This window comes from Salvia miltiorrhiza, chromosome 8 (assembly GCF_028751815.1).
Source record: "Salvia miltiorrhiza cultivar Shanhuang (shh) chromosome 8, IMPLAD_Smil_shh, whole genome shotgun sequence".
Lineage (NCBI taxonomy): Eukaryota > Viridiplantae > Streptophyta > Magnoliopsida > Lamiales > Lamiaceae > Salvia > Salvia miltiorrhiza.
Genome location: NC_080394.1, coordinates 19,517,165 through 19,589,253, shown reverse-complemented (window position 1 = coordinate 19,589,253; position 72,089 = coordinate 19,517,165). Strand labels below are relative to the sequence as shown.

Genomic DNA, 72,089 nt, shown 5'->3' with positions numbered 1-72,089 from the left:
GGAAATTGACTACAGCACCAGTGCTGCTAGTCCCGGAAATGGATAAAGAGTATACCATCTACACCGATGCGTAAAAAAAACAAAAATGGGCTAGGATATGTTTTGATGCAAGAAGGAAGAGTTATAGTCTATGCATCACGACTACTTAGACCCCACGAGATAAATTATCCAACGCATGATTTAGAACTTGCAGCCTTTGTGCATGCCCTGAAAATTTGGAGACATCATCTCTACGGAGTTAGATGTGAGATTTTCACGGACCACAAAACTTTGAAATACTTTTTCAAGCATAAGGATATTAACATGAGGCAAAGGAGATGGCTCGAATTAGTAAATGATGTTAACTGCGACATTAACTATCACCCTGGCAAGGCCAATGTAGTAGCCGATGCATTGAGCCGAAAGGTCTCGTCAAAGTTAGGATGTCTTCTCACGAGAAAGAATGAGCTTATAAAGGACTTTGACAAGATGAGGATAGAGATGATAAAACCACCAGGGACGATAGCGAGTATTGTTGCGACGATGCCTAGTTTGAGGAAAATGGTGATTGAAGCACAAGGAAAGATGAGACAATGAACAAGTTACGAGAAAGGATAAGAGCATGAGATCTCAAGAGTTACCAAAAAGCATCAGACAATGCTATCTTATTTGAGGGGAGAATATGCATTCCCCGCGATGATGAACTTAAGAATACGATCATGAGTGAGACTCATGACACGCCTTACACCGCCCACCCAGGAGGCACACAGATGTATCAGGTCGTGGAAAAAAAAAAAAGATTTTTGTGGGACGGAATGAAACGAGACATAGCTTTGTTTGTAGAGCGATGCTTAGCTTGTCAGCAAGTGAAAGCATTACACCAACGACCCTATGGGAAGTTAAAACCGTTGGAGATTCCCGAGTAGAAATGGGATCACATAACGATGGATTTTGTGATAGCTTTACCGAAAAGTCAAAGAGGAAATACAGCAATTTGGGTGATTGTAGATCGACTAACAAAATCTGCACATTTCATACCGATCCAAATCGCGTATGGACCAGATAAGTTAGCACAATTGTATGTTCGTGACATTATAAGATTGCATTGAGTACCGGTGTAGATCACCTCAAATATATATATATATATATATATATATATATATTACATCACGTTTTTGGATGAGTTACTGAAAGAGTTGGGTACAAGGATGAATTTTAGCATAGCAGACGATAGAAGATATGATAAGAACTACTATCCTTGATAGAGGAGTAAATCGGGAGAATGTGTTGCCACTAATTGAGTTTGCCTATAAGATGTGAGACAAAGTTTCGAGATAGGAGACAAAGTTTTCTTGAAAGTTTCACCCTCAAAGGGGATGAATAGATTTGGAGTTAAAGGACAGCTTAGACCCAGAGTTATAAGTCCTTACGAGATATTGCAAAAGATAGGTCCAATAGCGTATAGGTTGGCTTTGTCACCTAGCTTTGGAAATTGTGCGTTCCACGGTATGCTCGTGTCAATCACTTTGGACTGAGATTCAAAGTTTTCATCTAGATTCTGTATGAACTTGAAGAAGAAATTAGGCACAAGGTTAGATTTCAGTACCACCTTTTGCCCACAAACATATAGATGGTTGAGAGAATAATTCAGACTCTCGAAGACACGTTAAAAGTAGTACAAGGAAAAAGGTGAAAGTGATGAACAGTGATGTCATTGATTGAGTTTGCCTACAATAATAGTTATCAGGCAACAATCAATATGGCGCCTTATGAGGCAATGTATGGAAGAAAATATAGATCACCACTCTACTGAGATAAAGTAGGTGTAAGGAGAATTTTAGGACTAGACACGATGAATGAGATGATTGAGATAGTCTGACAGAAAGCAAGATGAGAGAAAAATATCATAACTTTTGTGATGATATGCAAATTTCGGGACGAAATTTTTGTTAAGAGGGGTAGTATGTAATAGCCCGCTCTTTTATTCTATGATTAAGATAAGTAAATGCGATATTTATTTATCGCATTCTTCAGTAAATGAAATCCAGTAATTATTTATGTTTAAAATTCAGCTATGATTCTAAATTGTATGTATACTATGCCTATTATTATTTTAGTTGTGCTTGTTAACTCGAGTGAGAAAAACCGCAATATAAATTATTGAGCCAGTCAATAATTTATATTTTCAGATTTATAATTGACTTAGCAAAGTCAAGTTAAAGTTGTTATTTTATATGCGATAGAGATTTTATTTCTATTAGTTACTTGAAAGTCGTGATTTAGTTCCGACTAATGAGAACGAGTTAAATTAGTTATTTAATTCGTAGAGATGTTACATCGAAGCATAGTTATTCAGCAAAACCTAGAACCAATTTTATAGATATGCGATGATACAAAGAAATTAGATTTTCAGATACAACTTTACACAATGACTGTAGGGAATTATTTACATCACCACTATTCCCTACTTACAATCAAAACCTATCACTATCACAAAACACTACAGCTACATACCTACAAGCATGCGGGAGATAACGCGTGAGTGTAAAAAGAAGAAAAATGAGAGAAGACCAATCGGCTCCTCCCTTCAAATTCAGCCAACCACCATCTCCAATCCTTTGACTTTACAGCCAACAACTCTCTTATTAAAGCACCAGCCTAACACTTCATTCCTTCTCTCATACACCAACCACCAGAAAGGGAGATGAAGAGAAGTTAATTCCTGCTGCCATCTGCCAAGTATCGAGAGTTCCTTCCCCATTGAATTCAATAATCACAGCAGCCATCCAAACACCAAACTTCACAGGTATATACTAAGCTCCCTTACTTCAATCCATTCACATTTCATCCAACAACCATGATCAGTTAAAGAATACAGAGTATACATATATATTTTCTCCACTTGAGATAAAGGCAATGAGAAAACTCTCACAAATCAGTAGCAAAACCAAGACTCCACATAGACTTAAATATTGAACTTAGCATTTAGAAGGGGAGGGAGGCTTATTCGAGGTACCTGTTTCATTTAAACGGGGAAAGATGACGGCTTGACGTCGACGCTAATCGCACGGAAGAGGAGGGGGTTGACTGCCCTGCTCCGCCGGACTCCAGGGAGACGCAACGGCGTCGAACCAGGGCGGTGACCCGGGATTTCAGAAGCGGCGCCTACGGTCGCCTCGACTTCGCTGGATTCAAGAGCAGCGGCGGACGTAGCCCAGCGGCGCGGCGATTTCGCCTGAATCGGCGGAGAGCTAGGGCTCGTTTTGAAAGGAGGAATTGAGCCATTCTGTGAGAGAATTAGAAGGCGGGCGAAGGGCATCGACTTCGCCGGATGTACAAAACCAACGGCGGCCCTTGCTGATCTCCTTTGAAGCACAGCGCGGTTCGTGGAACTCCAAGCACGGGGTCTCGCCAGAAATCGAACGCGGAGGCGACGCGACGACGGCGCTGCTCGCTGGTCTTCCAGAGGCGGCGGCATCGAACCGTGATGAGATGAGAGAAGGAGGCATCGATTCTTTGAGAGGGGCGGCGTACCTTCACCAAAAACCAGCAGCAGCGACCTGGGTTTGACGATGAAGAAAAAGGGCGGCGCTGGGTTAGACGCGTGGAAGGCTGACGCCGGTGATGGCAAACGACGACCGGCGCCGTTTGAATCGCCGGATTCCAGTTACAGCAGCGGCGACGATTTCTGAATTGGGAAGTTAGGGCTCCTCTTTGTTTCCTTCAACAGATATGGGAGAGAGAGAACTTCGGAGGGGGAATTGAGGACGAGGTTGGACGGGGCTGCTTCCAGTCGACGACCTCCCGCCGAATTCTGGAGCAGCGGCGGCACCCGCCTCGGCTGAAGGTAGAGCGAGATGGAGAGAGGCGTGAGTGATTTAGGAGAGATAGCAGAAGCGTGTTTGCTTAGAGAGAGAGAACCGAGTGCTATATAGAAATGGGCTCCTATTTTAATTGGGTTGGGCCAAAAATTTTGGGCTTTATTTATTTTAATATTTGGGCCGATTTTAATTTAAGTTGGGCCTTGTTTTATTTTATTCGGGCCTGCTTCACTTTAATTCCTATGGGCCGAGTTTCTTCATAATTAAAGCCCAACTACATTGTATTTTAATTGGGCTGTTATATTATCTGAGCTGAGCCTTGATTGATTTATTTATTTGAGCCCAACTAACCAATCATTTATTCATTGGGCCAAGATTTATTTAATTACTTGAGCCAATAAATTATTTCAATTGAGCCTCACCTTTAATTCTTTTGGGCTCAGTCTTTAATTGTAGTCAGGCCATTTCATATATATTGGTTGGGCCGAAAGTTGGGCCTTATTTATTTTATTCAGATGGGCCTCTATTACTTCATTTCAATTGGGCCTTTTATATAATTATTCAGGCCCACTTTTACTTAATTAATTATTAGGCGGCCTTATGTCGAGCCTTTTAATTACTTAAACTTACAACAGTACTTTCTCCCATTTATTAAGCCCGATTGAGTTTTACGAGGATAAAAGCGAGTAAGTCGAAGTATTTATTTATTCTTTCCTATCGACTACGAGGAGCGGGGGTTTATTTAATCGGCGGATTAGAACACCCTGTAGAAAACGGATTAATTTTAGATAATTATCCAGCTTCATGAGATGAGACTTAGCTTTTGTTTAAATCCGATAGCCTGGATTAATATTAAAATTTCCCGATTATTATTTCAGAATAATAATTCATGCATAAGAGGATCATGCATCATTAATTTCGTATTCTCATTATTTGAGGATTTTGCTCGAGCAGTATCTTATTTATATTCTCGTAATAAAGGTCAAGCACGAGATTAATAATCAGTCAAGGAGCTACTGTACCACAGAAAGTTTCTATCAGGTGGGCATTACTTTCATATATATCAAATGAGTTTAAATGTTACGTTCAAGCAAGTTATTTCATGACTAAATTAATTGAAGTTATTTCAAATATTGTCTTGCCATAAAATGTTTCAATTTCAGTATGATATCTATCTGATGTTACTTTTATCATGTAATCGAATTCGGGTCTTGAGCAGTTGATAGCTATCCTGCCAGGGCTAGTGTACACCAGTGACCGTGAGTCATCTAGCGGGTTGGCCGGTCAAGTGACCGTGAGAGGTGGCCACCTCTCCGGCACACAGTTCCAGATATGATAGATTACAAGAGAACTTAGACTGATCAGTCGAACTTTAAGAATCACAAATGAATTTAGTAAGCTTGGGCCTTTTAGCTAAAACTCCCTTGCTGTACTGTTTATGATGGCATGACAATTTACAGTTTTGAAGCATGTATTTTTATACTTAGGCCTACGTGCCCACTGAGTGCTTTTGTACTCAGCCCTGCATATGTTTTCTAAATGTGCAGGTTGAGCTGATGTGATGATGGTGCTGAAATGAGCAGAGTCTCCAGGGTTGTTAATAAATAGTTAACCTGTCTAGAATATGTCTTCATACATATGTCTAGCTACTTTCCGCTGCAAGATGTTGTTGATGTTATAGTATGTTATGTCATACTTTGAGTCTTAAGAGAATGGTTGCATATGATGTATAACTTGATTAATGAATAAAAATGACGAGTTTTATTAAGATGAGTAAGTTTTACGGCTATAAATGACGCCCCTTTTCTTCCCCTTCTTCTTTAACCCCATCCCTAGTCGTGGATCACTCGGCCTAACTATCCCTAGTTAGGGCGGGCTGTGACAGAGTGGTATCAGAGCGAAGGAAAGCTCTGAATTAGAAGTCTTGAGTTTAGTCTAGAATGAGTCACTAGACTAATAGTTATTAACAACCGTGAGCTCAGCGCACCATCACACCAGGCTCAACGAGGTATGTAAAATTTCAAAGTTTATTTGACGTTAAATTTTGAAGAGCATGATGTTGAGGTTATATGATGAGTTATGATGTTACACTTTGAAGGTGCATAGTTTGAGTTTGAGGATGACAACATGATTAATAATGAGTTATTATGTTGTAAGAGCATATGTTGACGTTACATGATGAATCATGAGAGCGTTTATATCATATGATGTTATATGATTGAGGATGCATAATTATGAGTTATGATGTGATGTATTTGAGATGTTTTGTGATGAGAATTGTTTGAGCAGTTGTGATAAGTCACGATGATTTAGATGAAGGAATCTAATGTCATTGTTAAGAGAGATTTTTTTTACTAAGTAGAAGGATAAAATGAGAACTTAGAGCTAAAGCTTGAGAGAGTTAGCAATTGCTTTAAGTACCTGTTGGTTTGAGTTATGAGTTTGAGTTATGAGCTTGAGTATAATAACATGATTAATGATGAGTTATTAGCATGCTGCAATGAGATATTGTACGATATGTTGAGTTATTTTGTGACGCGAGTTTTGCTCACGCAACCTTAATGGTACTTGAGGAGGTATCATGAGCCATAGTCTTTGGAGATGGCTTTGAGAGAGAATTGTTGAGTTGTCTTACTGAGTCACGATGATTTAGATTAAGGGATCTAATATCATTGTTTAGAGAGATTCCCTACTAAGTAAAGACGGGACGAGATGAGAATTTAGATGTTTTGAGCTTGAGTTTTAAGATAACAATACCACTTAGTAGGAGTTTTGCTAAGTTATGTTTTGTTTATTTCTGTTGCTGGAGCCAAGTAGAGTTAGTTCCTAGAGTCACCTTTAAGTTCTCCTTATAGGTTGGCCAAGGACTGTTGGCACTGCACGAAAGTGGACTGTTGTGAGATCGAACTCAGGGAAGATCGGATACGAGGACGAGGCGTACAGTATGTGGTACAGAGATACCCTAGCAGATTTTCAAACACAGGTTCATAGACTATGAAAGGATGAAAGCCTTATGGTTGTTACTAGACTGGATGGCATCGTGCACCTAGTCCCCGTACTACCAATCGAGTGGTAGGATTGAGCAAGGAAGAAAGCCACTCAATATGATGGGACATGTCGTCTTGAGCATTGGACGCACAGGAGATGGGATTTGTTACAGATACCCAGATTTTCTATGCGGATCTACTGACCGGATGCTTGTTTTCTACCAGGGACTCTAGAAGAGTGTAGTAGATATCGAGTCGATCCTTGAGTATCAGTTACCAAAGATTATAAAATGATAAACGATAATGAGGATGAGAAGTAGCCGAGGAGGGCTAGAGTTGATGAGGATGAGAAGAGACGCCGATGTAGGCTAGAGCTAAGGATGATCTTGAGAGTATGAGCGGTACACCCTTGTTTTTGATTAGTTTCGATTACATTGCGATGTATATAACTTACTTAGGAGATACTGATACTTGAGCTTTTGACATGCTGATAGATAAGCATGCGAATATAGTACCCTACTGATGTTAAATAGATGGATGTTCCTAATGTGCTAAAGTAGCAACTAGATGAGTTAACTGGTAGCAATTACCGTAGGAGGTCCAGACCGAGACATAGTACTATTAATGGTGTCGGTTTAGAAGGGACATTACGATAGATACTATGGTTTTTGTAAGGTTTATATAACCCCTTTATGTAAGTCCTCTAAAAAGAGGCATTCTACTGATGGATATATTAGGTTGACCAGACTGGTCTTTTTGTTAGCATTTCGTGAGCGCTTATTGCCTTACAGATGAATGTTAAGGTGACCGTGAGGGTTTCCTTAAAGTTGAGTTAGTAAATTGAACTTGAGTTTCGAGGATGCTTAGAGCGTTGGTCGAGTTGAGTTTTCCTTTTGTGATTTCAAAAATGCCTCAAAGATGTCATCAAGAGTGTGATGTGAAGGATAGGCGGGATAATACTCCGCCACCACCACCGCAACATGAGAGGAGAGTCGAAAAATATTGAACTTTCGAAACAAGAGTCTAGAACATAGGACCCTGAGTTTAAGCTTTTAGCTTGCTGGTGTGAACTTAAGTTTTGTTATGTATAGTATGTTGAGGGTTTAGAAGACACAGAATTTCCAAGTTCGGGATAGTATATCCCGTGTGACTGGGGAGTGATTATGTTGGACCTGGCCAGTCCGCATGATCCAAATCTCAGTAGACGTGTTTTGGGTTTATAAACCCATGTGTTTCAACTTTCGGTTGAAAAGCCAGATGGGTTCTTACTCTAGGTCATTTTTGTTCGACCTGGTAGTTACTTCATTCTACCATCTGGTCATTCATTTGAGTCTCTTGAACAATTTGTTTTGATGTCATTCTAGGGTTGAACCCTTACAACTTTTGAGTTATCCTAGTAGATTCTTTTGATGTATAAGACTAGTAAGAGGCACGTCAGAGGACTTTAACACCCGAGCAACTGGTAAACTACACCTGAGAACAATTCAAGGCTACTCTTGAGAAATATGTACCAAGGAGTACAGTAAGCAGCGAGAGGCTGATTATCGAAGTTTGATGCAAGAAAAGAAATCGGTTGTAGAGTATAACCGAGAATTCTGTGAGCTATCACGATTTGCTCATCAGAAGATGGATACTGATGAAGAGATGTCTGAGTTTTATGTGCCGGTTTAAGGCAGGACTTTAAGGTAGTATGGGCAAGTTATTGGATGCACCAGTTAGAATCCTGTTTAATACAGGAGCCTCGCATTCTTTAAGTGTTTGAAGCATGTTACCTTCAAACTCGAACCAAAACGGGCTAGTCCCAAGTTGAGAGTAATCACTCCTGTAGGAAGAGCTACTACAGTTTCTCACATGATTTCTAAATTAGAGTTTGAGTTAGAATCACTAAAGATGAAAACAAGAACCTTGCACTTAATGCCTATATGGAACGTAGACATTATTCTAAGGATGGACTGGTTGGCAGAGAACTTTGCCCCGATTGATTGTAAGAAGAGACAGATAACTTCCCAACCACCTGGGAATGAACATACATGTTTTCACGACATTGATAGAAAGAAGAGAATTCCAATCATTTCGGCACTTCAGGCGTCGAAATTGGTAAAAAAAGAAAGGAGCACAAGCTTACCTAGTTTACTTGAATGATGAAGGAGAATCAAGTAAAAAACTTTGAGGATGTAGTAGTGGTAAGGGAATATAGAGATGTATTTCCCGAGGTCTTACCAGGATTGCCACCAACAAGACAGTTGGAGTTCACTATCGACCTAGAACCTGGATCAGCACTAGTGTCGAAGGCACCCTATGGAATGGCGCCTAAGGAGCTACAAGAGCTGAAGATTCAACTACAAGAATTTCTCGAGTTAGGTTTTATTAGACCTAGTGTATCCCCGTGGGGAGCACCAGTCCTTTTTGTCAAAAAGAAGGATGGCACGTTGAGAATGTGCATAGATTATCTAGAGCTGAATAAATTGACACTCAAGAACAAATATCCTTTACCAAGGATAGATGACTTGTTTGATCAATTACGAGGAGCGACTTTTTCTTGAAAGTTGACTTGAGATCATATTACCATCAGTTCAAATTTTGACAGAAGGATACACCTAAGACAGCTTTTCAAATGAGGTATGAGCACTATGGGTTCATAGTTATGCCATTCGGTTTGACGAAGGCACCAGTAGTTTTCATGGATCACATGAATCGAGTGTTCCATCAATAACTGGATAAATTTATCCTAGTTTTCATAGATGATATTCTCATCTATTCGAAGAATAAGAAGGAGCGCCAAAACATTTGAGAACGATGTTGGAAATGCTAAGAGTTGAGAAGTTTTTGCCAAATTCACCAAGTGCGAGTTTTGGTTGAACGAAGTAACTTTTCTAGGACATATTGTATCATCCGAAGGAATTAAAGTTGACCCCGCCAAGGTACCAGCTGTACATGAGTGGAGATCACCAACTACGCCTAACGAGAATCGCAACTTTTTAGGCTTAGCAGGATACTATGAGAGGTTTATTAAAGGATTTTCCATGATAGCAAGACCGAGAAAAGAAGCTAAGTACAATTGGAAAGAGGAGTGTAAAGAGAGTTTTTTTTAAGAGCTTAAAGGAAATTGACTACAGCACCAGTGCTGCTAGTCCCGGAAATGGATAAAGAGTATACCATCTACACCGATGCGTAAAAAAAACAAAAATGGGCTAGGATATGTTTTGATGCAAGAATGAAGAGTTATAGTCTATGCATCACGACTACTTAGACCCCACGAGATAAATTATCCAACGCATGATTTAGAACTTGCAGCCTTTGTGCATGCCCTGAAAATTTGGAGACATCATCTCTACGGAGTTAGATGTGAGATTTTCACGGACCACAAAACTTTGAAATACTTTTTCAAGCATAAGGATATTAACATGAGGCAAAGGAGATGGCTCGAATTAGTAAATGATGTTAACTGCGACATTAACTATCACCCTGGCAAGGCCAATGTAGTAGCCGATGCATTGAGCCGAAAGGTCTCGTCAAAGTTAGGATGTCTTCTCACGAGAAAGAATGAGCTTATAAAGGACTTTGATAAGATGAGGATAGAGATGATAAAACCACCAGGGACGATAGCGAGTATTGTTGCGACGATGCCTAGTTTGAGGAAAATGGTGATTGAAGCACAAGGAAAGATGAGACAATGAACAAGTTACGAGAAAGGATAAGAGCATGAGATCTCAAGAGTTACCAAAAAGCATCAGACAATGCTATCTTATTTGAGGGGAGAATATGCATTCCCCGCGATGATGAACTTAAGAATACGATCATGAGTGAGACTCATGACACGCCTTACACCGCCCACCCAGGAGGCACACAGATGTATCAGGTCGTGGAAAAAAAAAAGATTTTTGTGGGACGGAATGAAACGAGACATAGCTTTGTTTGTAGAGCGATGCTTAGCTTGTCAGCAAGTGAAAGCATTACACCAACGACCCTATGGGAAGTTAAAACCGTTGGAGATTCCCGAGTAGAAATGGGATCACATAACGATGGATTTTGTGATAGCTTTACCGAAAAGTCAAAGAGGAAATACAGCAATTTGGGTGATTGTAGATCGACTAACAAAATCTGCACATTTCATACCGATCCAAATCGCGTATGGACCAGATAAGTTAGCACAATTGTATGTTCGTGACATTATAAGATTGCATTGAGTACCGGTGTAGATCACCTCAAAAATATATATATATATATATATATATATATATATATATATTACATCACGTTTTTGGATGAGTTACTGAAAGAGTTGGGTACAAGGATGAATTTTAGCATAGCAGACGATAGAAGATATGATAAGAACTACTATCCTTGATAGAGGAGTAAATCGGGAGAATGTGTTGCCACTAATTGAGTTTGCCTATAAGATGTGAGACAAAGTTTCGAGATAGGAGACAAAGTTTTCTTGAAAGTTTCACCCTCAAAGGGGATGAATAGATTTGGAGTTAAAGGACAGCTTAGACCCAGAGTTATAAGTCCTTACGAGATATTGCAAAAGATAGGTCCAATAGCGTATAGGTTGGCTTTGTCACCTAGCTTTGGAAATTGTGCGTTCCACGGTATGCTCGTGTCAATCACTTTGGACTGAGATTCAAAGTTTTCATCTAGATTCTGTATGAACTTGAAGAAGAAATTAGGCACAAGGTTAGATTTCAGTACCACCTTTTTCCCACAAACATATAGATGGTTGAGAGAATAATTCAGACTCTCGAAGACACGTTAAAAGTAGTACAAGGAAAAAGGTGAAAGTGATGAACAGTGATGTCATTGATTGAGTTTGCCTACAATAATAGTTATCAGGCAACAATCAATATGGCGCCTTATGAGGCAATGTATGGAAGAAAATATAGATCACCACTCTACTGAGATAAAGTAGGTGTAAGGAGAATTTTAGGACTAGACACGATGAATGAGATGATTGAGATAGTCTGACAGAAAGCAAGATGAGAGAAAAATATCATAACTTTTGTGATGATATGCAAATTTCGGGACGAAATTTTTGTTAAGAGGGGTAGTATGTAATAGCCCGCTCTTTTATTCTATGATTAAGATAAGTAAATGCGATATTTATTTATCGCATTCTTCAGTAAATGAAATCCAGTAATTATTTATGTTTAAAATTCAGCTATGATTCTAAATTGTATGTATACTATGCCTATTATTATTTTAGTTGTGCTTGTTAACTCGAGTGAGAAAAACCGCAATATAAATTATTGAGCCAGTCAATAATTTATATTTTCAGATTTATAATTGACTTAGCAAAGTCAAGTTAAAGTTGTTATTTTATATGCGATAGAGATTTTATTTCTATTAGTTACTTGAAAGTCGTGATTTAGTTCCGACTAATGAGAACGAGTTAAATTAGTTATTTAATTCGTAGAGATGTTACATCGAAGCATAGTTATTCAGCAAAACCTAGAACCAATTTTATAGATATGCGATGATACAAAGAAATTAGATTTTCAGATACAACTTTACACAATGACTGTAGGGAATTATTTACATCACCACTATTCCCTACTTACAATCAAAACCTATCACTATCACAAAACACTACAGCTACATACCTACAAGCATGCGGGAGATAACGCGTGAGTGTAAAAAGAAGAAAAATGAGAGAAGACCAATCGGCTCCTCCCTTCAAATTCAGCCAACCACCATCTCCAATCCTTTGACTTTACAGCCAACAACTCTCTTATTAAAGCACCAGCCTAACACTTCATTCCTTCTCTCATACACCAACCACCAGAAAGGGAGATGAAGAGAAGTTAATTCCTGCTGCCATCTGCCAAGTATCGAGAGGTGAGTCTTGGCCTAAGTTTCTTCATTTCATACTTGGTTCTTTCTGCATTTGTTGAGGAAACAACATTTGCAAATTTCAGTTCCTTCCCCATTGAATTCAATAATCACAGCAGCCATCCAAACACCAAAACTTCACAGGTATATACTAAGCTCCCTTACTTCAATCCATTCACATTTCATCCAACAACCATGATCAGTTAAAGAATACAGAGTATACATATATATTTTCTCCACTTGAGATAAAGGCAATGAGAAAACTCTCACAAATCAGTAGCAAAACCAAGACTCCACATAGACTTAAATATTGAACTTAGCATTTAGAAGGGGAGGGAGGCTTATTCGAGGTACCTGTTTCATTTAAACGGGGAAAGATGACGGCTTGACGTCGACGCTAATCGCACGGAAGAGGAGGGGGTTGACTGCCCTGCTCCGCCGGACTCCAGGGAGACGCAACGGCGTCGAACCAGGGCGGTGACCCGGGATTTCAGAAGCGGCGCCTACGGTCGCCTCGACTTCGCTGGATTCAAGAGCAGCGGCGGACGTAGCCCAGCGGCGCGGCGATTTCGCCTGAATCGGCGGAGAGCTAGGGCTCGTTTTGAAAGGAGGAATTGAGCCATTCTGTGAGAGAATTAGAAGGCGGGCGAAGGGCATCGACTTCGCCGGATGTACAAAACCAACGGCGGCCCTTGCTGATCTCCTTTGAAGCACAGCGCGGTTCGTGGAACTCCAAGCACGGGGTCTCGCCAGAAATCGAACGCGGAGGCGACGCGACGACGGCGCTGCTCGCTGGTCTTCCAGAGGCGGCGGCATCGAACCGTGATGAGATGAGAGAAGGAGGCATCGATTCTTTGAGAGGGGCGGCGTACCTTCACCAAAAACCAGCAGCAGCGACCTGGGTTTGACGATGAAGAAAAAGGGCGGCGCTGGGTTAGACGCGTGGAAGGCTGACGCCGGTGATGGCAAACGACGACCGGCGCCGTTTGAATCGCCGGATTCCAGTTACAGCAGCGGCGACGATTTCTGAATTGGGAAGTTAGGGCTCCTCTTTGTTTCCTTCAACAGATATGGGAGAGAGAGAACTTCGGAGGGGGAATTGAGGACGAGGTTGGACGGGGCTGCTTCCAGTCGACGACCTCCCGCCGAATTCTGGAGCAGCGGCGGCACCCGCCTCGGCTGAAGGTAGAGCGAGATGGAGAGAGGCGTGAGTGATTTAGGAGAGATAGCAGAAGCGTGTTTGCTTAGAGAGAGAGAACCGAGTGCTATATAGAAATGGGCTCCTATTTTAATTGGGTTGGGCCAAAAATTTTGGGCTTTATTTATTTTAATATTTGGGCCGATTTTAATTTAAGTTGGGCCTTGTTTTATTTTATTCGGGCCTGCTTCACTTTAATTCCTATGGGCCGAGTTTCTTCATAATTAAAGCCCAACTACATTGTATTTTAATTGGGCTGTTATATTATCTGAGCTGAGCCTTGATTGATTTATTTATTTGAGCCCAACTAACCAATCATTTATTCATTGGGCCAAGATTTATTTAATTACTTGAGCCAATAAATTATTTCAATTGAGCCTCACCTTTAATTCTTTTGGGCTCAGTCTTTAATTGTAGTCAGGCCATTTCATATATATTGGTTGGGCCGAAAGTTGGGCCTTATTTATTTTATTCAGATGGGCCTCTATTACTTCATTTCAATTGGGCCTTTTATATAATTATTCAGGCCCACTTTTACTTAATTAATTATTAGGCGGCCTTATGTCGAGCCTTTTAATTACTTAAACTTACAACAGTACTTTCTCCCATTTATTAAGCCCGATTGAGTTTTACGAGGATAAAAGCGAGTAAGTCGAAGTATTTATTTATTCTTTCCTATCGACTACGAGGAGCGGGGGTTTATTTAATCGGCGGATTAGAACACCCTGTAGAAAACGGATTAATTTTAGATAATTATCCAGCTTCATGAGATGAGACTTAGCTTTTGTTTAAATCCGATAGCCTGGATTAATATTAAAATTTCCCGATTATTATTTCAGAATAATAATTCATGCATAAGAGGATCATGCATCATTAATTTCGTATTCTCATTATTTGAGGATTTTGCTCGAGCAGTATCTTATTTATATTCTCGTAATAAAGGTCAAGCACGAGATTAATAATCAGTCAAGGAGCTACTGTACCACAGAAAGTTTCTATCAGGTGGGCATTACTTTCATATATATCAAATGAGTTTAAATGTTACGTTCAAGCAAGTTATTTCATGACTAAATTAATTGAAGTTATTTCAAATATTGTCTTGCCATAAAATGTTTCAATTTCAGTATGATATCTATCTGATGTTACTTTTATCATGTAATCGAATTCGGGTCTTGAGCAGTTGATAGCTATCCTGCTAGGGCTAGTGTACACCAGTGACCGTGAGTCATCTAGCGGGTTGGCCGGTCAAGTGACCGTGAGAGGTGGCCACCTCTCCGGCACACAGTTCCAGATATGATAGATTACAAGAGAACTTAGACTGATCAGTCGAACTTTAAGAATCACAAATGAATTTAGTAAGCTTGGGCCTTTTAGCTAAAACTCCCTTGCTGTACTGTTTATGATGGCATGACAATTTACAGTTTTGAAGCATGTATTTTTATACTTAGGCCTACGTGCCCACTGAGTGCTTTTGTACTCAGCCCTGCATATGTTTTCTAAATGTGCAGGTTGAGCTGATGTGATGATGGTGCTGAAATGAGCAGAGTCTCCAGGGTTGTTAATAAATAGTTAACCTGTCTAGAATATGTCTTCATACATATGTCTAGCTACTTTCCGCTGCAAGATGTTGTTGATGTTATAGTATGTTATGTCATACTTTGAGTCTTAAGAGAATGGTTGCATATGATGTATAACTTGATTAATGAATAAAAATGACGAGTTTTATTAAGATGAGTAAGTTTTACGGCTATAAATGACGCCCCTTTTCTTCCCCTTCTTCTTTAACCCCATCCCTAGTCGTGGATCACTCGGCCTAACTATCCCTAGTTAGGGCGGGCTGTGACAAGGTTCAAGAAAGAACCATAAATAAAAAAAGAACAGAAAACCATTTTCAGCCATTCGATCATCAAGATCTACGGTGGATGTATCATCTTGTTGGATGAATGCAGATCCTGGGTTCGAATCCTGAAGGGAACAATTTTTTATATTTTTTTGAGTGCATTCATTTTAACAGCGAATGCATTAATTTTTACAGTGAATGCATTGGATTTGATGGTTCTCACGTTCTCATAAATAATGTAGTTCTCTCTAGAACCACACCCTATATATATATATATATGAAATGACTACCATGAAAACACTCTTAAGTGTATAAAATAAGAACCAATCCTCACCATATATCTGTATTAATCAACAGCAACGATTAGAATATTAAGTGGCGTCCGGTTCATAACACAGGTGTTTGAAATTCGTAGCAAATTTACATTAAAGGGTAATGTAGGTATTTGACTTTTTTACTGCATTCAATTGTTATGCATTTCCTCACGGCAAATAAATATGGTAGTAAAGATTTGATATGATTACTTTCGCTAATATCAATAGTCGCAAGGCTTTTTTCATATCTTTTGTTACAAATTTTTATTGTTACGAATTTTTCATATGAAATAAGCATTTTCACACACTCCACACGAAAATTTTGTTACGAATTATATTTAATACTTTGCGAGTTTAATTTATACCTGAACTGGAAGTAATGTTGTAACCTAGGAAATTTTTAATATAATTACGAATTATAAGTAATGTTGTTACGAATTAATAGATGAAGTTGAGTTAACTATTATGGAACGTCCTCCACACGAAGTATTTAAAAAGATATTGTGAACAGAAATTAAATTTCGAGCAAGATGAAGCAAGCGCAATACCAGACTGCTCCATCTCCATAGTTGCGGCGGCCTGTGCAGTTTTCAGAATTTGGATTGCAAAATGTATAGGTTTGTGAAAAAATCTTTAATGTGGAACATGAAAATTTTTCATTCTATATTACGAATTGAAAGTACTTTTGTTACGAATTATATTTTGATTCTCTATCTTCAATGTCTAAGAGAATTGAAAATACAAAGATTAAAAAAAAAAACGGTAAATTTGATATATTTCGTTTGATTGAAGAATAATATATAGTGGATTTGATTATAAGATGAAAATAATATTATAATAAATATTGTATCTCTTAAATCTTGGAATAACTTAAATTTGAAATACATAATTACCTTTTACCCCATTAAAAAAACACATTTTAGAATATAAAATATGAACTATTTTAAGTCATTAGATCATCAAGATCTACGGTTGATTCATCATCTTGTTGGATGAATTCATGATCCTGAGTTCGAATCTCAAAGATAACAAAAATTTATTTTTCGCAATTCATATCTTTATACAGCGAATTCATACATGTTTGATATAAAATTCATATATTTTTTTTAATTCTTATTTCTTATTTTAAGAGGTGCTATCACTTTTTTATTAAATTGAGGTTTATTATAAAGTGAAAAAGAAAAAACATCCCTTGAAAGCACAAAATGCAGACTAAGGGTACAAAAACTTAAAAAGCGAAGGAGAAGAACTCAAAAAGGAAAGTCAGGATCATTATCCAAATCATCCGACCAACGCCTATGGACGACATTATTCATTGCAATCATACTAGGCCTATTGGTAACGTCAACCACAAACTCCATCGGTTTGTTACCCATTTCTTCCGCATTCCTGAGACGACTTTTAATACAACCTTCTGGAATTGCATGTATAGGGTCTCGTCCCTTTACCGAGCCCTTTGGACGGCCACGTCCGCGCTTCTGCTCCGAGAGCAACTGCATCCCCTGATTAACTTGCTCCTCTAACCTAATAATACGACTCGCCATGTCATCCGGAGAAGAAATGGATTTATTATCAAAATCAACTTCCTTAATCGGCGAATTAACCCGCTGGCTCGCTGAATCTTTTGCCCCAACTACCGGTTGTTGCTCTGCCACAGCTCCACTATTCGTTCCAGAATCCAACTCCAAAGTTCCCTCTACATTCGAGCCCTCCTTATCACTAGCCTTGTCCGTGTGAGGCGACCCAACATTTTCTTCCTCATGTAAAGGCTCTGCTTCATAATTGGAGTCCGCAATGATAGTCTCCTCCACTTCCTCTTCCTCATCCTCATCAAGCGCTTGATATCGGTTAGCATCCCCCGCCAGAGGGAGATCATTTTTCTTAAAAGGTGCCGCGTCTAGAAGATCAGGACCTGATAGAGGTTTAAGAATATCAACTTTGGGCTGCCATGCAGGAGTCGGACCCTCTTCCTTATCAAGATTCTTCACAACCACAACAGGAGGCTCAGTGATCTTTTGCTTGCTCGTGGCTCTCTCAGCTCTCCGGCATTTATCCGTTGAATGACCTGTAAGTTTACAACGCGAGCAAAAAAGGGGCATAGATTCAAAACCAAACTCAATGTAGAACGATCTATCGCCGTCATCAATGTACATCGAGTTGAGAATAGGCAAAGCCATGTCAAGTTCCACCAAAACCCGCGCAAAGTGTCCCACATGACCAGTTGCGGAGGCATTATCAATTCGCATAGGATGACCAAGCACACGACCTATACCAACAATAATCACCGGAGTCCATAACTCCACAGGGAGATAATATATCCGAACCCATACCTGAGCCAGAGACGACACTTCCTTATACGGATCGAAATACCTAGTCCATTCACGGAAGCGTACGTGGCCGATTGACAGTTGGAGAAAAGAACTCCCCTTAGCTTTCTTTTTCGCTTCCATCGTCAAAAATTTAACAACGAAGAATCCCTTAGCCATGGGCACCAGTTGACAGTCGGCGCACTGCCATATGGTTCGAAGTTCATGAGAGAGGTCGGCGAACGTGCGTGGCTTGTCCCCTTTACGTTGGATAAGTCTACCGATTAGTGCAAATTGAAACTCTTCCAACTTTGTTTGATATTCCGATTTGGGCACTGAAAGGGTGACAACCTCTCCTTGTCGCTGTATTTGAAGGCCTCGGAGGCCATATGCTGCAACATCCGGCTTCTTAAGGGATTTGGGTTGGACTTTATCAGCTACTTTGGCAGCGAAAGAAACAGCCGGAGCAGAACCCGGCACCTGCGCTACTGAAGTCGGCAGCGGCTGTATCAAACCAGGGATGGCCTGGTGAGGCTCACCGATCAAACTCTGCGCCGGTGAAAAACCCGACGAGCGCTGCCCAACAGCCACTGCGCCGGAAGAATAACCCGGCTTTACGAGAGGCGGGTGCTGAGACGGAACATTGGCAGGGGAATTAGATCGAGACCTGTCAAAATTAGAAGAGACCAGGGGAAGATTGAGGCCCCCCTTGTCACGATGGACTTCCGGCGAACTCGAATCCATCACCGGCAGGAGCGCCGGTGGAGAGTCTGGATTCGCGGCCGGCCGGAGAAGAGCCCTCGCGGTGGGAGAGTCTGGAGTCTGGATCGGTGAAGAACCCTCGACGGAGGAGAGTCCGGAGTCTGGATCGGAGAAGAGCCCTCGCGGTGAGAGCCCTCTGGATCGGCAGGCCCGTCGTGCTATCAGCGCCGCCCACCGGATCGAGAATCCGAGCAGATGAGAGACCGTCCTGGAGCGGGGCCGGCCGGAGAAGCGGTGGGGAGCTGGAGAAGCGGTGGAGCCGTCCAACTCGGCGTGCTGCCAAAGTCGCTGCGTGCTGCCAGCTTTTCTTCACTCTCTTGCTCTCGTTCCAAATCCCATATATTTCTCTCTTGTCTGGATCGGCAAGCGGCAGACCTGGAGTCGCGGCGTGCTCTCGGCCGCGCTGTGCAGGTCGCTGGTCACCGGTCGCCGGAGGGCCTGGAGGCGTGAAGCGAAGGCCGGACCTGGATCGGCGTGCTGCCAAAGATTGGCGTGGGGGACAAAAAGCTTGTGATTTTTCAAAAGCTAGGGGCCGCCATGGTGGAGTGAAAAAGCTTGTTCATTAAGAGGTGCTATCACAGTAGCCCTTCCATATATATATATATATATACTATATTTTCTTGTAATTTATATATTTTATGTTATTCTTATGATAATTATATAAAATAAATTTTTATGTAAATTATTTATATAATTAATTAAATTAAATTAGTAATACATTTTAAATTATATTAATCTCAACAACTTTTAGTAATTAAATTTTTAATTTTGTTGAGATCATAAAAATACCCATTAGTTTTCATATGAAATTTTATAAAAAGTTGACGCGTAAGAAAAAAAAGAGTAGAAATACATATAAATTTGACATAGGTATAATGGAGGATTGATTTGTTGCATTTGTTGTTACAAGATTTATTAATTTTGTTCAATTTTTTATTTTTATTTTTTGCCTTTTGACCATAATTTTATATGGAGTTTGAAAAATCATAATTGAATTGTGAGTATCATATAATTCCGAACTTCTAAAAGCATAACTAATTATGAAAATAATCTCGTCTGATATTTAAAAGACCATAACTGATTTATCGAACATCGTATCATTTGGAGTTTTAAGACCAACCAAGTTGTGGGCATCATCTTGTCGCAGATTTGACAGATCACCTCTAACTTTTGAGCATCATCTTATCTGAAACTTGAAAGAGAATCATCTCGTCTAAAACTTGAAAGAGCATCATCTCGTCTGGAGTTTTGAGCATCATCTCATCTAGAGTTTGAGAGAGCATCATCAAATATGAAATTATATTCAACCATGACTCCAATTGTCAACTATCTAACAAACATAACTCTAACAATTTAGATATTTTATTTATGTATATAATTTTATTAGTTCAAACTCTAGAGAGAAAGGAAAGAGAAGAGTTCTTAAAGCAGTAAAAGAGAGAGCGTGTGCTTTATTTCATCATCGTAGGTATTTATAGGCATTACAGTCGGGGTAAAGTAGTAAATTCGTTTGGTCATCTATTTCGCATGCTCGCCATTAAACTAATTAAGGCTATTATTAGATTATAACTTGTCAGGTCGTTGTCCCCTAATTACAGAGCTGGATTCTGTCCTCATCATCCCGCTCTGTCTAGTAGCTCTGTATTTCCTTCCTTGGGGCAGACTTCTACTCTTTGGCTCCGCTCTGCTAAGTAGCTCCGCCTTCTAGCGAATTGTCTCTGGCGTGTGGCTCCACGCTCTGGCTCCAATAGCTTAGCTCTGACTCTGGATCTGGCGATTTGGCTCTGGCTCTGACTCTAACGACTTAGCTCTGACTCTGAATCTGGCGACTTGGCTCTGGCTCTAACTTTAAGGTAATATAGTTGAAATTATATTAATCTGAATCATATTCCTCAATTAAATGTTAACCTTTTGTTAAAATAATAAATATTCTTTTAATATAAATTTTTATTTATTAATATTTTGAAAAAATGTCAATATTGAAGATTTTTTTTTTCATCTGAACATCATCTTGTCTGAACCACCTTGTAGGATCATATCATCATCTAAAGCCCGGAAGACGACATCTAATGTTTGAATACCAGACTTTTGAGCATCATCTCGTTTAGACTTAAAATACAAAAAATGAACTTTTATGCGTCAATTTTTTTAACATCACTATTTGGAGGTTTAAAAATCAAATTTGACTTGTGAGATTGTATGATTTGGAGCTTTTAATATCATAACTAACTTGTAAACATCATTTTGTATGGAACTTGAAAAAATCTTGACAAACTTTTATGCATTATTAATTAGCTTCAAATATTATAATTGAGTTCCAAGAATCATCTCATTTGGAGTTTGAAAGAATAAATTTAACTTGTGAGTATCATCATTTAATTGGGTTACGAGAATCATCTCGCTTGGAGCAATTCAAATTGTATTAGTCTCAATCATTCCACCAATTAAATATAGATATTTTAATTTGGAGAGCAAGGGCTTCTTCTTATATAAGTTTTATTTTAGTGAAACCTTATAAAAAAAAATCAATGTGAAATGAGGTAATTTATATGAATTATTCACTCGATTGAGATTATTTTAAATTTAATACATAATTAAATATTTTTAATGTATTTTAACATCATATCCTCTATTGTTCTTTATCTAAATTCTTCATTTATGCATTACTAATTTCATAATTTATCTATCTATCTATCTATCTATCTATCTATCTATCTATCTATCTATCTATCTATCTATCTATTATTATTATTATTATTATTATTATTATTATTATTATTATTATTATTATTATTATTATTATTATTATTATTATTATTATTATTATTATTATTATTATTATTATTATTATTATTATTATTATTATTATTATTATTATTATTATTATTATTATTATTATTATTATTATTATTATTATTATTATTATTATTATTATTATTATTATTATTATTATTATTATTATTATTATTATTATTATTATTATTATTATTATTATTATTATTATTATTATTATTTATTATTATTATTATTATTATTATTATTATTATTATTATTATTATTACTATTATTACTATTATTATTATTATTATTATTATTATTATTTACGAACCGAAACAAATAAAGTTTTTAGATATGAAAAATATATTTTTCTTCCCTATACAAATAAAATGTACGGATATATTTCATAAAAAAATAAAATTTTAATTATTTTGATAGACATAAAATACGATTTTGTTTTAAAGTAATCAGGTTATAGAATTTGTGCCTTATTATTCAAACATGTAAATCAATGACCTGTCCCGTTTATAATTTACATACGCGTGCATGTCTCAATTCAAATTCAATTTAAAATTGATTTTATTGAAAATTAAGAAGATAAATATTATATATATATATACATATAATATATATACACACTTTTGAGAAATATAAAATTAATAACAAATATACATCTAATCACTAACATTCAATTAAAATCATTTATAATTTTTTTTCTTGTCAGACATGTAAATCTAATTTTTATCGAGATAAAATAAATAATAAAATTTATTAATTTAGATTATATGTAAGTTAATGATAATAAAATTTATTATTATATATGTATAAATTTATTATTAATTATATTTATTAAGATTAATTTTTATCGAGATAAAATAAATAATAAAATTTATCAATTTAGACTATATGTAAGTTAATATTATAGATATATATATATACATTTATTATTAATTATATTTATTAAGATTAATGGATCTTTATATGGAATGCAATAGTTAATTAATTAATAAATGATGAAGATTATATATGGTAAATTTTGAAATGGTGAGATTTTAGATATGCCACATAGGTTAAGGCTTAATCCTATTATATAATAGATATGGTTGGGTTCCGGTAGTATCCAAGCTTATAATAGATCCGTAGATCCAACTCTAGACCACACATTTATGACATGTGGCGCATCAAGATGGTGACACGTGGCAAGGCATTTCAAGGCAAAATCTGGAGAGGGGTAAAATTGGAATCTAATTTTCGAAATTAAAAAAAAAATTAGATTTTCTCAAAATAGGTATATTTTAGATGCATAAAGTTTCATACGAGAATGCATGAACTTTCATATAAAAATGCATAAAGTTTCATATAAAAATGCATAAGATTTCACCCCACCCCAACCCCACCTGTAGTAGCCCGCTCTTTTATTTATTTATTTATTTTTATTAAGATCAGTGATTGCAATAATTGTTATATTGCATCTTCAGTTATGGTAAATCCAGTGTTTAGTTATCAACTAATTCAGCTCAGAAATCTGAATTTGATGCCATTGCGTGATATGATCGCAATTGAATTATTGAAGCATTCAATAATTTATTATCCAGTTTAATAACTGACTTAGCGAAGTCAAGTTATTAATTTATATGCGATAGAAATATTATTTCTATTATTTACTTGGAAGTCGTGATATAATTCCGAATTTAAGAACGAGTTAAATTAGATATTTAATTCGTAGAGAGTTATAACGAAGTGTCGTTATTTAGTAGAACCCAATATTTGTTTTACAAATACTTGATTAATTAATCAAGGCAAGAGATTTTTATTAGTCACCTCAATTCTATTTACTTACAATCATCATTTTTCTTTCACACTCCCTACGCTCCTACACTATCAATAGAGTATACAAAATCAAGAAATAAAATATAGATAGTACACGCATAGCAGCCCCTTTTCTTTAACTCTGCTAAGGTCATACTCTTTTCCCTGCAAAAGTCACAATTTAATATTTGAAGCATGCTAAGATACAACTAGGATCAGACGCACCCTATGAGTACTCCACTTTTCAAAGTCTCACATGAAATTTCACTATTAGTCAAAAAAAAAATTATGGCAGCCACCAACCAATTTCATTTTTGTCAAAAGTTGCAGCAAAATTTCCACATTTGCTGTAAATAGTTTTCAAGTTTTGCGGCCTAATCTGCCTATAAATTGAGGGCTTCATAGTAGCCTGAAAATCACCAACTACGATTCCCCCTCCTTCCTTTATGCACCAAAAATCATAGAGAGTTTATTTCAGCTGCAATGTGGACCCCAAGAGGTAAGCTCAACTTAAACTTCTCCATTTTCTTCTTGAGTTCAGCCTGCAATGGTTAAGCAAAATCCACAATTATGTTTCAGTTTATTCATTCCTGAATTCATTAGCACAGCAGCCAACCAAGCACAAAAAAACACAGGTGATTGCTAATCTCATTTTTACTCTAGTTCATGCTACATGATTCACACCAACAAGTATGCTTATGTTTTAGAAAGTCAGAATAAAGAATTGAGATATATATGCATAATGGACTTAGCAAAGTCACGTTTCAGTAATACAGATTTACACATGTTATGTAGAATGTCGTATGCGTTTATGATTCCCACTGGACTCGAGAAATTAAATGCTAACACAGTAGCAACCCCACAACGCCATTAATCTCTTGCACATATAGTATATAGAACCAAGACTTCACGTAAATTTGAGAAGTGAACTTGAGTAGAAGGAAAAGGAAGTGGGACTATATCGATGTACCTGTTCAGTCGAGCCGAGGGAATGACGGCGGCGATCCCTTGCTGCCTCGCTGGAATCTGACTATAACAACGGCGCGATGAGGCATCGAGCCCGTCTACACCGAAGAGGACAGCAGCGGTGGTAGTCCATGATGAAAGAATTAGGGTTCGATTGGGGGTATAATCTGGAGTTGAAATTTCAGAGAAGAAACACGGAAGATGAGAGTTTTGGGCAAGGTCTGATGCCGACGCCAACCTCACCGGACTCGGCCATGGCAGAGCCTGTTGAGGAAGATGCACGGCTGAGGTCATGCAATTTGAGAGGAGAGAGCACGATCAGAGATAGAGAGGAAAAGATGGAGAAAGAGAGGAAGTCAGAGACGAAGGGAGCAGCGCCAGTGGCCGGTTGCGGCCTCGCCGGTACTCCAACGACTTGATGCCGGTTTCGCCGGAAAGGGAACCGCGGCGGCGGATCTGCCGCAAAGGGGAGACTCGGCGACGGCTGACTCGTCGACTTCAGGCGGAGCGGCAACAGCTTCAGAAGGGAGGCGGCTGAGCGGGGCGGCGCGGCCGAAGGCCAAGCGCCGCTGGTCGCGGCCCAGAGCAGAGCAGCAGCGGCCGGAGGAGATCGAGCGAGATAGAGAGAGATGTGAGCAGCGATTCCTTTCTTGATTGAGAGACAGAGAGCCGAGCGCTGTTGTGAGAAGGAGGGAGATGCAGCGTGCGTTTTTTTTTTTAGAATTAAGAGAGAGAAGAAATGTTTGGTTTAATAAAGATAGAGGGAGAGAAGGAATGTTTTACTTTAATATAGAGGGAGAGAGAGAACCGATGATAGTGTGAGGATTAAGAGAGAGAGTTAGTTCTGCTTTAAAAAAAAAAGGTGAGTTTTGATAATTAAGAAAGAGAATGAGTGTTATACTTTAATAAAGATAAAAGAGAGAGAAAGAGTGTTCTCCTTTAATGAAAAAAATAGAGAGAGAAGAGAATTGTCGGTAGAGAGAACCGAGAGTGAAGACTTAAAAGAGGAGTGGGCCTTCCTTAGTTGGGCCGGGTTTGGGCCGATTCTTTTGGGCTTGTTTTTATTCTTCTTGGGCCTGGTTCAGTTTATTTGTTGGGCCGGATATTAATTCATTTGGGCCTTGCTTATTTTATTTCCATTGGGCTAATATATATTTATTATTTGGACTCCTATTATTTATTAATAATGGGTCTCGAATTTATATTATTTGGGCTCCTACAATTTAATTGATTAAGTCCAATGAAATTTATTTATTTAACCCAATAAGAATTATTATTTTAGGCCTCATTATTAATCCTAATTATATTTAATTAGTGATTAATTTTAATACTTGCTAATGATTAGTTGGTAAGTGAGTTAGACTAATTCAAGATGAGTATAATTCAAGATGAGTAGATTATTAAGATTTATAATCCAACCCCATGAAACGAGCTTTAATCCTATAGTTGGATTATTATTAGAAATTTCTCGATTTATTATCTCAGAATAATAATTAAAGGAATATGAGCCATGCATAATTACATTACGCATCCTCATTTATTTGAGAATTTCCTTGAATTAAAATCTTGTTTTATTTTCTCGTATTAAAGGTCAAGCACAAGAGTTTAAGGCTTAGTCGTGAGTCTCTACTACCAGGTGGGCATTTCTTATGCGTAAAATAAAAATGCTACTGAAGAACTATGCAACTTTCATGCTTTAAAATGCAAAATTAGATTTTTAAATGAGTTATGCTTTATTATGCTTAAATGAGTTAAAACTTTATTTCTCTTTATTATCTACGCTTGTCACGCTTTAATAATTTACGCTATGCTATTTACGCTTAAATTACGACTTAAATTTTTATAATTTATTATTTATGCTTTGTTACGCTTTTAAGTGATTTACGCTTAAGTGAGTTACGCTTTGTTACGCGCCTATGTGGTTCACGCTTTGTTACGCTTTAATGTTTTATGCTTATTATTTAACGCCTATGTGAGTTACGCTTTAATGCTTTATGCTTATTATCAAATGCTTATGTGATGATGTTAACGAATTCGATTCCTAAGCGAATAGCTATCTTGCCAAGGATAAATATATATATATTGCAACGCGACCGTGAGTCAATGAGAGGGTTGGCCGGTCAAACGTCCGTTGAGGGAGGCCTCCCTCAACGGTACGATGCTAGCGTCTGTTGGGGGAGGCCTCCCTCAACAGTACGATGCCGTGTCCGCTGAGGGAGGCCTCCCTCACGGCGCGATGCCTGTGCTCGTTGAGGAAGGCCTTCCTCACGACACGATGCTTCTTAATAGGACTTTCGATGATGAAGAATGCACTCACGCTATTTATAGATTTGGAAATGTTTAGAAAGCAAAAGATTTGAAAGAAGACTCACGTCTCTTATATGATGTTGTGGTTTGTTAATAAAATGTTAAGTTTATATTTTAGTTTTGGCAACTACCACTAAGTACTATTGTACTTAGCCCTGCATATGTTTATGAATGTGCAGGTTGAGCTGTGATGGATGATGAAGTGTTGCTGAGTGGAGCTTTTGTCAATTTGAAATTAGGCTCAGAAAAGATATATGTCTGCATACATGTATCTCAGTTATGTCTTCCGCTGCAAACACTGATTATGTTTTAGTCAAGTCTATAACTATGTGAATTACTCTTCAAAGAAATATCTAATGCTTACTCGGGTTCATCGAGTATCCTTTTTAATTATATGCGTCAATCCTTCAATGTCTTAAATTTTATTTCAAGAATTAATGCTAGATATCAATGTCTATAATCAAGTTATGAATGAGTCAAATGTGCCCTTTCTAACCCCGCTTCTTAAATCCCTTCCCTAGTCACGATTTCCCGGATTAGCTATCCTTAGTTAAGGCCGGTCGTGACAGAATGGTATCAGAGCGTTCATTTGCTCTGAGTCTAAGAATTTATTTTAGTCAAGCCTAGACTGGATCACTAGAGTGTCTAGAGTTCAATCGACAAAGCTCAACACTTCATCGCATCACACTCAACGAAGCAGAATGGTAAGCTCTTCCAAGTTTTGAGTTGATGTTTGAAATCTTTTATAGCATTTGGCATGATCGAAAAGTGGGAATTGACACGACATCAAAGTGTGTATCAGTCAATACTTAAGTTATATTGTTATTGAGTGAAATGACCGACGCAAGCACGATTAAGTATGACTATGGTATGAATTCCCATGAACATAGAGCTATTAAGTTAGGAGATCACCTCTACGACAGAACATAGAAGAAAACGTAGAAGAAATTCAACTATATCTTTTGGTGACTGAAGTGATGACAGTAAGACAAGTGATATGTATAGAATTTTTATAAGCTCGTGATTTATATCCACTATAAATCTCCATGACTTATGCCTAAGTATCAAATTGAGATACTATGATATTATATGCTTAATTTTTTTTATGACTCATGGATTTGGGATGCTAAGGACCCTTAAAGTTTACTACATCAATGTTGTCATTAGAGTCATGACTTGTTTACAAGTTATAACAAGTTAACCTTTACAAGAGTTCTTTTGAGGTTTGTATTATATGCTTGAGTGTATTAATTGACAAATCTTTGCTATCAGAATGCCACCTAAGAGAGGTCGCCCTGTGAGAAATAATAACAATCGCAGAAACCATAACGCCATACCAGAAGAACCCCAAAATGATCAAGAACATAACCCACACCCTCCGCCCCCAACTAGGAGAGTCGAGGAACTCTTTTTAAAACAAAACCCACCTACGTTTGGTGGGACGAGCGAGCCGGCTGAAGCCGAAATTTGGGTGCGTGCAATGGAGCGCATCTTCAACTTCCTACGTTGTACTGATGAGGAGCGCCTCTCTTGCGTCTCATTCCAGCTGACAGGATCAGCTGATTTTTGGTGGGAGGCACGTCGAAAAACTATGACCCCTGAACAATGGGCAATTTATACGTGGGAAGATTTTAAGGCGGGATTATATGACAAATATATTCCGAAAAGCTATAGGAAGAAGAAAGAGGCTGAATTCTACGATTTGAAGCAAGGAAAGAAATCTGTGGTTGAATACGATAGGGAATTCTGCAACCTGGCTAGATTTGCTCCACAACAAGTGGACACAGATGAGAAGATGGCAGAAAAATTTTGTGCCGGTCTGAGGCATGAAATTAGGATGACTCTAGCAAGCCACGGAGGACTCTCATACACGGAGTCTTTGAACAGGGCACTTGACATTGAAGCTGCAATGCCATCGGATAAGTCAGCTCCACCACTGACCTCGACGCCAAATAACCCACCAGCACCCTCACATACTCTCAAAGGGAAGCGCAAATGGGGCAACACTGAAGACAATATCAGTCAAGCCAACAAAAGAGTATGGCAAGAAAATGAACAGGCCGAACAGTTTAATCAACAAAGGCATGAGACACAGACTAACTTCGACCCAACTAGGGGTAACCGAAGTCAGCAAGGAATTTCACCTTGCCCCAATTGCGGTAAGATGCATAGGGGTATCTGTCGGGCTGGAACTAACGGGTGTTACAATTGTGGCCAAAAAGGTCACTACTCCACACAGTGTCCCAACAGACAACAAGGTTCAACAACTAAGCCCACCCACACCCATCCCTTACAAGCAATACGCGGACACCTTCAAATTCAGCCTCAAGAACAACAGTCACCACAACAGGGGGCAACTTATGCTTTTAACCAGGGACACTTGGAAGGTATGATAAGTTTATAAGAATACTTATCACTATCATGTTTAGTAGAGATGCTTTACATATCCTTGCTACCACACCATGCATGGTAATAATCAGCTTCGAGTGAGCTAAGTGCAATCTAGTGATAATCACACAACTTAGGATTACCATTGATATCCGCTTTAATCTAGTGATTGGAAACATCATATTTTATACAAAGATACTAAAAAAAAAAAAAAAAAAAAAAATCGATCAAGAAGTGTAGAAGATAAGGGACAAATTAGTTACCTTAAACATCTCGGAGTATGCAAATTTCGGGACGAAATTTTTGTTAAGGGAGGTAGTATGTAGTAGCCCGCTCTTTTATTTATTTATTTATTTTTATTAAGATCAGTGATTGCAATAATTGTTATATTGCATCTTCAGTTATGGTAAATCCAGTGTTTAGTTATCAACTAATTCAGCTCAGAAATCTGAATTTGATGCCATTGCGTGATATGATCGCAATTGAATTATTGAAGCATTCAATAATTTATTATCCAGTTTAATAACTGACTTAGCGAAGTCAAGTTATTAATTTATATGCGATAGAAATATTATTTCTATTATTTACTTGGAAGTCGTGATATAATTCCGAATTTAAGAACGAGTTAAATTAGATATTTAATTCGTAGAGAGTTATAACGAAGTGTCGTTATTTAGTAGAACCCAATATTTGTTTTACAAATACTTGATTAATTAATCAAGGCAAGAGATTTTTATTAGTCACCTCAATTCTATTTACTTACAATCATCATTTTTCTTTCACACTCCCTACGCTCCTACACTATCAATAGAGTATACAAAATCAAGAAATAAAATATAGATAGTACACGCATAGCAGCCCCTTTTCTTTAACTCTGCTAAGGTCATACTCTTTTCCCTGCAAAAGTCACAATTTAATATTTGAAGCATGCTAAGATACAACTAGGATCAGACGCACCCTATGAGTACTCCACTTTTCAAAGTCTCACATGAAATTTCACTATTAGTAAAAAAAAAAATTATGGCAGCCACCAACCAATTTCATTTTTGTCAAAAGTTGCAGCAAAATTTCCACATTTGCTGTAAATAGTTTTCAAGTTTTGCGGCCTAATCTGCCTATAAATTGAGGGCTTCATAGTAGCCTGAAAATCACCAACTACGATTCCCCCTCCTTCCTTTATGCACCAAAAATCATAGAGAGTTTATTTCAGCTGCAATGTGGACCCCAAGAGGTAAGCTCAACTTAAACTTCTCCATTTTCTTCTTGAGTTCAGCCTGCAATGGTTAAGCAAAATCCACAATTATGTTTCAGTTTATTCATTCCTGAATTCATTAGCACAGCAGCCAACCAAGCACAAAAAAACACAGGTGATTGCTAATCTCATTTTTACTCTAGTTCATGCTACATGATTCACACCAACAAGTATGCTTATGTTTTAGAAAGTCAGAATAAAGAATTGAGATATATATGCATAATGGACTTAGCAAAGTCACGTTTCAGTAATACAGATTTACACATGTTATGTAGAATGTCGTATGCGTTTATGATTCCCACTGGACTCGAGAAATTAAATGCTAACACAGTAGCAACCCCACAACGCCATTAATCTCTTGCACATATAGTATATAGAACCAAGACTTCACGTAAATTTGAGAAGTGAACTTGAGTAGAAGGAAAAGGAAGTGGGACTATATCGATGTACCTGTTCAGTCGAGCCGAGGGAATGACGGCGGCGATCCCTTGCTGCCTCGCTGGAATCTGACTATAACAACGGCGCGATGAGGCATCGAGCCCGTCTACACCGAAGAGGACAGCAGCGGTGGTAGTCCATGATGAAAGAATTAGGGTTCGATTGGGGGTATAATCTGGAGTTGAAATTTCAGAGAAGAAACACGGAAGATGAGAGTTTTGGGCAAGGTCTGATGCCGACGCCAACCTCACCGGACTCGGCCATGGCAGAGCCTGTTGAGGAGGATGCACGGCTGAGGTCATGCAATTTGAGAGGAGAGAGCACGATCAGAGATAGAGAGGAAAGGATGGAGAAAGAGAGGAAGTCAGAGACGAAGGGAGCAGCGCCAGTGGCCGGTTGCGGCCTCGCCGGTACTCCAACGACTTGATGCCGGTTTCGCCGGAAAGGGAACCGCGGCAGCGGATCTGCCGCAAAGGGGAGACTCGGCGACGGCTGACTCGTCGACTTCAGGCGGAGCGGCAACAGCTTCAGAAGGGAGGCGGCTGAGCGGGGCGGCGCGGCCGAAGGCCAAGCGCCGCTGGTCGCGGCCCAGAGCAGAGCAGCAGCGGCCGGAGGAGATCGAGCGAGATAGAGAGAGATGTGAGCAGCGATTCCTTTCTTGATTGAGAGACAGAGAGCCGAGCGCTGTTGTGAGAAGGAGGGAGATGCAGCGTGCGTTTTTTTTTTTAGAATTAAGAGAGAGAAGAAATGTTTGGTTTAATAAAGATAGAGGGAGAGAAGGAATGTTTTACTTTAATATAGAGGGAGAGAGAGAACCGATGATAGTGTGAGGATTAAGAGAGAGAGTTAGTTCTGCTTTAAAAAAAAAAGGTGAGTTTTGATAATTAAGAAAGAGAATGAGTGTTATACTTTAATAAAGATAAAAGAGAGAGAAAGAGTGTTCTCCTTTAATGAAAAAAATAGAGAGAGAAGAGAATTGTCGGTAGAGAGAACCGAGAGTGAAGACTTAAAAGAGGAGTGGGCCTTCCTTAGTTGGGCCGGGTTTGGGCCGATTCTTTTGGGCTTGTTTTTATTCTTCTTGGGCCTGGTTCAGTTTATTTGTTGGGCCGGATATTAATTCATTTGGGCCTTGCTTATTTTATTTCCATTGGGCTAATATATATTTATTATTTGGACTCCTATTATTTATTAATAATGGGTCTCGAATTTATATTATTTGGGCTCCTACAATTTAATTGATTAAGTCCAATGAAATTTATTTATTTAACCCAATAAGAATTATTATTTTAGGCCTCATTATTAATCCTAATTATATTTAATTAGTGATTAATTTTAATACTTGCTAATGATTAGTTGGTAAGTGAGTTAGACTAATTCAAGATGAGTATAATTCAAGATGAGTAGATTATTAAGATTTATAATCCAACCCCATGAAACGAGCTTTAATCCTATAGTTGGATTATTATTAGAAATTTCTAGATTTATTATCTCAGAATAATAATTAAAGGAATATGAGCCATGCATAATTACATTACGCATCCTCATTTATTTGAGAATTTCCTTGAATTAAAATCTTGTTTTATTTTCTCGTATTAAAGGTCAAGCACAAGAGTTTAAGGCTTAGTCGTGAGTCTCTACTACCAGGTGGGCATTTCTTATGCGTAAAATAAAAATGCTATTGAAGAACTATGCAACTTTCATGCTTTAAAATGCAAAATTAGATTTTTAAATGAGTTATGCTTTATTATGCTTAAATGAGTTAAAACTTTATTTCTCTTTATTATCTACGCTTGTCACGCTTTAATAATTTACGCTATGCTATTTACGCTTAAATTACGACTTAAATTTTTATAATTTATTATTTATGCTTTGTTACGCTTTTAAGTGATTTACGCTTAAGTGAGTTACGCTTTGTTACGCGCCTATGTGGTTCACGCTTTGTTACGCTTTAATGTTTTATGCTTATTATTTAACGCCTATGTGAGTTACGCTTTAATGCTTTATGCTTATTATCAAATGCTTATGTGATGATGTTAACGAATTCGATTCCTAAGCGAATAGCTATCTTGCCAAGGATAAATATATATATATTGCAACGCGACCGTGAGTCAATGAGAGGGTTGGCCGGTCAAACGTCCGTTGAGGGAGGCCTCCCTCAACGGTACGATGCTAGCGTCTGTTGGGGGAGGCCTCCCTCAACAGTACGATGCCGTGTCCGCTGAGGGAGGCCTCCCTCACGGCGCGATGCCTGTGCTCGTTGAGGAAGGCCTTCCTCACGACACGATGCTTCTTAATAGGACTTTCGATGATGAAGAATGCACTCACGCTATTTATAGATTTGGAAATGTTTAGAAAGCAAAAGATTTGAAAGAAGACTCACGTCTCTTATATGATGTTGTGGTTTGTTAATAAAATGTTAAGTTTATATTTTAGTTTTGGCAACTACCACTAAGTACTATTGTACTTAGCCCTGCATATGTTTATGAATGTGCAGGTTGAGCTGTGATGGATGATGAAGTGTTGCTGAGTGGAGCTTTTGTCAATTTGAAATTAGGCTCAGAAAAGATATATGTCTGCATACATGTATCTCAGTTATGTCTTCCGCTGCAAACACTGATTATGTTTTAGTCAAGTCTATAACTATGTGAATTACTCTTCAAAGAAATATCTAATGCTTACTCGGGTTCATCGAGTATCCTTTTTAATTATATGCGTCAATCCTTCAATGTCTTAAATTTTATTTCAAGAATTAATGCTAGATATCAATGTCTATAATCAAGTTATGAATGAGTCAAATGTGCCCTTTCTAACCCCGCTTCTTAAATCCCTTCCCTAGTCACGATTTCCCGGATTAGCTATCCTTAGTTAAGGCCGGTCGTGACACCACCCCACCCCTGAACCCCACCCCCTACCCCCCACCCCCCACCCACCCACCCCCCCTCCCCACCAATTTTTTTTTATTTTCTCAAAAATTGATTTTCTGACCACTGACCCCCCCCACTCCCCCACCCATCCCACCCCCCCAAAAAAAAAAAAATTGAAAAATTGATTTTTACATGCATAAAAAAATTACATGTTTTACATGCATATATTTTCGCACAGAAATGCATATACTTTCACACAAAAATGCATTACATTTTTTGAAAAAATATAATTTTTTTTGGGCTGGAGGGTGGGTGGGGGGTCAGCGGTCCGAAAATCAGTTTTTGATAAAAAAAAAAATTGGGGGGGTGTGGGGGGGGTGGGTGGGTCAGCGACTCAACAATCAGAAAATAAGTTTTGAAAAAAAAAAATTGGGGGTGGGGGGGGTCAGTGGTCAGAAAATCAATTTTTTTTAAAAAAAAAATTTGGGTGGGGGGTGGGGGGTGGGGCAGGGGTGGGGTGGCGAAAATACCAGATTTATTAAAATGAAATGCATTTTTTGTATAATTTAATGCATTTTTATGTAAAATCTTTATGCACTTTTGTTTGATTTTATATGCATGTGAAACATGACTATTTTGGGGGGTGGTAATGGGGAGGGTTGGGGGGTGGTGTGGGGTGGGGTGGTGAAAATACCAAAACTGTAAAAATCAAATGCATTTTTCTGTTCAAAGTTATGCATTTCATGTGAAAACTTTATGCATCTTTGTGTGAAACTATATGTAATACCCGGGCTTTTGATGACGTGTTTAATTGCTTAAGTTTGAGTAATTAGGGTATAGATCCCTTGTTTGATTACTTTGTATAGAGATGAGGAGTTATATGAAGTTTTGTTGTTATATTTTAAAGATGTTGAGATGTTCTTTTGATGATGTGAGGATGATGTGTGATTTTATATCCGTAATTGAGTTTGAGTATTTGAATAATTCGAGATAATTATTTGAATGAGAACGGTGAACTCGGAAGTGAGATCTGAGTCCGTTAAGACGTTTTTGAAATTTTTGACTTTTTGATGATGAATAGTAAAATACTGCTATTTCGTCTTTTTGTCGACTTTCAAAATCTTACGTGCACGTCGTCGAGAAATATTCTTAGTTTTTCGATACGAGTCCAATAATGAAAGTTTTTATTTGTGGACGACGAGTGAATAGTAAATCGGGATTTCTCGATAAACGAACTGAGCTCGTTTATCAGAATTTCGAGAACGAGCTTGCGTTTTCTATATTTATATAGAATTACGAGTGTAATGAAAGTGAGTAGGAGTTAAGAGTGTGAGTAACGAAGAATGTGGGTAATTAGTCGTTAAAACGAGACGAAACGGGATATTTAACGACTAACGGGTTAATATCTTAAATATCTAAGGCTACCCCACCAAAACCACCCCCCAAACCGCCCAACACCCCTTTATCTACCTCACTCACGGCTGAATTCAGCCAACACACTCCAATCATCTTTTCTCTCTCACACACAAACACCAAGAACACACACTCCCTCCATTAAAGCTTCTTCAAGCTTTTGAGCTCCGATTTGAGCACCGAGACGAGCGCCGATCATCTTTTTGATCACGTTTTTACGTAGGTAACATCTCTACCTACGATTTCATGGTTTTCTTTTCGATTTTCGTCGACGTCGAAAAATGTCGATTCTCGACTTTATTTTGAAACGACGTCGGATCGTCGTGAAATTTTAGTATGTTGTTCTTGGGTAGATGTCGAGCATGTTTAATGAAGAGAGTAAGAACGGAATGAACCGTAGCTATGAAACTCATGAGGGCAGCCCCGTTTTTCACACATTAGCTTGTCTTTCGATTTTTGTTTGATCGTTTTGACTTGATATTTGTGCTTAGGGGTATGCTAGAATCGATATATATTAAATTCGTATTTTTTTCAAGCACGAAAATTGTATAAGTTTTTAGAGTATGATTATTTAAATTCGTGAAGTTTGGGATGTTGCATAATGAATATTATTGCGTATATGTGTTCTACGATATCACATGAGCATGCTAATTGATTTACAATTTATGGATGATAATTGTTGAACGAAATTAAAATTGGAATTCTGTCAAAATTTTACAGCAGTTTCAAGCTTATGTTTCGATGAGTTTTCATTGCTTGATGGCTCTGAAATTTTAATATGTTTATCTATGATATGTGTATTTCGTCGCTGCAAAATTTCATGTCTTTTGGATGAGGTTTGCTATTTTAAAGATATTTTGAAAAATCCTTGACAGAATCTGTCAACTGTTGGTAGACTTCACAAAAACGTTTATATCTATTAATCTATGAAGGATTTTGCATCACCGTTTTTTTTAAACGAAACTAGACTTCAATAATTTTCTAAAAACATAAGATTTCGATTTTTATGACCTCTGAAACAGAGCAGTTTATTATTTCAAAAATGCCCTGTTCTGCTGTCATATTTTTCCAACAGTAAAAGTGTATGAGTTTCATTGTTTATTTGGCAGATCATATGAACGTTTTCTCTTGTGAAATTTTAACCAAATCTTCAAGGATACCTTTAGTTTTGGCTGATTAAATTTGATGGAATTTTATTAAGGTTTGCCTTGGTTTCTAATGGCCTAAACAAAATTGGCAGAAACTGTCAATCTTTGACAACCTGCACTAAAAGAGCAATATCTCCAAAAATCTTTAACCTTTTTGGTTAACTACCATTTTTAGAGTGAACTACACTTCATGAAGTTTTTGAGATCAATTGGTATGATAGTTTATGATGATTGAGTTGGTTGTTATGAATTTTTAAAGATGACACAAAAACAACAAAACTTTCTAGAAAACAACTTGATTATATTTGTTTTGATGGATGATACGATATGACTAAATGGTGTGAGTTGTGAGAGTTATGATTAACGCACATAAATGTTGGTATCTGACACTCGAACAATTGGTGTCGAGTATAAATGATAGTTTACTGATAAAGAGTTTTGATGATTTTGAATTGTTTGGTTTGCGTTGAAAAGAAGTCAAGATGTTAAGTTTTGAGTCGAGAGACGAGTTCACGTAGTGAGATTCACGCGTTGAAATCTCGTGGCTGACATTATATATGAATAGGTCATGCCGAAATTTTTAGTGAAATTAGAATTTGAGCATAGTCAATTCTTGTTGACCCGTGACTCAAATACATGCCTAATGGAAAGTTTAACTTTCTAATTGGTTAATTAGACGAGATGAGAGCGAATAGATCTGCTAAGAAAGTGGACTTTTCGATGTGTTAAATATTTCTTTTAATTGAAGCGCTGCTAATTATAACATAAGGATGTTATAATTAATGAGTAATGACGAGAGATAATAATTGTTATATTGATTAACAATCAAGAGAGATGAACATTAGAGATACTAATGTTTCATAAAAGAGATTAGATTATTAATCGAGGTTTCTTTTATAACTTCTCACCAATTCTTCATAACGATGAAGGTCCTTTTGGGAAGTAACGACTTGAGGGAGAGAGTGACGTTACTCATTGATACAGAGACACAACGAGGTGGGCATTACTTTTACTATACGTATATAGAGATCCCCTGCGTGTCGTAGGCCTCTTATACGAATGAATGCATGAGATGATTTAACTGTTAATTTCAGTTTTATATAACTATCAAACGAGTTTAATGCTACCTTTGAACAAGTTATTTCGTTACAAATCTTTGAACTGGAAAATATTACAACTGTTGTCTTGCCATAAAATGTTTAAATTTTAGTATGATATCTATCTGCTTTGGCTTTGCCAATGATGCAATCGAATTCGGGTCTTGAGCAGTTGATAGCTATCCTGCCTTGGCTAGTGTACACCAGTGACCGTGAGTCATCTAGCGGGTTGGCCGGTCAAGTGACCGTGAGAGGTGGCCACCTCTCCGGCACACAGTTTCAGATATGATAGATTACAAAAGAACTTAGTCTGATCAGACGAACTTTAAGAATCACAAATGAACTTAGTAAGCTTGGGCCTTTTTAGCGAAAAACTCCCTTGCTGTACTGATTATGATGGCATGACAATTTACAGTTTTGAAGCATGTATTTTTATACCTAGGCATACGTGCCCACTGAGTGCTTTTGTACTCAGCCCTGCATATGTTTTCTAAATGTGCAGGTTGAGCTGATGTGATGATGGTGCTGCAATGAGCGGAGTCTCCAGGGTTGTTAATAAATAGTTAACCTGTCTAGAATATGTCTTCATACATATGTCTAGCTACTTTCCGCTGCAAGATGTTGTTGATGTTATAGTATGTTATGTCATACTTTGAGTCTTAAGAGAATGGTTTCATATGATGTATAACTTGATTAATGATATTAATTAAGTTTTATGTTGTCTTTCATAGACTGTTCAAAAGAGTATTAATGAGTAAATACGACGATTTTTCTTAGGTTGAGTAAGATTTACGGTTTCAAATGACGCCCCTTTCTTTCCCTTATTCTTTAACCCCATCCCTAGTCGTAGATCACTCGGCTTAACTATCCTTAGTTAAGGCGGGCTGTGACAGAGTGGTATCAGAGCGAAGGAAAGCTCTGAATTAGAAGTCTTGAGTTTAGTCTAGAATGAGTCACTAGACTAATAGTTATTAACAACCGTGAGCTCAGCGCACCATCACACCAGGCTCAACGAGGTATGTAAAATTTCAAAGTTTATTTGACGTTAAATTTTGAAGAGCATGATGTTGAGGTTATATGATGAGTTATGATGTTACACTTTAAAGGTGCATAGTTTGAGTTTGAGGATGACAACATGATTAATAATGAGTTATTATGTTGTAAGAGCATATGTTGATGTTACATGATGAATCATGAGAGCGTTTATATCATATGATGTTATATGATTGAGGATGCATAATTATGAGTTATGATGTGATGTATTTGAGATGTTTTGTGATGAGATTTGTTTGAGCAGTTGTGATAAGTCACGATGATTTAGATGAAGGAATCTAATGTCATTGTTAAGAGAGATTTTTTTTACTAAGTAGAAGGATGAAATGAGAACTTAGAGCTAAAGCTTGAGAGAATTAGCAATTGCTTTAAGTACTTGTTGGTTTGAGTTATGAGTTTGAGTTATGAGCTTGAGTATAATAGCATGATTAATGATGAGTTATTAGCATGATGCAATGAGATATTGTACGATATGTTGAGTTGTTTTGTGACGCGAGTTTTGCTAACGCAACCTTAATGGTACTTGAGGAGGTATCATGAGCCATAGTCTTTGGAGATGGCTTTGAGAGAGAATTGTTGAGTTGTCTTACTGAGTTACGATGATTTAGATTAAGGGATCTAATATCATTGTTTAGAGAGATTCTCTACTGAGTAAAGATGGGACGAGATGAGAATTTAGATGTTTTGAGCTTGAGTTTTAAGACAACAGTACTACTTAATAGGAGTTTTGCTAAGTTATGTTTTGTTTATTTCTGTTGCTGGAGCCAAGTAGAGTTAGTTCCTAGAGTCACCTTTAAGTTCTCCTTATAGGTTGGCCAGGACTGTTGGCACTGCACGAAAGTGGACTGTTGTGAGATCGAACTCAGGAAAGATCGGATACGAGGACGAGGCGTACAGTATGTGGTACAGAGATACCCTAGCAGATTTTCAAACACATGTTCATAGACTATGAAAGGATAAAAGCCTTATGGTTGTTACTAGACTGGATGGCATCGTGCACCTAGTCCCCGTGCTACCAATCGAGTGGTAGGATTGAGCAAGGAAGAAAGCCACTCAATATGATGGGACATGTCGTCTTGAGCATTGGACCCACAGGAGATGGGATTTGTTACAGATACCCAGATTTTCTATGCGGATCTACTGACCGGATGCCTGTTTTCTACCAGGGACTCTAGAAGAGTGTAGTAGATATCGAGTCGATCCTTGAGTATCAGTTACCAAAGATGATAAAATGATAAACGATAATGAGGACGAGAAGTAGCCGAGGAGGGCTAGAGTTGATGAGGATGAGAAGAGAAGTCGATGTAGGCTAGAGCTAAGGATGATCTTGAGAGTATGCGCGGTACACCCTCGTTTTTGATTAGTTGCAATTACATTGCGATGTATATAACTTACTTAGGAGATACTGGTACTTGAGATTTTGACATGATGATAGATAAGCATGCGAATATAGTACCCTACTGATGTTAAATAGATGGATGTTCCTAGTGTGCTAAAGTAGCAACTAGATGAGTTAACTGGTAGCAATTACCGTAGGAGGTTCAGACCGAGACATAGTACTATTAATGGTGTTGGTTTAGAAGGAACATTACGATAGATACTATGGTTTTTGTAGGGTTTAAATAACCCCTTTATGTAAGCCCTCTAAAAAGAGGCATTCTACTGATGGATATATTAGGTTGACCAGAGTGGTCTTTTTGTTAGCATTTCGTGAGTGCTTATTGCCTTACAGATGAATGTTAAGGTGACCGTGAGGGTTTCCTTAAAGTTGAGTTAGTAAATTGAACTTGAGTTTCGAGGATGCTTAGAGCGTTGGTCGAGTTGAGTTTTCCTTTTGTGATTTCAAAAATGCCTCAAAGATGTCATCAAGAGTGTGATGTCAAGGATAGGCGGGATGATACTCCGCCACCACCACCGCAACATGAGAGGAGAGTCGAAAAATATTGAACTTTCGAAACAAGAGTCTAGAACATAGGACCCTGAGTTTAAGCTTTTAGCTTGCTGGTGTGAACTTAAGTTTTGTTATGTATAGTATGTTGAGGGTTTAGAAGACACAGAATTTCTAAGTTCGGGATAATATATCCCGTGTGACTGGGGAGTGATTATGTTGGACCTGGCCAGTCCGCATGATCCAAATCTCAGTAGACGTGTTTTGGGTTTATAAACCCATATGTTTCAACTTTCGGTTGAAAATCCAGATGGGTTCTTACTGTAGGTCATTTTGTTCGACCTGGTAGTTACTTCATTCTACCCTCTGGTCATTCATTTGAGTCTCTTGAACAATTTGTTTTGATGTTGTTCTAGGATTGAACCCTTACAAGTTTTGAGTTATCCTAGTAGATTCTTTTAATGTATAAGACTAGTGAGAGGCACGTCAGAGGACTTTAACACCCGAGCAACTGGTAAACTACACCTGAGAACAATTCAAGGCTACTCTTGAGAAATATGTACCAAGGAGTACAGTAAGCAGCAAGAGGCTGACTATCGAAGTTTGATGCAAGGAAAGAAATCGGTTGTAGAGTATAACCGAGAATTCTGTGAGCTATCACGATTTGCTCATCAGAAGATGGATACTGATGATGAGATGTCTGAGTTTTATGTGCCGGTTTAAGGTAGGACTTTAAGGTAGTATTGGGCAAGTTATTGGATGCATCAGTTAGAATCCTGTTTAATACAGGAGCCTCGCATTCTTTAAGTGTTTGAAGCATGTTACCTTCAAACTCGAACCAAAACGAGCTAGTCCCAAGTTGAGAGTAATCACTCCTGTAGGAAGAGCTACTACAGTTTCTCACATGATTTCTAAATTAGAGTTGAGTTAGGATCACTAAAGATGAAAGCAAGAACCTTGCACTTAATGCCTATGTGGAACGTAGACATTATTCTAAGGATGGACTGGTTAGCAGAGAACTTTGCCCCGATTGATTGTAAGAAGAGACAGATAACTTTTCAACCACCTGGGAAGGAACAGACATGTTTTCACGGCATTGATAAAAAGAAGAGAGTTCCAATCGTTTCGGCACTTCAGGCGTCGAAATTGGTAAAGAAGAAAGGAGCACAAGCTTACCTAGTTTACTTGAATGATGAAGGAGAATCAAGTAAAAAAAAAAAAAAAACTTTGAGGATGTAGCAGTGGTAAGGGAATATAGAGATGTATTTCCCGAGGTCTTACCAGGATTGCCACCAACAAGATAGTTGGAGTTCACTATCGACCTAGAACCTGGATCAGCACTAGTGTCGAAGGCACCCTATAGAATGGCGCCTAAGGAGCTACAAGAGCTGAAGATTCAGCTGCAAGAATTGCTCGAGTTAGGTTTTATTTGACCTAGTGTTTTTCCCGTGGGGAGCACCAGTACTTTTTGTCAAAAAGAAGGATGACACGTTGAGAATGTGCATAGATTATCGAGAACTGAATAAATTGACACTCAAGAACAAATATGCTTTACCGAGGATAGACGACTTGTTTGATCAATTAAGAGGAGCGAGCTTTTTCTTAAAAGTTGACTTGAGATCAGATTACCACCAGTTGAAATTTTGACAGAAGGATATACCTAAGACAGCTTTTCAAATGAGGTATGAGCACTATGAGTTCATAGTTATGCCATTCGGTTTGACGAAGGCACCAGTAGTTTTCATGGATCACATGAATTGAGTTTTCATCAATAACTGGATAAATTTGTCCTAGTTTTCATAGATGATATTCTCATCTATTCGAAGAATGAGCAGGAGCTCCAAAACATTTGAAAACGATGTTGGAAACACTAAGAGTTGAGAAGCTTTTTGCCAAATTCACCAAGTGCGAGTTTTGGTTGAACAAAGTAACTTTACTAGGACATGTTATATCATCTGAAGGAATTAAAGTTGACCCCGTCAAGGTACAAGCTGTACATGAGTGGAGATCACCAACTACGCCTAACAAGATTCTCAACTTTTTAGGCTTAGCAGGATACTATCAGAGGTTTATTGAAGGATTTTCCACGATAACAAGACCGATGACACAATTACTTAGAAAAGAAGCTAAGTACAATTGGAAAAAGGAGTGTGAAGAGAGTTTTTAAGAGCTTAAAGGAAATTGACTACAGCACCAGTGCCGCTAGTCCCGGAAATGGATAAAGAGTATACCATCTACACAGATGCGTTAGAGAATGGGCTAGGATGTGTTTTGATGCAAGAAGGAAGAGTTACAGTCTATGCATAACGATAACTTAGACCCCACGAGATAAATTATCCAACGCATGATTTAGAGCTTGCAGCCGTTGTGCATGCCCTGAAAATTTGGAGACATCATCTCTACGGAGTTAGATGTGAGATTTTCACGGACCACAAAAGTTTGAAATACTTTTTCGAGCAGAAGGATATTAACATGAGGCAAAGGAGATGGCTCGAATTAGTAAATGATGTTGACTGCAACATTAATTATCACCCTGACAAGGCCAATGTAGTAGCCGATACATTGAGCCGGAAGGTCTCGTCAAAGTTAGGATGTCTTCTCACGAGAGAGAATGAGCTTATAAAGGACTTTGACAAGATGATGATAGAAATGATAAAACCACCAGGGACGATAGCGAGTATTGTTGCGACGATGCCTAGTTTGAGGAAAATGATGATTGAAGCACAAGGAAAGATGAGACAATGAACAAGTTACGAGAAAGGATAACAGCAGGAGATCTCAAGAGTTACCAAAAAGCATCAGACAATGCTATCTTATTTGAGGGGAGAATATGCATTCCCCGCGATGATGAACTTAAGAATACGATCATGAGTGAGACTCATGATACGCCTTACACCGCCCACCCAGGAGGCACAAAGATTTATTAGGTTGTGAAAAAGAGATTTTTGTGGGACGGAATGAAACGAGACATAGCTTCGTTTGTAGAGCGATGCTTAGTTTGTCAGCAAGTGAAAGCATTACACCAACGACCCTATGGGAAGTTAAAACTGTTGGAGATTCCCGAGTGGAAATGAGATCACATAGCGATGGAATTTGTGATAGCTTTACTGAAAAGTCAAATAGGAAATACAGCAATTTGGGTGATTGTAGATCGACTAACAAAATCTGCACATTTCATACTGATCCTAATCGCGTATGGACCAGATAAGTTAGCACAATTGTACGTTCGTGAGATTATAAGATTGCTTTGAGTACCGATGTAAGATCACCTCAGAAAGAGATCAATAAAAAAAATTTACATCACGTTTTTGGATGAGTTACAGAAAGAGTTGGGTACAAGGATGAATTTTAGCATAGCAGACGATAGAAGATATGATAAGAACTACTATCCTTGATAGAGGAGTACATCGGGAGAATGTATTGCCACTAATTGAGTTTTCCTATAAGATGTGAGACAAAGTTTCGAGGTAGGTGACAAAGTTTTCTTGAAGGTTTCACCCTCAAAGGGGATGAATAGGTTTGGAGTTAAAGGACAGCTTAGACCCAGAGTTATAAGTCCTTATGAGATTTTGCAAAAGATAGGTCCAATAGCATATAGGTTGGCTTTGCCACCTAGCTTTGGAAATGTGCATAACGTGTTTCACGTGTCACAACTGAGAGGATATAATTTTCGACCCAAACCATGTGGGTTACTAAGAAGAAATGATCTTAGAACCAGACTTGAGTTATGAAGAGAGACCTCAGATGATGCTAAATCATAAGAATCGACTATTGAGAAATAAGTCGATCGCACTGGTTAAAGTCCAGTGGAGACGTTATAGTTAGAAAGAAGTGGAAAGAGAGCTTGATGATATGATGTGAGAGAAGTGCCCGAAACATTTACAGGAGGTACAAATTTCGGGACGAAATTTATTTTAAGGGGGAGGGTATGTAATACCCGGGCTTTTGATGACGTGTTTAATTGCTTAAGTTTGAGTAATTAGGATATAGATCCCTTGTTTGATTACTTTGTATAGAGATGAGGAGTTATATGAAGTTTTGTTGTTATATTTTAAAGATGTTGAGATGTTCTTTTGATGATGTGAGGATGATGTGTGATTTTATATCCGTAATTGAGTTTGAGTATTTGAATAATTCGAGATAATTATTTGAATGAGAACGGTGAACTCGGAAGTGAGATCTGAGTCCGTTAAGACGTTTTTGAAATTTTTGACTTTTTGATGATGAATAGTAAAATACTGCTATTTCGTCTTTTTGTCGACTTTCAAAATCTTACGTGCACGTCGTCGAGAAATATTCTTAGTTTTTCGATACGAGTCCAATAATGAAAGTTTTTATTTGTGGACGACGAGTGAATAGTAAATCGGGATTTCTCGATAAACGAACCGAGCTCGTTTATCAGAATTTCGAGAACGAGCTTGCGTTTTCTATATTTATATAGAATTACGAGTGTAATGAAAGTGAGTAGGAGTTAAGAGTGTGAGTAACGAAGAATGTGGGTAATTAGTCGTTAAAACGAGACGAAACGGGATATTTAACGACTAACGGGTTAATATCTTAAATATCTAAGGCTACCCCACCAAAACCACCCCCCAAACCGCCCAACACCCCTTTATCTACCTCACTCACGGCTGAATTCAGCCAACACACTCCAATCATCTTTTCTCTCTCACACACAAACACCAAGAACACACACTCCCTCCATTAAAGCTTCTTCAAGCTTTTGAGCTCCGATTTGAGCACCGAGACGAGCGCCGATCATCTTTTTGATCACGTTTTTACGTAGGTAACATCTCTACCTACGATTTCATGGTTTTCTTTTCGATTTTCGTCGACGTCGAAAAATGTCGATTCTCGACTTTATTTTGAAACGACGTCGGATCGTCGTGAAATTTTAGTATGTTGTTCTTGGGTAGATGTCGAGCATGTTTAATGAAGAGAGTAAGAACGGAATGAACCGTAGCTATGAAACTCATGAGGGCAGCCCCGTTTTTCACACATTAGCTTGTCTTTCGATTTTTGTTTGATCGTTTTGACTTGATATTTGTGCTTAGGGGTATGCTAGAATCGATATATATTAAATTCGTATTTTTTTCAAGCACGAAAATTGTATAAGTTTTTAGAGTATGATTATTTAAATTCGTGAAGTTTGGGATGTTGCATAATGAATATTATTGCGTATATGTGTTCTACGATATCACATGAGCATGCTAATTGATTTACAATTTATGGATGATAATTGTTGAACGAAATTAAAATTGGAATTCTGTCAAAATTTTACAGCAGTTTCAAGCTTATGTTTCGATGAGTTTTCATTGCTTGATGGCTCTGAAATTTTAATATGTTTATCTATGATATGTGTATTTCGTCGCTGCAAAATTTCATGTCTTTTGGATGAGGTTTGCTATTTTAAAGATATTTTGAAAAATCCTTGACAGAATCTGTCAACTGTTGGTAGACTTCACAAAAACGTTTATATCTATTAATCTATGAAGGATTTTGCATCACCGTTTTTTTTAAACGAAACTAGACTTCAATAATTTTCTAAAAACATAAGATTTCGATTTTTATGACCTCTGAAACAGAGCAGTTTATTATTTCAAAAATGCCCTGTTCTGCTGTCATATTTTTCCAACAGTAAAAGTGTATGAGTTTCATTGTTTATTTGGCAGATCATATGAACGTTTTCTCTTGTGAAATTTTAACCAAATCTTCAAGGATACCTTTAGTTTTGGCTGATTAAATTTGATGGAATTTTATTAAGGTTTGCCTTGGTTTCTAATGGCCTAAACAAAATTGGCAGAAACTGTCAATCTTTGACAACCTGCACTAAAAGAGCAATATCTCCAAAAATCTTTAACCTTTTTGGTTAACTACCATTTTTAGAGTGAACTACACTTCATGAAGTTTTTGAGATCAATTGGTATGATAGTTTATGATGATTGAGTTGGTTGTTATGAATTTTTAAAGATGACACAAAAACAACAAAACTTTCTAGAAAACAACTTGATTATATTTGTTTTGATGGATGATACGATATGACTAAATGGTGTGAGTTGTGAGAGTTATGATTAACGCACATAAATGTTGGTATCTGACACTCGAACAATTGGTGTCGAGTATAAATGATAGTTTACTGATAAAGAGTTTTGATGATTTTGAATTGTTTGGTTTGCGTTGAAAAGAAGTCAAGATGTTAAGTTTTGAGTCGAGAGACGAGTTCACGTAGTGAGATTCACGCGTTGAAATCTCGTGGCTGACATTATATATGAATAGGTCATGCCGAAATTTTTAGTGAAATTAGAATTTGAGCATAGTCAATTCTTGTTGACCCGTGACTCAAATACATGCCTAATGGAAAGTTTAACTTTCTAATTGGTTAATTAGACGAGATGAGAGCGAATAGATCTGCTAAGAAAGTGGACTTTTCGATGTGTTAAATATTTCTTTTAATTGAAGCGCTGCTAATTATAACATAAGGATGTTATAATTAATGAGTAATGACGAGAGATAATAATTGTTATATTGATTAACAATCAAGAGAGATGAACATTAGAGATACTAATGTTTCATAAAAGAGATTAGATTATTAATCGAGGTTTCTTTTATAACTTCTCACCAATTCTTCATAACGATGAAGGTCCTTTTGGGAAGTAACGACTTGAGGGAGAGAGTGACGTTACTCATTGATACAGAGACACAACGAGGTGGGCATTACTTTTACTATACGTATATAGAGATCCCCTGCGTGTCGTAGGCCTCTTATACGAATGAATGCATGAGATGATTTAACTGTTAATTTCAGTTTTATATAACTATCAAACGAGTTTAATGCTACCTTTGAACAAGTTATTTCGTTACAAATCTTTGAACTGGAAAATATTACAACTGTTGTCTTGCCATAAAATGTTTAAATTTTAGTATGATATCTATCTGCTTTGGCTTTGCCAATGATGCAATCGAATTCGGGTCTTGAGCAGTTGATAGCTATCCTGCCTTGGCTAGTGTACACCAGTGACCGTGAGTCATCTAGCGGGTTGGCCGGTCAAGTGACCGTGAGAGGTGGCCACCTCTCCGGCACACAGTTTCAGATATGATAGATTACAAAAGAACTTAGTATGATCAGACGAACTTTAAGAATCACAAATGAACTTAGTAAGCTTGGGCCTTTTTAGCGAAAAACTCCCTTGCTGTACTGATTATGATGGCATGACAATTTACAGTTTTGAAGCATGTATTTTTATACCTAGGCATACGTGCCCACTGAGTGCTTTTGTACTCAGCCCTGCATATGTTTTCTAAATGTGCAGGTTGAGCTGATGTGATGATGGTGCTGCAATGAGCGGAGTCTCCAGGGTTGTTAATAAATAGTTAACCTGTCTAGAATATGTCTTCATACATATGTCTAGCTACTTTCCGCTGCAAGATGTTGTTGATGTTATAGTATGTTATGTCATACTTTGAGTCTTAAGAGAATGGTTTCATATGATGTATAACTTGATTAATGATATTAATTAAGTTTTATGTTGTCTTTCATAGACTGTTCAAAAGAGTATTAATGAGTAAATACGACGATTTTTCTTAGGTTGAGTAAGATTTACGGTTTCAAATGACGCCCCTTTCTTTCCCTTATTCTTTAACCACATCCCTAGTCGTAGATCACTCGGCTTAACTATCCTTAGTTAAGGCGGGCTGTGACACTATATGCACCTAAAATATATCTATTTTAAGAAAATCTAAAAAATATATATTTTTTTTAATTATTAAATCTGAAAATTACATTCCAATTTTACCCCTCTCCAGATTTTGCTTTGAAATGCTTGGAAACTCTTTGCCACGTGTCACCATCTTGATGCGCCACATGTCATAAATGTGGGGTCAAGATTTGGACCTACGGATCTATTATAAGCATTGGATACTACATGATCTCATTCCTATATATATATGGTGTGGATCTAGAGATAACTACATTATTTGTGAGAACGTGAGAACCATCAAATCTAATGCATCCACTGTAAAAATTAATGCATTCGTTGTTAAAATTAATACACTAAAAAAATAAAAAAAATTGCTAAGAATTCAAACCCAAGATCTGCATTCATCTAACAAGATGATGCATCCACCGTATATCTTGATGATCGAATGACTGAAAATGATTTTTCCGTTCTTCTTTTATTTAGTGGTTCTTTTGTTTACAATCTCATTCTAGCATTGACATATTGCATTAATATTTGATGAATAAGTAAATATATGGTTTAAATATTTTTTTTAATACATTACGAATATTCATAGCAATTAGATTTAGTTTGAGATATACATGGGTTTATACAAAATTTGTTGTTATATACTACATTCAATTTATTTTGAGATGTACAAAGATCCAAATACTTCAATCTATTAAGAGTGAATGTCCAATGAATAGAGGATATACAAATTTTGTTGTTATATACCACATTCAATTTACTCTATTAATTTAAAAGGCTTTAACATATAACAAAAGTATCCAAATACTTTAATTGATCAGGAGTGAGTGTCCAATGAATAACTATTATAGAGGATATGGACTCTAAAAATAGATGAATAGCAACAAAACAGTATTCGGTATTCCTAACCTTACGCCTCGAAAAAGAAGTATTCTCTAACCTCCTAAAAGTAACATGGAAAGGAAAAAAAAAAATATTGCGTGGCTGTGTTGGCCTAGTGGTAGAAGGTTAATGTTCTGATGTCCCGAGTTCGAGTCTTCTGTCGTGCAATCTTTAAAATTTCTTTATTTAGTTAATTTATCAAAAAAAAATAAAAATAGATTCCATTTGTTTTGATGGAAAATGCGAGTAAAGATATAGTTTTATTATTTTTCAATCATTTTCATATGTTTACTATGACAAAAAAAAAAGTTGAGGAGGGTGGATATTTTTTCACCATTTTTATATGTTTATTCTGACATTATTTTTTTTAGCGGAGTGGATATTTTCTCAAACAACTCATTTATATTCATTTTCTCTTTAATATTGGATAATATTATCTTTGGGTAGTGGTGTGAAAATATTTTTCAATATTATTCATATTTTCATCTTTAATAAACATATAATAAAAAAAGATAATATTTTTTCATATTTTTTATTTACTTTTTTTAATAATTTTTTTATAATGAAAGTAAACGCATCTTTCACGAAAAATGACCAATAAGTTGAAGTTATTTTACTGTTGCCGACTGTATATTTGTTTAAATTTTGCACGGTGTTATCGAACTTATATAATAATTAAAATATACAATTTCCGCCTCAAAGAAAAAAAAATTAAAATATACCATTTCAGTTACATTGAATGTTAACACTGCATAGGTCAGCTCATGTCTTTGCTCAATCTATTGCTAATTTTAGGAAAAAGTTGTACAAGCTATGAATTGTTTTTTATTTTTTCGAACGTTCATGCAACTCAAATAATATTATGTCATTATTAAAATTGTTATTCTTTTAAATTTTATTTATAATATTGTACTTATTATTTTTTTAAATAATAATTAATTGACCCCTTAACAAATATGTCACTGATGACGACGACTAATGAATTTAATTTTTTTTCCTAAGAAAATAATATGATGTAAATATATTTACTTTATAGTTGTAGGCTTTCACGTTATTTCGTAATACCCAAATATTAGGTAGTACTCCCTCCGTCCCACCGAACTTGATTCATATTCTTTTTCGAACTGTTTCCACCAAACTTGAGTTATTTCCTTTTTTAGTAAATATTAGATAATTTAAAATACTAATTAATAAAACTAATTGCATCCCTTATTTTTCTTTAGTCATCCTAAACAACCCTCATTGTTCCTTGGACACACCCACACACGCACAACACAAATGCAGACTTGAGACCTCTCTCTTTCTCAAACGCTCACACACATCTTCCTCCTCTTTCTCTTAAATCGTAGCCGTCCTAATTTCCTACGGGTCAATCCTCACCTCCACGGCTTCTCTCTTCTCCAGCGACACGCCAGTCGCCGCCCTTTTACCCTCTGACACCTCTCTCTCACTGGAAACGGTCTCGACGCTCCCACCTCCCTCCGAATTTGGGGGGGGGGGGGGAAATGTCTCCGGACCGACATTATAGCCGATTGCAAGGTCGTTATATTTTTTCCTACAATTAAAAGTTTGTCCAAAAAAACAGATTTTGGTATAAGATCGGGTATTTTTATGTATTTTGCTCCAAAATAAATAGATCAATATTATTAGAATAATCCAAAAAAGGAAAACATGTCAAGATTATTGGGATGGAGGAATTATTCAATTTAAATTTAGGTGGAAAGGACCCACACCTTAATTTATTTACTTTTTTTTTGCGTTGGAATATTATAAATGGAGTAATCTAAAAAGAAAAATGGTAAATATCATGGAAATTCATGAACTATACCCGCTTTATTAAAAATACCCTTAAAGTTTCGAAATATTCAATAAACCCTTAAACTATCAGATTTTTATCAAATATATCCCGCATCTATTTTTCAGTCACCAGAAACGTGATATGGCTCGCCGGATACCAGTGTAATTTATATTCTATTTTTTTTAAATGACATGGCAAAAATGATGTCGTTTCGTACCATATCATTAATAAAAAAAATCGCTCTGAAATTTAAAAAACACGATATTTAAAAAAGGGGTAATTGCCTGTAAATCCCTAACGTTTACACGGAATTGGTTTTTGCACCTATTTTTATTTTTCTTCTTTTAAATACCTAACCTTTCGTTTTTGTCTCAAATTTGTCCGGTCACCAGTTTTTTCTTACGCCGGCGCCGGAAATGCCACTGTGGCAGTCGAAATCGCTGATTTGGCAGCCGGAAATTGACACATAGCCTATTCATGACATGTGGAATTAAAAAAATTAATAAAAAAAAAATCTATGTCATCATCTTCCCCACCCCACCCATCGTCTTCCCCTTCCCCCACCCGGCGCTGCCACCCTCTGCCGCCACCACCGCCCCCAGCCACACACCACCGGCGATTCGCGCGCCACCGGCGAGCTCAGTCTCAGCCGCACCCTCCACCGGCGATTCCCTCACCTCTGCGAAACACAGCTCCCAGATCCATCTATCAATTGAGCACCCAGATCCCTTTTCACCCATCAATTGAACACTACGAGGCGGCGACGCCTCCCCCTCCATCAATTGAGCGCCCAGATCCACCTATCGTCTTTCCCTTTCTCTTCCCCACCCCCAAACCCTAGTTTTCTGAAATTTCACGGAATTGTGTGGGGTGAAGTGGCGGCGTCACGCGACTTCACGAGGCCGAGGCGCAGCGCCTCCGCAATGGCCTTCAGCACGGCTGCCTTGGTCGCCACAGCTGCCTTGGTCGGCTCTGGGATGGAGAGGGTGGTGGTGGCGGCAGGGGGCGACGCTGGTGGTGGTGGTGGCAGGAGGGAGAGGAAGAAGACGAGGGGGGTGGGATTTTACTTTTTTTTTTTGCCACGTGTCAATGAATAGGCTATGTGTCAATTTTCGGCTACCAAATCAGCGATTCCGGCTGCCACAGTGGCATTTCCGGCGCCGGCATAAGAAAAAATCGGTGACCGGACAAATTTGAGACAAAAATGAAAGGTTAGGTATTTAAAAAAAAAAAATAGGTGCAAAAACCAATTCCGTGTAAACGTTAGGGATTTACAGGCAATTACCCCTTTAAAAAAAAGATAGAAGTGAATTTTAAATTTCATAATGGATTTTTAAAAATGATATGGTACGAAACGATGTCGTTTTTGCCATGTCATTTAAAAAAAATAGAATATAAATTAAACTGTGGTATTCAGCGAGCCACATCACATTTTTTGTGACCAAAATATAGATGCGGAATTTATTTGATAAAAACCTGATAGTTTGAGGATTTAGAGAATATTTTAAAATTTTCAGGGTATTTTTAATAAAGCGGGTATAGTTCAGAAGTTTTCATGATATTTACCCAAAGAAAAAATCGAAACGTTATTAATAAACTAATGAAGTATTTAAAAATGAATTAAAATTGGAGTCTGTCAAAAAAATCAAATAGAAATATATTAATAAATGAGTGAAATTGAGTGAGATGGATAAAATTGGGTGCAGGAATGATCAAATTGAGTCAAATGAATTGGATATTTTGCAAATTCCTATATGTGAAGATTCTTTGAAGCCTAAAATTGGACTTTCTATTCGTACGTTTGAATATCAAATCTTATATTGCCACTAGTGTTTATTTTACTTTACTTTAAGAATCTACCATATAAAAAAGATTCCTACTAAAATTCTACATCAGGCCTTTTAAAAAAATTGCATGGTTCTTTTATAAAGCAAAATTGCTACTAACAATGCTATTAGTATGATATACGAACATATTAATTCAGTTTGCTAATAAAACATGAAAAAACTTTTCATCAAAATAATATACATATTGTATAGATATACTTCATAATATTTAGAAGGGTTAAATGCATCTATATTTATAAATTTTAGTAAAAATTTATTTTAACATGAATTTTTAAAAATCTATTTTATACACCAACTTTAAGACCCTATTCAATTTTAACAACGAATTCATTTTCAACAATTTAAAAATACTCGTGACAATTTGGGTGGACTCACTACCCTCTCTAAAACACACGAGATCAAGACTGATAGGTTGGAAGATAAATGCTAGTAAGCCTACACGTCAGTGCCACATGTGTTTTTAAATTGTCGAAGATGAATTCGTTGTTAAAATTGAAAATGATCCCAAAGTTGGTGTATACAAATGAATTTTTGAAAATTATGTTAAAAATGGATTTTGACTAAAGTTCATGAGTTTAGATGCATTTAACCCTATTAGAAATTAATTATTGTGACCATTCTTTTGCTTCATATGTTATTTTCTAATATGTATTTCTTTGATTTTTATGGAATTTTCATTAACTATAAAATTATTCCGCACTTATTGCGAGTTCGTCTTTCATAAAGTTGGCACTCCATCCCAGAAGTGAAACATTGTATCATATCCAGAGAGTTTAAACTGCTTTTGACATTTGGCCAATAGTCCACTGTTCCAACTCATTGGCGACTCACCCATATCAATTTTTATGTGCCGCATTTTGTAGATCCTCGTGTCTATTATGTTTATGTCATCACCCCCGACTTAACTAACATCACAACTTTTACCAATAAGTTGACGTTGTCTAACTGTATTTATGAATTTTAAGTAATCTCCTAGATGATTGCGTTGCATAAAAAATTACCACAATGCATCTTAGATATGCTTATTTGGTCTACACGTAGATGGTTATTTGATCTTGGACTCACCACGTCATCATCGATCCACTCATATTTCTTAATACAAAAATCTTGTATCGATACAAGATTCTTTTTTACCTTGTATCCAATGTTATAGTGAAATTATCAAATGGAACCTTTTCTTTGTAGTTATGCTGTCAATTACAAAGATTCTTTTTACCTTGTATTCAATGTTATAGTGAAATTTGATATGCTTATTTGGTATGCACGTATAAACGGTTATTTGATCATGGACTCGCCACGTCATCATCGATGCACTCATATTTCTTAATACGACAATCTTGTATCGATACAAGATTCTTTTTACCTTGTATCCTACGTTATAGTGAAATTATCAAATGAAACCTTTTCTTTGTAGTTATGATGTCAATATACAAGATTATTTTTACCTTGTATCTAATGCTATTAGTATGATATACGAACATATTAATTCAGTTTGCTAATAAAACATAAAAAAAAACTTTTCATCAAAATAATATACATATTGTATAGATATACTTCATAATATTTAGAAGGGTTAAATGCATCTAAATTTATAAATTTACTTTTAACATGAATTTTTAAAAATCTATTTTATGCACCAACTTTAAGACCCTATTCAATTTTAACAACGAATTCATTTTCAACAATTTAAAAATACTCGTGACACTTTGGGCGGACTCACTACCCTCTCTAAAACACATGAGAAGACTGATATGTTGGAAGATAAAGGCTAGTAAGCCTACACGTCAGTGCCACATGTGTTTTTAAATTGCCGAAGATGAATTCGTTATTAAAATTGAAAATGATCCCAAAGTTGGTGTATACAAATGAATTTTTGAAAATTATGTTAAAAATGGATTTTGACTAAAGTTTGTGAGTTTATATGCATTTAACCCTATTAGAAATTAATTATTTTGGTCATTCTTTTGCTTCATATGTTATTTTCTAATATGTATTTCTTTGATTTTTATGGAATTTTCATTAACTATAAAATCATTCCACACTTTTTGCGAGTTCGTCTTTCATAATGTTGGCACTCCATCCCAGAAGTGGAACATTGTATCATATCCGGAGAGTTTAAACTGCTTTTGACATTTGGCCAAGAGTCCAATATTCCAATTCATTGGCGACTCACGCATATCAATTTTTATGTGCCGCATTTTGTAGATCCTCGTGTCTATTATGTTTATGTCATCACCCCCGACTTAACTAACATCACAACTTTTACGAATAAGTTGACGTTTTCTAACTGTATTTATGAATTTTAAATAATCCCCTATATGATTGCGTTGCATAAAAAATTACCACAATGCATCTTAGATATGCTTATTTGGTCTACACGTATTGACGGTTATTTGATCTTGGACTCACCACGTCATCATCGATTCATTCATATTTCTTAATACGAAAATCTTGTATCGATACAAGATTCTTTTTTACCTTGTATCCAATTTTATAGTGAAATTATCAAATGGAACCTTTTCTTTGTAGTTATGCTGTCAATTACAAAGATTATTTTTACCTTGTATTTAATGTTATAGTGAAATTTGATATGCTTATTTGGTCTGCACGTATAAACGGTTATTTGATCTTGGACTCGCCACGTCATCATCGATCCACTCATATTTCTTAATACGACAATCTTGTATCGATACAAGATTCTTTTACCTTGTATCCAATGTTATAGTGAAATTATCATAGTGAAATTATCAAATGAAACCTTTTCTTTGTAGTTATGATGCCAATTACAAAGATTTTTTTTTACCTTGTATCCAATGTTATAGTGAAATTATCAAATGAAATATTCTCTTTGTGGAGTCTTGTTCGAGTCTTTAGATGGTGATTGGTGAAGTTTTGTCTGAATCGAAGATGCATCAAGCAAAAAAGGAAATAAATAATTCACCGAGTGAAATGAATAAACAAACAATTCATCAATATTTAAAATTATGCGTTCACGTACATATTTACTGCACATGCCCTCTATAATATTACTGAATTATCATATCAAAATTGCACTGCATTATGGTAACCCCAAAATAATTCACATATTTAAGGATATAATACAAATAAATAATTAATACTACTATAGATCTGCATTAGAGCATCTCAACCGCTATTTCCTTAGCGCCGGACCGAGCTGGCGCGGGTGGATGGTGGTCGCGTTGAAGTGTCGGGCTGGCACGAGCTTGATTGTAACAGCTCGATTCCAGATTTGACGGTTGTCCCCACAGACCAACACGTCCGAGCTTGACTGTAACGGCTCGATTTCAAATTTGACGGTTGTCCCCATAGTCCAACACGAGTCTTTTCTAGCGTGCTTTGTCTTTACTCACACGCTCCCCGAGAAACTTCTCAGGAGGTCATCCATCCTGGAATTGCTCCAAGTCAAGCACGCTTAACCCTGGAGTTTCTTCCTTGTTGTCAAAAGAAAAGAAGATGCATCTTGTTAGTATGAGTAGCACCAATAAAATCACTCATCGAATATGCAGTCTCATACCTGCATATTATCAGAATCCCTCCCTTTTTTATGTGTTTCGGTTTGTTCATGTACCCCTCCACTTCGAAGCACTTATAGGAGCCGCTCTTTGTCCGTGCCTTGTGTACCAGCAATCACTCCTTACTTCTGCCCCGAGAGCCACATTGGTGCTAACGATGGTGCCGGGCACGGAGGCCTTTTGTGGCGCGCGCGTGATCCTTACACTGCCAATTAAAAAAAATAAATTTCGTCCATTGGAAGCCATTTTTTTTTATAATTGTACCGTTGCAATTCAACGGTTCTCTCTCAATTTATATATTTTTATTTTTTTTTAGAAAGTTTTGATCCGATTTTTTTTTATTAAATAGAGGTTTTTTATAAAAAGAAAAAGAAAAAAGCCTTTGAAAGCACAGTAATGCAGACTAGAGGCTCGAGACTCGGAAAGGAGCTCGTCAAACAGGAAACAAAGCAATAAGCGATTTAAAAACCATTCAAAAAATCGTCCACCTCCATTTCGTCCGACCAACGGCCTGTGGCGATATTATTCATAACACGCAAACTAGCACTTCCGCTATGATCAATGACGAAGTCCCTCGGCTTCTGACCCATTTCCTCCGCATTTCTGAGGCGGCTTTTAATGCTATCTTCCTGATTCTGTGGAACGCGCGGACGTTCCATACCTTTTGGAGGACGTCCCCGTCGCTTAGGCGGTGCTTGCTCAACAAGCATTTGCATTCCTTGGCTAACCTGCGCCTCTAACCGACTGATACGACTATCAATATCTTCTGGAGCAGTAGTGTGCGAGTCTTTGCTTTGCCCACCTAAATCACCATCCAGTTTTTTAGCCTGGTGACCAACCAACTCTCCAGCTTGCTCAGAATTGCGAGCTTCATCCAAATCAGCAGCAGCTGTAACAATCTCAGTCGGATCCCCAGCCGGCGTCTCCATCTCAATTTCCTCGTCCACCTCGTCCTCACTACCAGTCGTCTTATGAAGCTCCTGATCAACCGAAACCAACACCGCTGCCTCCGGCTCGTATAACGCTCTCTCCTCAGAGCCATGATCGTCAACCCTCTTGGAATCCAGAACTAGGTTACTGCCAGCCATCTCATGGCCTTTATTCTGGAAATAATGCTGTTGCACCCCCGTCGCCAAATGGCTAAAACTAGAAGTGTTCTGCTGTTCCCCCGTTGTTTGCACGATTGGGACAACATCCTTCTTGCCCTGCTCCACAATGTGCCATTGTTTATGAGTCACCACACCAGACTGATTGTTAGGAGCAGCCGTCAGATTTTCCTGAATAGCTACCGGCTCCACACGTCGCTTTTTTCGACATGTTTCTTGAGAATGCCCAGTTATTTTGCAACGACGACAGTAAAGAGGCAAATTTTCAAAGACAAATTCAACATGGAATGATGTATCCTCACCATCAATTAAGAGAGTAGAAGGTAGATTTTGCGACATATCGATTTCCACAAGGATTCTAGCGAATTGTCCGAAGTCACGTCGTGCCGACGCTCCATCGATCTTTAAGGGGTGACCCAAATATCTGCCAATTCCAGAAATAACCTGTGGGTTCCAGTATTCTATCGGCAGATAGTGTATGCGAACCCAAACGTCCGCCAAAGGGGAATTCTCTTTGAAAGGATCAAAATTTCGAGTCCATTCACGGAGTCGGAGGAGCCCTTTTGAGAGCTCCCAAACTGCCTTTCTCTTTGCTGTAGCCTTATCTTCAGCTGTAGTAAATCGGAGAGTGAAATAACCTTTTCCCAAAGGAATTAGTTGCCAATCAGAGGCTAAACTCCATAATCTCTGAAGCTCCCACTTTAGTTCCATAGTTGATCTCGGTTTGTCTCCTTTCTGAAGAAACAAACGTCCTGTCAAAGCAAATTCAAAGGCCTTAATCTCCTTAAGATATAGATCCTTCGGTATTTTGAGGGAGAACTGATCACCCTCCTTAGTAGGCCGCAGAGCATGAAAAATGTGAGCAGCCAAATCCTGTATTTTCACCGGCTTTTTGCCGGTAGCCTCCGCATAAGAAACTCTATCGTCATTCTTAGGAGAGATGCTAACGATGTCGGAATAAGTGAGAATCTGGGTGGATTGCTTATCTGTCAGATTTGAAGAATTACCAGAAGATCGCATTCCGACGGCAACCGCGTCGGAATCAGTACCCGACCCCCTGGGAGGCAGACGCATACCATGGGAGAGATCAGGTTTAGTTCGAACAGCAAAGTTGGAAGAAATCGGGGGAAGGTTAAGACCCCCCTTGTCTCGACCGATGATCGGCGAACTGGTGGCCATCCGCCGGAAGGGTGAGCCGGAAGGGTGGGGCGGCGCGGTGCAGATGCAGGCGGCGAGAGTCTTCCTTTGCGATGGGAAGGTGACGGCTTAGCCGTTGCTGGGTGCGGTGGCCGTGAGATTGAGAGCTGGGAGCCGCGGTGCAGTCGCGCAGCTGAGGGTCGGCGAGAGACGGAAGTCGCGCAGCGAGATCCGAGATCTGGGGCAGGCGGCAGCGCGTCTCAGCGGCTGTCGCTGCTCCTCCGGCGCGGTCGACCGGTGCAGATCTGGAATCGCATCTCTCCTCTCTTCTGCTCTCACGCCAGCTGCTGCTCCGGAACGCCGGCTGCTGCTCACGGAGGAGGTCGAAACCTGCTGCACCGGAGGTCTGGACTGGTCGAAGCCACCGAGAGTTCGCCGGTCAACGGAGGCTGGGAGGCGCGCTGCTGCTGCCTGCTTGGCGCTTGCAGGTTGCAGCGCTTGACGGGGAGGTCCGAGGCGGCGAGGCCGTGGCCACGAGCTACCTGAGAAGGCGCGTGTGGCGTCGGCGGCGACGGCCGAGAGAACGAAAGTCCAGAAAGTTTTGATCCGATTGAACCTTAAAAAAATTAGTGTAATTTTATTTTAATTCTTGTATTTTATTTTAAGTATTTGATTTTATTTTAATTAATGTAATGTTTAATTTTTACTTTTAATGAAATGTTAAATTTTAAAATAGAAGAGTAAAAATGAGAATAAATGAAAATCGATATTATAGCGCCACTTATATCGCCAATACACTGGAGAGGGGATGCGCTAAGGTGGGGATCACCAATTAGTGCCACCCATTAGCGTCATGCACTGGAGATGCTCTTAGTATTAATATTAATATTAATATTTACTGCACTTATATTATTCTATTCTTGCATCCTGATTTCGGACATCGGAAACAATCACCTATCCACCGTGGGTAAGCATAACATGTCCATAAATGATGTGATAATTTTAGTTAGAAAAGAGAATTAACATCTTACTCTAATTAAAATTATCTTACTCCAATTAAAATTGTCACATTAATAGTGTGTACGTTATCTTTGTCAGTGATGAATAGGTGATCATTTTTGTTCCTAACATATATTGCAACCCATTCACATTAATGCACTTTTAAGATCAATTTTTCTATAATATATTTCCTCCGTCCTATTATAAGTGAGTAGGGGTGAGCATTCGGTTATATGGTTCGGTTTTTACTAAAACCAAACCAAACCATATTTTTTTTCGGTTAGAAAAAAAAAACCGAACCGAACCGAATTAACCGAACAACCCGAACCGAATTAACCGAAATTTTTATAATTAAAACCGAACCGAACCGAACCGAAAAACCGAATTAATCCGAAAAAACCCGAAAAAAACCGAAAAAACCGAAAAACTGAAAATTCTGAAACAAAACCGAAAAATCCAAAAAAAAAATAGTAAAATTAAAAAAATCTGCTCTTTTTTTTTTACATATTTTATCATTATCCACCATTCATTTAATCATTTCAAGAACAATAGAACATACATTTATATATAACAACCTAATAATTAAACAAATTTTCAAGCTATTTTCCTACACTAACACAAAGCTTGATGGATACCTAAACGAATCTGCCAAATGAAGTATTCCTACATTAACACAATTACACAAAGCTAAAATTCTAAATGGATACATTCTTCACAACAGATTCTTCGCCATTTATCTAGTACAATCGAAAAAAAATGAAAGAATGGTGAAATACTAACCTGCTAGACGGTGGTGGAGTGAAAGCAGGCGGGCAGCGGCGGCGCTGATTAGTAGCAAGGCGGCGAGGGTGGGAGTGAAAGCAGCAGCAGAAGTTCCAGCCTCCAGGCGCCGTGGAGTGGCCGGCGTGGCCGCGTGGGGTGTGAGGCGTGGTGGGGTGGCGATCGACGACGACGTGACGAACAAGATGCCGCGGCGCTTCCTTAGGTCGCAGGTGCAGGCAGGAACGACGAAGAAGATGAATTCTTTCAGATTTGAAAGTAAGGCAGCGCTGCCTTTAGGGCTTAGAAGTCAGAAATTAGAATTAGGGTTAGATATTTTAAGTATATAATTAAAATATTATATATATATATATATATAATTCGGTTTTCGGTTTTGTTCGGTTTTAAAAAATCCGATCCGAACCGAATCGAAAAACCGAAATTTTGTATAAAAAAAAATCGAACCGAACCGAAAAACCGAACTATATTTTTAAATTTCGATTTGGATCGGTTCGGTTATTCGGTTTCGGATTTTTTGCTCACCCCTATAAGTGAGACTCTTTTTTTTTTTGGTAAAAGTTTTACTTTTTAAACATTTTTTCACTTTTTCACCTACATATAAAATATATTTTTTCTTAATTTTCGTGTCCAAAAAAAAAATCTCACTTATAGTGATACGGATGGAGTATATATATCAATCAAGCAACCATATTTGATCACATTAACTATGCAACTTTCTCAAATTTCATTCAGCAAATAAGAAATGAAACTTTAGGATTTCTTAGCCCACTATTTTTTATTTAGCCCTGAACACACATAATTACTACACTATTTAATGTGTAATTCTCGCATCCTACATTTTGTATCACGTGTTAAATGCTTCGAAAATATCCATGTATCACTCATAAAAAAAGTTTTTTGGTGTTGGGAATTTCGCATTAATTCACCAAATCTGATTACTTATTAATTATTCGGAATGTGTGCAAATTCTAATAATTTCAATTCACCAACATGAAATTAGAGCATAGCACATATTATTATGCATGGTGAATAGACAATTAAATTGAGGTTTTTTATAAAAAGAAAAAGAAAAAAGCCAATGAAAGCACAGTAATGCAGACTAGAGGCACGAGACTCGGAAAGGAGCTCGTCAAACAGGAAACAAAGCAAAAAGCGATTTAAAAACCATTCAAAAAATCGTCCACCTCCATTTCGTCCGACCAACGTCCTGTGGCGATATTATTCATAACACGCAAACTAGCACTTCCGCTATGATCAATGACGAAGTCCCTCGGCTTCTGACCCATTTCCTCCGCATTTCTGAGGCGGCTTTTTATGCTATCTTCATGATTCTGTGTAACGCGCGGACGCTCCATACCTTTTGGAGGACGTCCTCGTCGCTTAGGCGGTGCTTTGCTCAACAAGCATTTGCATTCCTTGGCTAACCTGCGCCTCCAACCGACTGATACGACTATCAATATCTTCTGGAACAGTAGTGTGCGAGTCTTTGCTTTGCTCACCCAAATCACCATCTAGGCCATTTCATATAATAAATGAACATATCTCAACATATATATATATAGAGAGAGAGAGTTAATATACTCCGTATTCTAGGCCATTTCATATAATAAAAGGAAATTGTACCAATAAAAATAAAAAAAAATTAGAAATATTAACCTTTTTGGCGAAAATATAATAATTTACCTTTAATGTTTTTTTTTCTTAAAATTCAAAAATAATTTTTAGAAAAAACAACGCCCCTTCCAATTTTCCCACCGCCCCCATTCACCCCTTTCTACGCCGCCACCACCTAACTATTATCGCCGCGCTTCTACGCCTCCGTTATCACCAGTGAGTTGCAACAACTCACCTCTCTCTCCAGTGGCGGATCCAGGATTTTTAAATTAGGGGTACAAAAATATAATTTCATAAATTTAAAACAAGAAAAATATTGTTCAAACAAGAAAAAAAAAATTACATAACTATCTTATTTATCATCCAATAATTTAAAATCAATATTTTTTTTTCTTTAACTCTAAAACTTTCACACAATTCACCCTAGTTTTTCAAGTTTTTGCATAATGAATCCAGTGGGCAATTTTAAAAAGATAAAATCGTGTAATAGTGCAGATTGCAATGTTACACTATTTTATCATCTTAAAGTATGTAATTATAAAGTGATGATAAAGTGTGTAAGCATTTTTGTGTAATAGTAATATAATTTGAACTATTAAATACTTTAACGATGAATTTTCGTGTATTAGTTAATATTATACTGTTACACAAAAAATTGTTGATAAAGTGTGTAACAATTCAAATTGCACAATTACATGAAAATTTGTCGATAAAATGTGTAATTAACAGTTTAAATTGCACTGTTACACACAAATGCTTACACAAGAATTCTTCAAAAATCGTGTAAGCTTCAAATTTTTCATGAATTTTCGATAAAGTGTGTAATGATTGATTTTTGTGTGTGTGATGTATTGTTTTCGTATAAGCAAGAACAGCATAACAAATCCTAACTTAATAATCATAATAACAACATGCATTTTCGCCGGAAATATATGCTTGCAGAAAAATCACTGAAAACTAGTCGAAGAAATCCAAAAAATTCACGTGGCATCTGAAAATGTCGTCCTCGAAAAATCGCCGGTAATATTAGGAAAGAGGATGATGGAATTTTATTTTTATCTTTGTTTTACATTTTCGAAAAATAAAAATAAAAAAATAGAAATTGTATTAGTAAGCGTATTAAAGTCATTTTTGAGACTAAAAGGCTATTTTTCCATATTTTTATCTTTATGAATAAAATTTCACATTACTATAGGGTTTTTGCTACATTAGGAAGTTGCCTCTATAGAGTTATATATATATAGGGGTGCGTTACAATAAGACCCTTATTTTTCAACGAATAAGACATATATATTGATGAACAAGGAAGTATATACTGATAAATAACGAAATTTAAAATATTTTGCTTCCTCCAGAATTTGAACCCTTAGAAAAAAATTCGCCCTCTAGGTACAATATCAGTCATATGATTGATAAAGTAAATGCACGAGATCGTGTCTAAGATCTCACTAAAAACAGGGAGTCTCATTGGAGCGTTCCCCTATATATATATATAATAAACGCACCAGATCGTACCCTAGATCTCACTAAAATTAGGGCGTCTCATTGGAGCGGCCCCCTATATATATAGGGCCGCTCCAATGAGACCCCCTAATTTTAGTGAGATCTAGGGCACGATCTGGTGCGTTTATTTTATCAATCCTATGGCTGATATTGTATCTGGAGGGTGATTTTTTTCGCAGGGTTCGAATCCTGGAAGGAGCAGAATATTTTAAAATTTGTTATTCATCAGTATATACTGCATTGTTCATCAGTATATACGCCCCTGTTCATCAGTATATATGTCTTATTCATTACGAATTTTTAAAATTTTATTTTTCATCAATATATACATCTTGTTCATTAGATATGCGTTTTGTTCATTAGTATTATATGTCTTATTCATTGTACTCATGTTACAAGAAAAATAGGGGGTCTCACTGGAGCGCGCCCCTATATATATATATATATATATATATATATATATATATATATATATATATACATATAGGGGTGGGCTACCGTGAGAGCACATCTTAAAATAAGAAATAAGAGCAATTTTTAATGTATGAATTTTATGTAGAACACGTGTGAATTCGCTGTATAAAGTTATGAATTGTGAAAAATAAATTTTTGCTACCTTTGGGATTCGAACTCAGGACCATAAATCCATCCAACAGGATTACGAATCAACCGTAGATCTTGATGATCTAAGGGCTGAAAATGATTCTTATTTTATATTTTAAGAAATGCTCTTATTTTAGCTCTTTCCTATATATATATATATATATATATATATATAGGGGTGGGCTACCGTGAGAGCACATCTTAAAATAAGAAATAAGAGCAATTTTTAATGTATGAATTTTATGTAGAACACGTACGAATTCGCTGTATAAAGGTATAAATTGTGAAAAATAAATTTTTGCTACCTTTGGGATTCGAATTCAGGACCATAAATCCATCCAACAGGATTACGAATCAACCGTAGATCTTGATGATCTAAGGGCTGAAAATGATTATTATTTTATATCTTAAGAAATGCTCTTATATTAGCCCTTCCCTATATATATATATATATTGTAGTACATTGCTCGAGCTCCACTGCTGCGCCCGAGGGCTCGATCGGCAGCTCGTAGTTTCGAGCCCAACTCAAAGAAGGAAATGTATAGTGTGTACATTGCACGTGCCTTTAAAAAAATTGATTTTTTAAAAAGTTATCATTGTATTTTTGAATTCTCTTTTTAATCCAAAATAGTCACTTTATAATAATTCCCAAATTTAATTCCTAATTCTTTTCTTCAATTTTTTTTCGTTTTTATTATTGTAATTCATAAATTTAAATTTAATGAAATTTTTAATTTTAAAATTTAATTTTTAAAATATTACAAAAGATCTATAGTGACATAATATAGAGTGAAAATTTAAAATGCTATATTCTTTAAGTTATACGTGAAAAATGTTCTCTTTTATAAACATAAGCATTCTATGCCCTATTCTTTAAATACCATTTGATTTGATGTGTTTGCTTGGTTTTCTGTGAAAGTCTTACACATTTGACCGATTTGACAGTCATCAGTTATAAAAGTCAACGATTTGACAACTCTCAGTCAAGAATACATATGATCGGTGGGTGGCTAGATCATGTGTCCGTTCGGCCGGCGGACACATGATTTTACCGACCGAACACATGATCTAGCCACCCAGATCATGTGTCCGCCCGATCGAACACATGATCTAGCCACCCACCGGTCATATGTACTCTTGACTGATAGTTGTCAAATCGTTGACTTTTTTTATTAATGACTGTCAAATCGGTCAAATGTGTAAGACTTTCACAAAAAACCAAGTAAACCCATCAATATCAAATGGTAAAATAGGTACTTACTTAAGTTTATAATTTAGGACATTTTTACTATACAATTTAAGGATGTGGGCATTTTTGCCTATTAACACTAATATAAAACTTTTTTTTATTGAGGGATGACTCTATACTGTTGGAATATAAGAATATATAATGGAGAATTTATTTAATTGGTAGGAGGAAATTTGGAGAAATTGGTTGTGGACGTGTGTGCGCTTAAGAATTTGAGTGGGAGGATTGGAGTTTGCTAACACAATCTTTCTTCAATTCACTTCATTCTTAACAATTGATACAACCTCCACATATATATAGTAGTCAAGTGAGAATTCTAGAATTCTCTTGATTTTTTCTATCTAGATTTTTCTACTTAAAATATCTTGATTCTAGATATTTCTAATACAAATATCTTCACTTACTTTTTCTAGAATTCTCTATATTTTTCTTTTAAAATATCTTCACTCAAAAAATCAAGTTTATTTTTATATTCCAACACTCCCCCTTAAACTTGATTTGTCATTCCGAGCAAACTTCTGAATTTGGCGAAATCCTTTCACGACGTGCCTTGCTTAATATCTTTCAACTTCACCTTTGGAATTCTCCTTATGCACCCACTTGACTCCAATGGCCTTGTGCCTTTCCGGTAGTGGCACGAGCTCACACGTATCATTCTTGTTTATGGCTTTGATCTCTTCGTCCATTGCAACTCGCCAATTTTCACTATTTGCTGCTTTAGGTTCATAATCAGCAGATAGGCAAAACAATGTGAGATCTTCTAACCTTTCAGTGTCTTCATATATCTCATCCAAATTCCTTGCTCGTGGTGTGGCTCTTTCATTTAAGAAAGATGGTGGCGAGTCTTGAGTAACTTGTATAGGTGAGGCTGGCAGAGTCACTACCTCTTGTTGGACTTCTCCAACTTGCTCGACTGTCCTTTCATCATCGAATTGTGGGATGAAGGTGAAGTCACCACTGGGATTAAAATCCCACACTCCTTCTTCGTCGAACTCCACATCTCGACTTATCACTATTTTCTTGGTATTTGGATTATATAACTTATAGCCTTTAGAGTTAGAGTCGTACCCGATAAAGATGAATGCTTCGCTTTTATCGTCGAGCTTCTTCCTTCTCTCATCCGGTACATGCACGTAGGCTTTGCTCCCAAATACCTTTAGGTGGGAAATTCCTGGCTTTCTCCCGCTCCAGGCTTCTTGTGGAGTCATTCCCCACACGCTCCTTGTCGGTGATCGGTTGGATAGGTACACCGCGCACGCCACTGCTTCGGCCCAAAACTCCTTAGGCAAATTTTTCGTCTTTAGCATGCTCCTTGCCATCTCCATGATTGTTCTGTTTTTTCTTTCCGCCACTCCGTTCTGTTGGGGGATCTCGGAACTGTCAGGGGCCGTCGAATTCCATTTGCTTCGCAAAATTCTAAAAACTCCCTTGACGTGAATTCTCCACCTCGATCAGACCTCATGGCCTTAATTTGTCGTCCGCTCTCCTTCTCGACGGCAACTTTGAATTTCTTGAATACATCAAATACTTCTGACTTCTGCTTCAAGAAATATACCCACGTTTTTCTAGAAAAATCATCAATGAAGAGCAGAAAATAATTATTTTTACCGAGGGAGCTTGGCTTGATTGGCCCGCACACATCAGCGTGAATTAACTCCAGTGGCTTTTGAGCTCTTGAGCTTGACTCCTTTGGAAATGGCTTTCTGAACTGCTTCCCGAGTAGACAACCTTCGCAGAGTTGATCGGGATGTTTGATGGATGGTAGGCCTCTCACCATCTCTTTCTTTGATAGCAACTCCAAGCCGCCAAAATTTAAGTGCCCAAACCGTAGGTGCCATAACCAAGACGGATCTTTATAGCAAGCTTTCAAGCATTTGGCCACATCATTTCTAATATTTAATAGAAACATTCTATTTTTGGACATTGGCACCTTGGCAATAAGATTATTTTTGCCATCTCTTATTGAAAGGTTATAATCTCTCATGTGAATATCATAACCTTTCTCTAAGAGTTGTCCCAAACTCAATATATTATTCTTCATATTGGGCACGTAATAAACGTTGGAAATAAATTCACGATTTCCATTCTTCAAGCGGATTAAAATTTTCCCTTTTCCTTTAACTGGAATTTTAGATTCATCACCAAAGGAGACGTTGCCACTTACCGACTCATCGAGCTCCACGAACATGCTTCTCTTTCCGCACATGTGGTTACTTGCACCGGTGTCGAGGTACCACGTGTCATCTCTTCCAGCTTCTCCTTTATATGCCAGAAGCACACTACCATTTACTTCGCTCGTGTTCTTGGCATAATTGATCCTTTCTTCAATCCTTACTTTTTCACTTCTGCACTCGGAAGCATAGTGCCCAAATTTATGGCAATTATAACACTTTATTGAAGACTTATCGTCTTCGACTGCGGGTTGCTCCTCCCCCGACCACTTGTAAACTCATTTCTTTCACCATTGTTGACGAAGCCTCCTCGTCCTCGACCACGTCCACGTGCTCGGCCTCTGCCTCGATCTTGCCCTTGGCCACGTCCTCTCCCGAACTGTCCATAGCCATTGCTCGGACCTTCTTCTTTCTCTTTCGGGCTTACGTGCAACTTTAAAAGTTGCTCTGAAATTTCTTGCTTCTTCTTTTGCTTCTCCTCATATGCTTGCAGCGACCCCAACAAGAGATCGATCGTCATCTCCTCCAAATTTTTAGTTTCTTCGATCGTCACCACAATGTGCTCAAACTTTGGGGTTAGTGACCGTAATATTTTCTCCATAATTCTTACATCCTCCAATTTTTCACCATTTCTTTTCATTTGATTAGACACCGCCAAGACTCTTGAAAAATAATCCGATATCGATTCGGACTCTTTCATATGTAAAGACTCAAACTCTCCTCTTAAAGTTTGAAGTCGTACCTTTTTTACTTGCTCCGCTCCTTTGCACGCGTTCTGGAGCTTCTCCCACGCTTCTTTGGCGGTACTCGCATTCGAGATCTTCTCGAAATCGTCGTCCCCCAGCGCTTGATAAATGAGATAGAGAGCCTTCTTGTCTCTCTTTCTCGCGTCTCGCAATCTATCCTTTTGTTGTTGGGATAGTGCGGCCTCGTCCTGCGGCTCCTCGTAGCCATTCTCCACGATCTCCCAAACGTCGTGGGCTCCTAATAGCGCCTTCATCTTGATACTCCAATTGTCGAAGTTGCTCTTGTTAAGCATGGGGACTTGAAACGATTGTAGGTTGGCCATTCCACAGGTAGGATTTTATGGCTCGGATACCACTTTGTTGGAATATAAGAATATATAATGGAGAATTTATTTAATTGGTAGGAGGAAATTTGGAGAAATTGGTTGTGGACGTGTGTGCGCTTAAGAATTTGAGTGGGAGGATTGAAGTTTGCTAACACAATCTTTCTTTAATTCACTTCATTCTTAACAATTGATACAACCTCCACATATATATAGTAGTCAAGTGAGAATTCTAGAATTCTCTTGATTTTTTCTATCTAGATTTTTCTACTTAAAATATCTTGATTCTAGATATTTCTAATACAAATATCTTCACTTACTTTTTCTAGAATTCTCTATATTTTTCTTTTAAAATATCTTCACTCAAAAAATCAAGTTTATTTTAATATTCCAACATATACATAGCTGGCTCTACGAAGAGCCGCGGATGCATTTATATCATTCGACAGTGTTATCCCTTGTGGACCTGCACCCGACCAATTGGAACATGAATCTGTGTGGGGAGTGTAGCGCACGCGCCAAGTGTGAGAGTAAGGCACTTAGCTGTTTGACATTTTATAGTTTAATAGAAATGTGTAGTGAAGCCGCCGCCCCTCTCCAAATTCCATGAATGTAGAAACCCTCAACACAACAATCCCACCTTTAGTTACCACCAAACTGCATGCGACCCTAGTTTACAACCCCCCGCCCCCACCCCTGCGGCTGCCCATTTCTTACACACGTATATATATATGAAGGACAAACTCACTTCCTATATATAAACACAGATACCCTTCATTTCTTTCTGTTATTTGCAGTAGTAAGAAGAAAAATGCGGATAAGCTGTAATGGATGCCGAGTTCTTAGGAAAGGGTGCGGCGACAACTGCAGCATTAGGCCGTGTTTGGAATGGATCAAAAGCCCCGACTCCCAGGCCAACGCCACCGTCTTCCTCGCCAAGTTCTACGGCCGCGCCGGCCTCATGAACCTCATTAATGCCGGCCCCTCCAATCTCCGCCCTGGTCCGTCCGCACTCTTGTCCATTTCTTTTCAACAAATTCCAGCTAGTATTCAATATTTGCTGACATATCTGAGTTTACGACATGCAGCTATATTCAGGTCCTTACTCTACGAGGCGTGCGGAAGGATCGTGAACCCGATATACGGGTCGATCGGGTTGCTGTGGTCGGACAGCTGGCAGCTCTGCCACAGCGCGGTGGAGGCCGTGCTCAGAGGGGCTCCGGTCACTCAGATGACCACCGAGCCTAAAGACGGGCCACCCCTGAAGGCCTACGACATAAGGCACGTCAACAAGGAACATAAATTCCCCGCCTCCAACGACCTTCGCCGGGTCAGGAACCGCTGCCGGTTCAAGCGCTCGGGGAAGCGGGCTCGGGCCTCGCCGGTTAACGTCTCGATTAGCCACGATTCCTCGTTGAGCCACCAGTCTGAGGCGGCGGCGGAACCAGCTGGTACGGACCATGAGAGCCGGGACGGCGACAGCTCGATGAGGGAAGACGACGGGCGAGGCGGCGAGGAAGGAGAAATTGAGCTAGAGTTGATGCTGGGGTTCGAGCCGTTTAGCCGCTGTGCGAAGACGCCGGATTCGGCAGCCAAACGAGCCGCTAGCTCGGCTGCTGGGGAGTCTGGCTTCTGTCAAATGGAGCTACGGCTCGATTGTCCGACCTCGTGAACAACGGCTCAAAATTTATTACTGTTTTACTTGTGTTTGCTCTTTTTCCTTTTAAGTTTACCAGGTTTTCATCCTTAAGTTTTGTTTAATGTCGTATAGAGGAGCTAAAAGTTTTTTTTTTTGACCGGTATAACCCTTGAGGCGATATATTCAATATAGATTGGATATGTCTATCAATAAATGAAATAGGAAGACATAAAATGTCGAACTAATCATACTACTTTACAAGGATAGCATCTCTCTTTTCTATTACTAACTGTTTACTGCATTAACATGTCTTACGTGTGTATTATTATGGAAATGATTTATAAGGTAATTATATTTGGCAATGATATTTGCAGTTTTCCTTCCATTGAATATAATCAAATGAGATTCTCTAACCTACAAGTCAGTGGGACCTTATCGTTTCCCATGGTATCTCTTTCTTAATTTTATCTTTATATAATTATTTATAAAAAATATTATGACCTCTGATAAAATTTTATTTTTGGATTGTCACAAGTAACATGACACATTTCTATTTTAAGCTCAAATTAAAATTAAATTAGTGAATTAAATAAGGCCCATATAAAATCCAATATATAGTAGATCGTAGCAGCCATGGCTTCTCCGGCCATCTGCATATCTCCATTCCAACGGTCCTCCACCTTTAAAAATACTGCCATAGCCGCCACTCCTATCTCCTCCGTTGCAATCCCACACTCCTCCGCCTCTTCCCCTTAGATACCCCTTCTCCTCTGATTCAATCTTGTCGTCCTTAATTTTCTCTACCGACTTCAACCTCACTCAATTCTTCTCTTCCGTCCTCTCCTCCAGCTCCACCACCTCCTGAATCGAGAAGCTCCCGGAGAGGCTCCACCTCCACGACACCCAGCTCTGCCATGAGGTCCCCTCTCGCCACCACGATCTACTCCATCAGTTCTCCTTCATTAAATCCACTGAGTCTCCTCTCTCCTCACTCTGATCCTCCATCGTCTCTCTCCAGTCCTCCCTCCGCATCGTGCGGTCCGAGCTCTCTGATCCCCATCGTGTCTTCTCCGTCCAGACCGTCCAGCTCAACAACCTCATCTCTATGTTTTGATTTTTAATTACTTTACATAAATATGGGTGTTGTTGCAGAGGTTGTGAAGCTTGAATTGATCTTTTCTTTTCCCAGTTGTGGTGTTAGGCAAAATTCCCACATTGTTTTAATATTACAATTTGATAAGGATGGTATTTGGGCCTTCACAATTACAAGGGACTGGCCCAATACTTAGGGCTTGGGATAATCCAAGTACACTATAAAAGAATAAGAATAGGCGTGCTCAGCCCAGAGCGAAGATAGGTGGATTTCCCAAAATTGAATATTTTATGATGTGGTAGATCTAGGAGAGCAAGGAGGGCGTGGTGGAGCTGAAAGCAAATATCAAGCAAACTAGGGAGAGAAGCAGTTCGAGTGACTCTGCAAAAGAATAATCATCACAAGGCAGAGCTGATTGCTAGGAGTACCTGAAGGCAGTATAACCGTTTTGCAGGTGGTACCATAACAACTACGAAGGTTAGGAGGTGGAGAAATATTTCATGGTCGACATACGTGGAAAGCTAAAGAGTCGGAGAGACCAAATTACCTCTCAGTTGCAAGAATAACTAGAGATGGCAATGGATCCTGGACCCGGTCCAGATCCGCAGATCCATATCCATTTTTTAGGATCTGGACCTTAGGAAAAATGGACCCAATGAATCTGGACCGGATCTGGGTTATTCCTATAATTTCCGGATCTGGATCTGGAGCAAAAAATCTGAGACCCAGATCCGGTCCAGATCCGATCCATGGATCCATTTATATATAAAAATATATATAATATTATTTATTTTTATCTAACTCTAATCTAATATCTATGACTAATCTATATATCTCTTTTCATAAATAATATATAATGCAATTAAAGATAATATTTTAATTTTATTTTAATTTAAATTTTAGTTTTCATTATTATTATTATTATT

The 72,089-nt window shown here is 37.8% G+C and overlaps 3 protein-coding genes and 4 long non-coding RNA genes across 9 annotated transcripts; 5 read left to right on the top strand and 2 right to left on the bottom strand.

Annotated features, from left to right (window-relative positions):
* Positions 1 to 23,580: 23,580 nt before the first annotated feature.
* On the bottom strand, positions 23,581 to 25,325 carry LOC131001700 (uncharacterized). 2 transcript variants are annotated; one of them, XR_009093977.1, is made up of 2 exons: positions 24,594 to 25,325; positions 23,581 to 24,165 (listed from the first exon to the last, which is right to left on the bottom strand). XR_009093977.1 is itself a non-coding variant. In XM_057928280.1 (2 exons), exons 1-2 carry the CDS (start codon positions 24,881 to 24,883, stop codon positions 23,680 to 23,682), a joined length of 399 nt encoding a protein of 132 aa, XP_057784263.1. In that variant the 5' UTR covers positions 24,884 to 24,900; the 3' UTR covers positions 23,581 to 23,679. The 2 variants fall into 2 exon arrangements, 1 of the variants encoding a protein (XP_057784263.1); XM_057928280.1 differs by having other exon boundaries at positions 23,581 to 23,788; positions 24,594 to 24,900.
* An 851-nt stretch (positions 25,326 to 26,176) lies between these two features.
* LOC131001728 (uncharacterized) lies at positions 26,177 to 27,286 on the top strand. Its single transcript, XR_009094008.1, has 2 exons — positions 26,177 to 26,225; positions 27,076 to 27,286. It is a non-coding gene; the product is annotated as an uncharacterized LOC131001728 (long non-coding RNA).
* Positions 27,287 to 29,973: 2,687 nt separating this feature from the next.
* LOC131001699 (uncharacterized) lies at positions 29,974 to 31,741 on the bottom strand. Of its 2 annotated transcripts, none has more exons than XR_009093976.1 (2): positions 30,987 to 31,741; positions 29,974 to 30,558 (listed from the first exon to the last, which is right to left on the bottom strand). XR_009093976.1 is itself a non-coding variant. In XM_057928279.1 (2 exons), exons 1-2 carry the CDS (start codon positions 31,274 to 31,276, stop codon positions 30,073 to 30,075), a joined length of 399 nt encoding a protein of 132 aa, XP_057784262.1. In that variant the 5' UTR covers positions 31,277 to 31,701; the 3' UTR covers positions 29,974 to 30,072. The 2 variants fall into 2 exon arrangements, 1 of the variants encoding a protein (XP_057784262.1); XM_057928279.1 differs by having other exon boundaries at positions 29,974 to 30,181; positions 30,987 to 31,701.
* An 828-nt stretch (positions 31,742 to 32,569) lies between these two features.
* Positions 32,570 to 33,679, top strand: LOC131001727 (uncharacterized). Its single transcript, XR_009094007.1, has 2 exons — positions 32,570 to 32,618; positions 33,469 to 33,679. It is a non-coding gene; the product is annotated as an uncharacterized LOC131001727 (long non-coding RNA).
* A 1,660-nt stretch (positions 33,680 to 35,339) lies between these two features.
* On the top strand, positions 35,340 to 38,224 carry LOC131001715 (uncharacterized). The gene is made up of 3 exons (XR_009093994.1): positions 35,340 to 35,474; positions 37,329 to 37,395; positions 37,999 to 38,224. It is a non-coding gene; the product is annotated as an uncharacterized LOC131001715 (long non-coding RNA).
* A 6,863-nt stretch (positions 38,225 to 45,087) lies between these two features.
* On the top strand, positions 45,088 to 47,973 carry LOC131001714 (uncharacterized). The gene is made up of 3 exons (XR_009093993.1): positions 45,088 to 45,223; positions 47,078 to 47,144; positions 47,748 to 47,973. It is a non-coding gene; the product is annotated as an uncharacterized LOC131001714 (long non-coding RNA).
* Positions 47,974 to 69,177: 21,204 nt separating this feature from the next.
* Positions 69,178 to 70,225, top strand: LOC131001661 (LOB domain-containing protein 40-like). Its single transcript, XM_057928223.1, has 2 exons — positions 69,178 to 69,432; positions 69,520 to 70,225. Exons 1-2 carry the CDS (start codon positions 69,243 to 69,245, stop codon positions 70,101 to 70,103), a joined length of 774 nt encoding a protein of 257 aa, XP_057784206.1. The 5' UTR covers positions 69,178 to 69,242; the 3' UTR covers positions 70,104 to 70,225.
* The last annotated feature ends 1,864 nt before the right edge of the window (positions 70,226 to 72,089 follow it).

Bases quoted from the DNA above. Each gene is read 5' to 3' on its own strand.
- LOC131001700 (XM_057928280.1), bottom strand. From the start codon at position 24,883: ATGACCTCAGCCGTGCATCTTCCTCAACAGGCTCTGCCATGGCCGAGT. The intron at 23,789-24,593 runs GTACATCGATAT...TGACTTTTGCAG, and splicing joins CCCTCGGCTCGACTGAACAG to GGAAAAGAGTATGACCTTAG.
- LOC131001699 (XM_057928279.1), bottom strand. From the start codon at position 31,276: ATGACCTCAGCCGTGCATCCTCCTCAACAGGCTCTGCCATGGCCGAGT. The intron at 30,182-30,986 runs GTACATCGATAT...TGACTTTTGCAG, and splicing joins CCCTCGGCTCGACTGAACAG to GGAAAAGAGTATGACCTTAG.
- LOC131001661 (XM_057928223.1), top strand. From the start codon at position 69,243: ATGCGGATAAGCTGTAATGGATGCCGAGTTCTTAGGAAAGGGTGCGGC. The intron at 69,433-69,519 runs GTCCGTCCGCAC...TACGACATGCAG, and splicing joins CCCCTCCAATCTCCGCCCTG to CTATATTCAGGTCCTTACTC.